At 40.9% G+C, this 71,425-nt stretch overlaps 7 protein-coding genes across 8 annotated transcripts in view; 3 read left to right on the forward strand and 4 right to left on the reverse strand.

The window, feature by feature from the left end:
• Window positions 1-213: 213 nt before the first annotated feature.
• Window positions 214-13,723, reverse strand: LOC306742070 (caspase a-like; the record flags this gene model as incomplete). The annotated part of the gene is made up of 9 exons (XM_079224410.1): window positions 214-2,011; window positions 2,134-2,243; window positions 2,366-2,509; window positions 2,625-2,865; window positions 2,958-3,134; window positions 3,321-3,409; window positions 3,535-3,819; window positions 12,861-13,115; window positions 13,720-13,723. The coding sequence occupies 9 exons, from the start codon at window positions 13,721-13,723 to the stop codon at window positions 1,907-1,909; spliced, it is 1,410 nt and encodes a 469-aa protein (XP_079080536.1). The 3' UTR covers window positions 214-1,906.
• A 1,875-nt stretch (window positions 13,724-15,598) lies between these two features.
• rabgef1l (RAB guanine nucleotide exchange factor (GEF) 1, like) lies at window positions 15,599-20,511 on the forward strand (the record flags this gene model as incomplete). Its single annotated transcript, XM_079224574.1, has 8 exons — window positions 15,599-15,771; window positions 15,868-16,034; window positions 16,358-16,533; window positions 17,221-17,302; window positions 17,422-17,554; window positions 17,695-17,786; window positions 17,874-18,130; window positions 20,095-20,511. 8 exons carry the CDS (start codon window positions 15,599-15,601, stop codon window positions 20,509-20,511), a joined length of 1,497 nt encoding a protein of 498 aa, XP_079080700.1.
• Window positions 20,512-22,116: 1,605 nt separating this feature from the next.
• LOC306742071 (high affinity immunoglobulin gamma Fc receptor I-like) lies at window positions 22,117-26,596 on the forward strand (the record flags this gene model as incomplete). The annotated part of the gene is made up of 5 exons (XM_079224411.1): window positions 22,117-22,120; window positions 23,689-23,979; window positions 24,210-24,482; window positions 25,539-25,814; window positions 25,952-26,596. 5 exons carry the CDS (start codon window positions 22,117-22,119, stop codon window positions 26,329-26,331), a joined length of 1,224 nt encoding a protein of 407 aa, XP_079080537.1. The 3' UTR covers window positions 26,332-26,596.
• Window positions 26,597-29,120: 2,524 nt separating this feature from the next.
• On the reverse strand, window positions 29,121-31,462 carry otol1b (otolin 1b; the record flags this gene model as incomplete). Its single annotated transcript, XM_079225528.1, has 4 exons — window positions 29,121-30,019; window positions 30,105-30,176; window positions 30,855-30,944; window positions 31,060-31,462. 4 exons carry the CDS (start codon window positions 31,460-31,462, stop codon window positions 29,121-29,123), a joined length of 1,464 nt encoding a protein of 487 aa, XP_079081654.1.
• A 9,589-nt stretch (window positions 31,463-41,051) lies between these two features.
• sptssb (serine palmitoyltransferase, small subunit B) lies at window positions 41,052-41,294 on the reverse strand (the record flags this gene model as incomplete). The annotated part of the gene is made up of 1 exon (XM_079225168.1): window positions 41,052-41,294. The coding sequence occupies one exon, from the start codon at window positions 41,292-41,294 to the stop codon at window positions 41,052-41,054; it is 243 nt and encodes an 80-aa protein (XP_079081294.1).
• A 4,114-nt stretch (window positions 41,295-45,408) lies between these two features.
• nmd3 (NMD3 ribosome export adaptor) lies at window positions 45,409-55,264 on the reverse strand. Its single transcript, XM_079224580.1, has 16 exons — window positions 55,208-55,264; window positions 54,725-54,804; window positions 54,022-54,156; window positions 53,764-53,860; window positions 53,217-53,297; window positions 52,691-52,819; window positions 51,699-51,789; window positions 50,937-51,015; window positions 50,348-50,444; window positions 49,825-49,942; window positions 47,610-47,755; window positions 47,150-47,262; window positions 46,993-47,065; window positions 46,674-46,780; window positions 46,219-46,289; window positions 45,409-46,009 (listed from the first exon to the last, which is right to left on the reverse strand). The coding sequence occupies exons 2-16, from the start codon at window positions 54,766-54,768 to the stop codon at window positions 45,876-45,878; spliced, it is 1,515 nt and encodes a 504-aa protein (XP_079080706.1). The 5' UTR covers window positions 54,769-54,804; window positions 55,208-55,264; the 3' UTR covers window positions 45,409-45,875.
• A 2,701-nt stretch (window positions 55,265-57,965) lies between these two features.
• ppm1lb (protein phosphatase, Mg2+/Mn2+ dependent, 1Lb) overlaps window positions 57,966-71,425 on the forward strand; it is a gene marked incomplete at its 5' end in the record, with an annotated part of 42,133 nt that continues 28,673 nt past the window's right edge. Inside the window, one exon of one of the 2 annotated variants that reach the window (XM_079224828.1) lies at window positions 57,966-58,364. In XM_079224828.1, coding sequence (XP_079080954.1) covers window positions 57,966-58,364 — 399 coding nt within the window. The remainder of the gene's footprint in view (window positions 58,365-71,425) is intronic. The other variant, XM_079224829.1, reaches the window with a different exon arrangement.

The raw sequence follows: 71,425 nt of genomic DNA on the forward strand, positions 1-71,425 counted from the left end.
GTCATGTTTATCTGGATTTAAAACATAAATGTGTTAAAGTTTGGTGTATCTGAGAATAGATTGGGGTCACCTCCTCTGCAGACCTGGATGATGATGATTTTGGGTTTGTTCAACAGCCGTTCACAGCCATAATATCAACAAATACACTGTCTGTCTGGGAAAGATTGAGATGTTTATAGAACTTCAGATAGCATGTCATCACACATCATCATAGACCAATTCAATTTCATTTATTTTGTGTAGCCAAAAATCACAAATACAAAATTAGCCTCAGAGGCCTTTACAATCCTCACATCGAAATGTATGTTCGCTCCCCATGCGCTTTATAGCAGCTCACCACTAAGTGCTAAGAATGGGTTAAATGCATCTGTATGTATATGAGATGGCAATCAACTTTAATTATATTTTAAGTTTATGAAAATAAGTTGATTGGGTAGTAAAAGGCTGGTCACGTTACTTTGTCTTCATAAATATTGGTTACATTTAGTGGGTTTAGTTTGAATAAAGATTTGACTTTAAGTCTAAATTTTGTGTTGTTAATTTAAATCTAGTTAAAATCCATTTGGCTACATGTGCATTTAGCTATCCAAGGAATTCACTTAAGTTTATTTGGATAGTCCAGCATCCCACATTTTGTAAAAAAGCATAACAGGCCAACAACATTTCTGACATCTTCTGTGTTGCCTTGGCCATATAGAATAGAATAAAAAATGTATTTCATACACTGACTAGTTATATGACGTACATGAGTAAGCAACCTGTTGAATACAAGTTGATAAAAATGCTCCATTAATTCAAAGGCTTTCATACTGTTATTTATATATACAAATGTAATTGTATTTTATCAACTGAACGACGCAGATCTATCTTTATAGTCGTTTTGCATCTCTTTACGGTTGTTTTGTGTCTTTGTTGTCAATTTGCATCTTCTTGTTGTCTCTTTGAAGTCAGTCTTTCATCATCATTCTCTTAAAGTTATGTGTCTTCGTTGTTGATTTGCATCTCTTTGTTGTCTCTGAAGTCAGTTTACATCTCTTTGAAGTTTAGTATCTCTGCTGTCGATGTACGTCTCTATGAAACAGTTTTACATCTATTTTTTTGTCCTTTGGTCCCTAAGCCTGTGACCAAATGGCCACTTCAGTAATCAATAAGTTGTATCTATTCACAAAGTAGTATCTCAATGGCACACACAATTTAAAATGTGGCTACAAGTCTGAGCTAAACAGGGGGGTATTCTTCGTACCTGGCTAAACAGAGTCAAGCAAATGTCCTAATCTCCATCTTAAATGAGCGAGATGATTGACATCAGGCTATCTGGGTTTCTTCACGGCTGATCCGCGCTGAAACGTCTCGTTAATTCTAGCCAGACGTCAGTCATCTGGATAAATGCGCCGCTCCTCTTCAGAAGGGATAATAATGGAGCACTGACACCACCATGTTCTAACAGTACAATGGCAAATAAACTCAGAGGAACCTCTTTTTATTTCTCTGCTGAGAAGCAGGAGATGATCATGAAGGCATATGAGGAAGTCAGTACCGTAGTCATTCACAGCAAACGCGTTGCGAATATTCCAACGTTTTTGCAACATTGTTGCCGTGAACGCAACTTTAACTCCGCCCCCGCTGCGAGACATAAGCGTCACAAACATATCAGACAAGTTAAATGCGTCAGTGTTGAGAAAATGTATCGGCTTTTTTGTCCGGTGGGAGTGTCCAGCTTATCCAGTGAATGTCAGTAAGCCTGCCCGGGAGCAGGTTTAAATTTTTGGATGTGTTGCTATGGTGATTAATCTAAGCTTGCTTCGAGAAACCGAGAACGCCTGACCTACGTCATCTTATCCTGACAATTAGCCCGCTAACTCAGTAAGCCAGGTACGAGAAACAGGGCCCTGGAGTGAATCCTGCCTCAGAGGCCTGGAAAGAAGTAGAAGCGCTTTGTCAGAGTGCATCTGTCTTTGCTCGCCATCTGTCTCTTGTTTTGACTGGCAAACTCTTCAAAGCGTTGCAGGACCTGTGTGGTTGAAACAAACATTGTATAAAATTAAGCAAGGCCAAGACTAATGAAACAAGAGCATCATCATTGCTGCTCGCTACATGGTGTTGCCTCATTAACGGATATTACTTTCCACTTACTTTTCTGAAAAGTTCCTCAATGTCATCCTTATGTGCGAAGGTGTTCAGCACATCAACAACGTACTGGATGAGAAAAGACCCACGATCTATTTGTCTATATGAGACAGTATCTGGAGGAAAAACATAGAGAAACAGGTCATATATTTTGTTTTTATTACATAAATTAACTATTCTATCTTCATTGTGTTATGAGCTGTAGAATAAGGTCTAATACTATTTAAATTGCACTGACCAGGGGTGCAGGAAAGAAGAGAAATGAAGTCTTTTTCTTTGTTTACATATCGCAAAGTATCCTCCTCAATGTTTTCTCCACCAGCGTTATCAGAGACCACAACTAGGTTTGCAGCATCTTCAACCAGCACCGATCCTCCCTCCTCTGAAACGCATGTGGCATACTTTGAATGCAGTGTACGAGAGCCTCGAATGAGACACAAGCAGACTCCTACATTAATGTATATTAATGTGTGTTCTATCTGTGAGAGTAGAGTCACCTCCTCTGCAGGCCTGGATGATGATGATCTTGGGTTTGTCCAGCAGTGCTGGACATTCATGTGGGCCCAAGTGTTTGTAAATGTTGTTGATGGGGAACTCATCTGGTTTTTCAGCATCCACTTTCCAGTCGACACCGAGAACAGCTCCCAGTTTCCCATGTGACATGATAACCACCAACACACTGTCTGTCTCTTTGAGATTCGGATGTTTAGAGAACTCAATGACGGCATTATCGATTGCCTGTGACAACACAAAAAGGCAAACATCAGTTACTCTCACAAAATCAACCAAACACAAAAACTTTTTTTTAATTTCCCTTTCTGTAATAGTACCTTTCCTGTGAGGTTTGTGTGTATCACCACCTCGTATCCCAGAGCTGTGAGCAGTTTCTTTGTGTTCGCCTCGTCCTTCTCAGCTCCACTTCTGTTTAATTTCTCATTAGTAAACGTTATATTAGTGATTAGCAGGGCCACACGATTGTTAATGGCCTTTTTGGCTGCAGGGTAAATCTGAAAAACAGATTTAAAGGGAAAGAAGTATTACAAAAAAATTAGAATTTGTGTGGAAATATTGTAGACTTTCTTAAGAAAACGATTATTCCCACTTGTGAAACAACACATATCTATCAAGGTCAGATGAACTAATGTACAGGAAGCTATTTAATACTCTTGATATGGCTTTTATGAAGGACTAACATCTCTATCATTCAGTTTCTCCCTCCAGAAGGCCTCGCTGGTGTGGTTGAGTGTGTTTGACCAATCCTGCTCCATCTGTTGCTCTGCAGCTGGGAACAGAAACACATTTCTGCTCAAAATGGTGGCCTTACTTCTGTGTAACACAACTCTATTTATGACAGTGTCAAAGAATGATATTAGCTATATCAGCTATCGCTGAAATATGTCAGCTCACCCGGCTGAGCAGGTTGACCAGAGGACAGACCCAGTTCAGAGTAAAGCGAAGAATCTCTGCTTTGTAGGTGAGCGATCATTTTCCCGCTGGCTTTGTCTCCTTTCTTCTTCACCGTGTCAATGAGAGCGCGCGCCTTGTCCGCTGTGCTACTGTTCTCCTCAAGTATTGAGTCTTTCAGGCCATCGTTCAAGACACCATCTTCCAGAAGGTCGTCCAGGAGCTGTTTTATCAGTTCTCTGTTGGCCTTTTCCACAAACTTTCTCCTCACATTGGCAAGCTCCTTATCTAGAAGAGGTGAGATGAAGCAAATGAAATCGCACAACAGATGTACTAACATGAGTAGGGCGTGATCGGCCAGACGCGACTTTTAAAAGTGCAGCCGCTTCAAAAGCGCCTTGGCAAAAACGGCCCGGTGCGCCTGTGGAGCGGGCCTGCTCGCGCAACTGCAGTGACATTGATGAGCTGTGCAACTCCGCGCCTTTTTGCGCTTAAAAGTTTAGAATATTTTAACTTTCATGCGCACCTAAAAAACGCTAGAAAAACACGAAGCGCGGCATTTAAAAAGGCACGCATGAAAGGGCCGCCGTACCATAGGAAAACAATGGTTTTGCATAGCGATGCGTTTGGTGTGATCGGCCCCTAATGTTATTTATTCCAGTGATTCTCAACTGGTGGGTGGACCCGTTTTCAGTGGGTAGCAGGCCTTTGCCTGAAAAAATAAATACAAATAAGCACAAAAAAAAATTAAGATATATATATTTTTTTGTTCATCCTGTGGTTTTATTTTGAAGGGACTTTTTTACACAGCGGGGTGTCATTTTTTTGCCGGCTCTGGTTTCAACTTGTTTTGCACTTGTCCCTCCATGTTTTCAGCAGCGTGTGGTTGGGATCAACCCATCCTGATATGGGGAGACTCTGGGTTTTTAGGATAATTAAATTAAATAGCTTGCATGACAGGAAAAAACTTGGGGGTTGTGAGGAGAATTGAGTGCTGCTTAATTTTCTGTAAAGCACAATGTTTTTCAGTATTTACTGATGAGGTAATCACAAGAAACATTCATTTTGTATATGAATCCTTTTGAATTGCACTTTTTGTTTAATTTATTTTGAATTAGTAGAGAAGTGACTTGTTCCACAGTAAAGTGTTTGTCATAGATTCAGTGAGTGTGTATTCTCAGTTAAAGTTAGGTCATTTGAGTCTTTTTGAAACGACTTCTTAGTTGTTGACTTTTTTCTTTGTGCGTGAAAGCTGTTGAGTCTGTTTAAAAATGGCTGAAGATTCTGAATTGTTATGTATGTTGTAATACCTCGTGTCCTGAAGATGTACTTTTTGGTTTTTAATAAAAATGCAGCTAATCGAGTGTAAAAGGGAATAGTTCTCTCTCTAGCATCGCCAGCAGCTGCTCGTTTTGGTTTGTCATTAAACTTGTTTTTGTGTTAGGATACATGTACTATCTCAGGTTCAAACGGCAACATCTTTTAATTAAATAAATTTGAGAAGTTGAGAATGTTCCTCGATTTGGGTCATCCAGGGGTGATGGTTGGTCCTGGAGCCAGACCAGTTGAGAACCACTGATTTATTAAAATTAAAATTATAATTAAGTTGGATCAACACCTATAAAACGGGTTCAACAAAAACTGAGCATTATAACATTAATGAAGTTGAATTTATTGTGTGACTGTTGTATTAAACCACATTAACTTTGGTCTTAGTATGTACTGGCATCTGAGTGTATAATAATGTCTTAAAAAGCAAAGTACAAATTATACATTAAGTGTAACTAAGGATATGAACTCAGAGAGAATTGGTCCTTTCTTAATAGTGAGTTACATTTTCACTTTGCAGCACTTTTATGTTTATAACCTTGCTGTACAGTGTAACCATGAATCAATAAGTTTTGAATATTTACCTTTGTGTTCAAATAGTTACGCAACACTTGGCGCTATAAACTGAGTACTTATGTTGCGGTTGCGGAAGGTTGGTGCCCTTCCTCCTCGCGGTGTGGAGAGGAAGAAGCCACTTACCCATGGCTTATTACTTCACTTGATATGCTAAAAACTAGAATAAGTTTATGTCATTTCACATCATATATGAATCATTAGACCATCAGTGATCGGTAATCTATTTAACTTTTCGTCTGACGTTTCTGGGCTGACCTGCGTATTTTGGATCTTTTAGCTCCATAAACTCGCGTTTGAATGTAACGTCAAACGTGACACAGTTTTATGGACTTATCAACAGAGTAGGGCGCGCGGAAATGAACGTCTGCAAAGTGAAACTAATACGTGGCACACACAACAACATGCAGAATGATGAAGATGTTCCGTTGGCAGACTTTGTTAATCAAAGGAAGTGTAAAACATCTTATTTCTAACCCTCATTGCGCAGAACATGCACATAAACACGGCTCGAGCAGATTTGCGCCCAATGGCTGATCTCACGCATATTGACGCCAACATACTTTAAAGTTATGGTCACATGTAAAGTGCATCCCGAGCGTGACATCTTACCTGCCATCTCTCAAACCTCGTATCACAGAATTGTTTCAAACGGAGTCTCCAAGTCACACAACCTTCATGCAGGAACGACCGCGTAAAAGCCCGTGGGCGTGGACCACTGGCAGAGATGGTATCCTGTTCGACGACGAGTAGCCTACTTTATATCACCAGTACGTACACGCAGGGGCGGACTGGGGGAAACAAGTGGCCTGGGAGTTCCTGTCAGACCGGCCCACGCAATACAGCGCGCTGCCAACTCAATGCATCGTATGACAGCCAACCCCTGCCAAAACTATATGAAGGTAGATTTGTGTCTTTATTACACAAACCAAAAAACATGTTTTGAGAGCAAAATTCTGGTTTGTAGCTAGAATTTCTGTCTACAATTAAAAAAAATCTTTGCTCTCAAAATAAAAACCGTTGCTCTCAAAATAAAAACCTGCGCGCTCAATCCCAAAAGTTACGAGTTGAGTTTTGGACGTCGGGGGCGGGGCATACGCTGCTGAATGAGGCAGGAGTTTCTATTGGTGGGCTCGACTGCAGGGCTCTCAAGTGTCACGCATTGAGCGTGACTGTCACGCATTTCGGTCCTAAGTCACGCCCTCCCGCCACACATCGTATTTCTCACGCTGAAAAAAACTCTAGGCTATTTAATGTGCCGCAGCGCACAAACATGACCTGGTCGCGCTGCCCTCACCATGGAGGAATCAAGCACGTCTCCCCCGAATCCCCTGGAGTTCTGCTGCGAGGTGCCACTCATCAGCCAATCAAAAAAAAGACATGGGCTACACGAATAGCCAATAAGAAAAACGTATCTGTTGTATCTGGGTGAAATGTAATCCAGCAACCTATGAAAATAAAGCTAATTATAATATGGGGGGGAAGGGGGCTGGTCTGTGGGCATGACTTTTACTCAAGTAGTATTTTAATAGGTGACTTTTACTTTTACTGGAGTAATTCTCCAGTAAGGTATCTTTACTTTTACACAAGTACGACTTTTGGGTACTTTATACAGCACTGCTCACGCCACACAACCAATTTCTCACAGCAAAAGAAATTTCTGATTTTGGGCCGAGGCGCGTTCGTTCCTTTTCAAACTCCTCGACGATAGATGGCGCTAAGGAGCGCATCTGTAAACCTATTCGCTGCATAGACATCCTATTTACCCCAAACTTTGGGGTAAATAGGAAATGGAAGGATCATTATGCCATACAGATGGCAGTGTGAACCTGTATGAGACACTTGACACTGTAATATAGAACTATGTGGCCTACCATGCCACTGGCCAAGGTAAGAGAGAAATAAGTAGGTCTGAAAAAGAAAAAAAAACTCAAGGATGTATTTTCTCTTTTTAATTATGCATATCATTGCTTTCTACTATAAAATAGCACTACATGTAAACAGTATCTCTGTAAAGTTTGACTTTGATTAAGTGAAGTTAAATATTTTTAGTAATTCATTTAGTGCACATTTCGTGTACCGTAGATTTAGGTCCCTGAAAGCAAAAATGCCCTAGCTTTCTTCCTGGACCTTGGACACCTCTGGTTCCACAACAGAGGGGCTCTGCTCAAGCAGATGCACCAATACATACCAAGCAAGGCCATGTGAAATATAGTTTCATCCATAAGTAAGTCATATTTCAGTTTTTGGGCTGGAATGTGGTTGCCTCTCAGGGCAGCCCACTGCTCCTTAACCAAGAATGGGTCAAATGCAGAGAAGAATTTCCCCAAGGGGATTAATAAAGGATCATTTATTTATTTCTTATATTGGCGAATTCTATAGGTCGTATGCTTTCCAGAAAGGTGTGCCAATCATGTGTAGCATTAAGCTAGGGATATACAAATAGATATTTTCATAACTTGGGGTGCTCTCTCGAGTCACGTTCGAGTCCTCTCGAGTCATATTTATGGTTTATGTTAATATTTAAGGTTGAATTGTGTTATAAACATGTCAAATGGACATATATACTCTTGTAAGGCCTGGCTTTGTCACATCAGTGGCTCTAGTATCGATTCATGGTAGTACGAGGACTTGGAGAGTGAGGAAGACCTTCTGATGAAGAATTCTGCCCCCATTTTTAAGTTTTAAGTCCCTTTAATAAAGAAATATAAATATATATATATATGTATATATATATATATATATATATATATATATATATATATATATATATATATATATATATATGTATATATATATATACATAATCAATCAAGTTGTTGTCTTTTAATAGCTTTTCTTAGTTACACTGACATTCTGTCTCGGTAGCGGCAAGCGAAGAGGGGCGTTGTAAGGCAACGACCCCCGTCGCGCCAGGGCCGGTCTTCTCCGAGTCGGGTTGTTTGGGAATGCAGCCCGCAGGAAATGCATTCAAACGAGCGGAGAGATCCACGTGACACAACATCCGGTTTTCAAAGATATTTTACAAAGTAAAAGTCTTGCATCCAAAAATCTAATTTCTGAATATTTAATGACTGATAAACATTTTTTTTTTGTGATGTAGGACTTTTACTTTGTAAAATATCTGAATTGGTACAGTTAAGATGTTTGGATGTGTTCTGAAATGTTCTGAACACATCCATATCAGTCAGTATTTTGAAAATCGGATGTTGTGTCACGTGGCTCTTTTCGCTCGTTTGAACGCGTTTCCTAACATATCAGTGTCTGCTGATTTGACCACGGAGATCCGAGTGTCTGACTGCAGTGTTATACTGCACTAGATGGAGTTTACCACCCACTTTGGGCTGCATTCCCAAACAAGCGGTCTCCAGACCAGCCCAGTAACCGGCCTCACACTGCCCCTCTTCGCTTGCTGCTACTGAGGGAATCCTTGTTAGTATCTTTTCCTCCGCAGAGCTTAGAAATTCAAATATCCTTTAATTCAGCGGGAAAGCATGAAAACAATACAAATACAACACAAACATACGTTGCTTATGAACATATACATGAAAACAATAACGCAAACATACGTAGATTATGAACGTATTTGTAATATGTCAAACATAAACGTAATTGAGCCTGCGTTTTAGTTTTGGGGAATGTAATTTTTAGGAGACAGGGTTGCTCAGGTCCATGGCCTGAGCCAACAGCTCCATGCAAACATAGAAGAAATCATAAAACTGGAAGATAGTTTTGCATTAGTAAAAATAAATATTGTGCTCTGAACTGATTACATTTAATTTCACGTAGCAGTAGCATGTCATTCATTCTAGGACATCCTCATGTACATCTTGTAAATGCAGGGGGGCATTGTTTCCCATTGGACTGGGTCTTATTCAAAAAAATCAAACTGTATGGCAAAGGCAGATGTATTTGCTATTGTACACTGCGTATTATACAGACTACTGTATTCTAGTTTCTCTTTTTTTTTCAACAATAATTGTGTTATTGTTTTTAGAGGCATTTAAAAAGGTCTCTGAAAAAATACAAACAACATTTTTTTAATTGATGGAATTAATTAGATGTGCAGTTACCCTGGTTTTTAAAACGTGAAACGTGATGATAGTCTTGATTGCTTGAGTGGAGGCATCTGTAGGCCGCAAGATTACAGAAATGTAACACGTGTTGATGCCTTTGTGCTAAAATGTGTCTTCTTTTTTTTTTTTTTACATTTGACTTGATACTTATTCCAGAGTGCTGCTTTTTTCTAGGTCAGTGAAGATCCGTTTAACACCAGAAGGCAGTGACTGTTTCTGTGTAGGCATCATGCTCAAGCACTGCATCAATCTAACTTTGCCTTTGTTTCTGTTGTTTTGGCTGCAGAGAGGATCTTCCCAATCCACTGTGAACACCTGATGGTCAAGATACAAGTCCTCAAGCAGAACTTCCCGAGCAGCTCAGCTTCCTGAACTTTGTGTCCGTGTGAGACTCTATACCATGTTGGGTGCCCTCTTCAGTTAAGTCTGGACTGAGCGACTTGTTCCTCTTGATCAACTCGGCGCAAGTGGCTAATCTTTTCATGTTTATTCATGAGTAATCCTTCACATGCTGTTTCTTCAAGATCTCAACAATGCTTTGTGAGTATACGGTCAAGTTATTGGATCAGTTCAACCTGTTTTTCACAGAAAATGTTAATTTCTTAAGGTTTATCAACGATGGTCTGTATCTTGATTTACAATAGGCTTTATTTAATATTTCCTGATGTTGACTATACAATCTATGCCAACTGTAGCGTTCCCTTGCCAGGGAAAGAGGAGGGTAGGGGGAGAGTAGGAAAGGCAAGACCTCGCACCTAACTCGGTGGCACTCCGTCGGCTAATTATCCTAGTGATCCCGGAGGAAATAATAATCCTCATCCGATATTGGCATAACGCCTTCGGTCTTTTATCTCACCCCGTGCTAAATCGTTAGGTTTTTGTGTTATTTTCAAATTAAGTTATAGGTTTTGTCGAGGGTGTTTTACAGCTTGCGCTCTAGGTCCCCTGCGGTAGGCTGTAACTTCTCTCAACCCTTATCAAGCGAGTACGTATATCGTCTATGCCTTCTCTCTACCTATTTTGACACCATCTCATCAGTATGACAAACACTGCAAAAGTCTTCACCCAAAGATACTTACCTTAAGTCTCTTTGGTAGATTCAGTCGTCACTTCTGTATCTCACGGTGGATTGACAGGGAAAGAGGGTTTATATTGTTTTAAAGAACCAGAACCTTTGGTTTGGTTTCAGTCCCTTACAAATGGTAAGGCCGAGTTTTTATTCAAAGTTTATCTTACATACAAAAAATTAAATTCAATCAAACAGTTTAAAAGTCACAAGTAACTAAGAGAAAGGGTTAAGTTTTTAGAGCTGGTGAGTGAACACCTCTTCTCTCTTGTCTACTCCTGCACAGAATTGCCAGGCACCCCCCTCCTGATAGCAGAAGTTTCTTCCAGACTCTAAAGCTGGAGACCTGTCCCAACCCCTAAGGGCTGGGACAGGTCCAATCTGATTTTTCTCCGTTTCTAGTAAAGATGCCTATTAAGTAACTAAGAGAAAGGGTTAAGTTTAGAGCTGGTGAATAAACACCTCTTCTCTCTTGTCTACTCCTGCACAGAATTGCCAGGCACCCCCTAAAAACATGCATTCCTACCCCCTCTTTTATACACCAGAGTACATAAGTCATCCTGTCACCAGAGTTGGACAGAGGAGGTTTCACTACCTTATTTGGTAATACTGCCAATGCATGCTCTTAACAAAGGAGAGAACATTTAACACATCTCATTCAAAAAGAGTATATTTGTATTTGGGGTTTCTTGAACATTTTAAATGCTTTAATTTTCAAAAACAAATGATTTTTCCCATATTCTCTGCCAGAATACCCGTATCTCTCTGAAACACTCCGTGTTAGTGCCTGCCTCTTTAAACCTTAACCCTGCAGGGGAAAAGCCCAGTCTGCTCTGATGGGCTTGTAAGACAAATATGTCACACCGTATCAAAGGTAGATCTCAATTCTATTGGAACCTGAAAGTGAAATAGAAAGTGTGATATAATCTGAATGACTTGTTTAATCACATGTTTTCTCATCAGCCTGACAGGGTTATCTAATGTCACTGTTTTTGGGTTGGTATATTCCAGATACTCAGATATGTATATAAGCACTGAACAAGTGAATTCGATCAGGGTTTCCACTGTGACCTGGATCAGGGTCAATGTGGCTCAGCTGTGCGAGCAGAAGCGCTGCCAGGTGTCTGGCAAGAAATAGAATAAGTACAAATGTATTCAAGGATTGCATTTGTTGGTTCGGTGCAGTTTCAATAAGTTATTTAAACAAATCAAATATGACTCTTAAAAGCTAATATGAATATGTATGGAAACTGCTGGTTGCCTTTGTTTTGTTAAGTATGACGAAAATATGTTATTAATGTAAAAGTAAATAAATAAGTAAACTTTCAAAAATATTGCGCTTTCTATGTGGCCCTCCGATGAGATCACAATACAGCCAAATTCAGTTTGAGACCCCTGCGTTACAGGATACATTTATGTAAAGTCTAGCTGCAAGAAAGTTTTATTTGTGACACAAAGATTTCCAATTCACGATGGTCACATGGCTGGTCAATTAAAACAACACACAGTTAAACATATATATCATTTTGAAATGAGTCATGCACGGTGAAACGGAATTTGAAAGAGACATATTATGTTCAATTTCAGGTTATTAGTTGTATTTGGGGTTTCTTTAACATTAAAATGCTTTAATTTTCAAAAACATTATTAATTATTAATAATTAATAATAATAATTTTTCACATATTCTTTGCCAGAATGTACCTGTATCTCTCTGAACCTGCGTGTTGACTGGACGACTTCCTGCTATCGCGATTGCAGCACTTATTATTTTGTTTGTGATAAAAAAATTCAGAGAGAACGAGTTGTTTGGCTAAGTCCTTCCGGAGGCTAAACCAGGCATCCAATAATTATTACGAGCTAACAATTTAAAAAGCCTGAATAAAGCAGTGGAGAGAGAGAAGTTTATTCTGTCCACAATAGATGACATCCTACCTAAACGCAAAAGTGTTTTCCCTTTTAGACGCAGCAAGTGGTTTCCGGCAGATACCGCTAGACAAAGAGAGTGCCAAACTCACTATACCTTCATAACTCCCTTTGGAAGGTATTTCTTTAATAGACTGCCATTTGAAATCACAAGTGGACCAGAAATCTTTCAACGTGAAATGACTGAGTTCTTGAAAGATCAAGAAGGCCTGGCGATTTTCATGAATGACATCCTTATTTATTCAGACTCAGAAGAAGTCCATGAAGTGAGACTCCAAAAGACTCTGGACACACTGGAGAAGGCTGGTTTGAAGTTAAACCACAACAAATGTGAATGAGCAGGTTGACCAGAGGACAGACCCAGTTCAGAGTAAAGCGAAGAATCTCTGCTTTGTAGGTGAGCGATCATTTTCCCGCTGGCTTTGTCTCCTTTCTTCTTCACCGTGTCAATGAGAGCGCGCGCCTTGTCCGCTGTGCTACTGTTCTCCTCAAGTATTGAGTCTTTCAGGCCATCGTTCAAGACACCATCTTCCAGAAGGTCGTCCAGGAGCTGTTTTATCAGTTCTCTGTTGGCCTTTTCCACAAACTTTCTCCTCACATTGGCAAGCTCCTTATCTAGAAGAGGTGAGATGAAGCAAATGAAATCGCACAACTCAAAAGTTTTGATTTAAACAGATGTACTAACATGAGTAAGACATTAGGGATATATGTTATTTAGTCTATCCTCATTGATATAAATATAAAACACAATAAAGACACCTGTGAGTTTAAAGTAATACAATTCACCACCACCACAAAATGCATCCTTATAATTAACTTTCAACAAACACATTGATGAAGTTGTACCTAATATAATGGCATCTGAGTGTATAATAATGTCTTAAAAAACAAAGTACAAATTATGTGAAGTAGGTTTTTGTGAGTAAGGAATCATTGACGATACATTAAGTGTAACTAATCATATGAACTCAAAGAGACTTGGTCCTTTCTTAATAGTGAGTTAGAGGAATGCATGATACAACCTGCATTAAATTATCACTTAAGCATGTGTTTTTAACCTTGCTGTACAGTGTAACCATGAATCAATAAGTTTTGCATATTTACCTTTGTGTTCAAATAGTTACGCAACACTTGGCGCTATAAACTGAGTACTTATGTTGCGGTTGCGGAAGGTTGGTGCCCTTCCTCCTCGCGGTGTGGAGAGGAAGAAGCCACTTACCCATGGCTTATTACTTCACTTGATATGCTAAAAACTAGAATAAGTTTATGTCATTTCACATCATATATGAATCATTAGACCATCAGTGATCGGCAATCTATTTAACTTTTCGTCTGACACATTTATGGGCTGACCTGCGTATTTTGGACCTTTTTAACTCCATAAACTTGTGTTTGAATGTAACGTCAAACGTGACACAGACACAGTGGCGGCCGGCCTTGAGCCATATATATATATATATATATATATATATATATATATATATATATATATATATATATATATATATGCATATATATAATATATATATGCATATATATGCATATATATGCATATATATATGTATATGCATATATATACATATATATATGCATATATATATGTATATATATATATATATATATATATATACTGAATTGTATATATATATATATACATATATATATGCATATATATATGCATATATATATATATATATATATATATATATATATACTGAATTGTATAAAATGTCCATGTGCATATATATATATATATATGCATATATGTATATATATATATATATATATATATATATGCATATATGTATATATATATATATATATATATATATATATATATATATATATATATATATATACTGAATTGTATAAAATGTCCTTATTATGTCAGTGTTGGAATAAGTGTTAAATATTTAACTACAAAGTAGAAATGCGATTTGATACCTTTTTTGTTGCATTGAATCATACTAGGATGTTTGCTGAAATTGATTGGATGGCCCTACCCAAAATAAAATCCACCAGCCACCACTTCACAGACAGTTTTAACTTTTGTTAATTTGCTCAAAACTGCAGTGCTGTTTCAGAAATGACTGAATGAAATTTTTTCTTTAAATGAAAATATACTTTTGAAACTAAAGTTGTCAAATAAATGTAGACTAGTGGAGTACAAAGTACATTATTTACCTCTGAGATCAAGTGTACTAGAAGTTTACCTTTACAAATTACATTCACAAACTTTGGACCTCAGCTCTCATCTAAAACAGATTGGTTTTCTGTACAAAAGGCATCAGAGCCTCATAGTTTGCCTGTAGAGCTTTGTTGTAAGGTGTTATGTTTAACTTGGGTCTTATTGAAAGGGTTATGTAATCCATTAATGACATTTCTTTCCAGTATGCGAGTAATAACTTGGGCTATTTCAATGTGGTAACGTTACCGCTAGGGGGCGATAACTCACAGGTTAACCTGATATGTAACAAAACACAAAGAAGAAACAGCTGACAGACAAAATGGTTGTGGGACAAAGCTAGAAGCTCGGCTCATGTAAACATCCACCAACAGGAGACAGGAGCGAGGAAAACGTTACTCGAGACCCTCTTGACGTGGCAAATTAAAGTGTAGGTAGACACACAATTCATCTAATCTCCACTGACAGCGTTAATCCAGCTAGATATGATTACTAGATTAGCTCTGTGATTAGCTTTGGGTAAACACTGACAGCTAGCTGCAAATTAGCTCTTTGGTTTCGTGTTTTTGTGTCAACTTTGCGGTGCGAAGACACTTTAGTAAGTCAGAGAGAAGCTGTATTTGAGGGGATATTCTGGCAGTAATTACTGAGAGAGAGAGGCCTTGATTAACTCGGAGGTTTTGGACAATGCTACAAAACAGTCCTGTAGCATTAAGCTCTGATAAACGCCGTGTGACGGGATTCAGCCTCAAACTCAGCGACGTTTCGATCAACGCTGCAGAAAGCTGTTCTACAACCCTTTACGCACGACAACGCACGCGCCGTTTTGGTTCAATTGTTGACCACTGTTGTGATTGATAAAGTTTCCTGTTTTCTCGGTTCCACAAAACAGTCTTCCTCACTTTGGTGAAGGATGACGAGCCAGCGGCGTGGGATCCATCTGGACCAATCAGAGCTGCTTTGCAAAAAAGGATGTGGTTTTTATGGCAACACTGGTTGGCAGGGCCTTTGCTCCAAGTGCTCGCGAGAGGAAAATCAGCGAGAGAAGCAAGCACAGATTCAAGAGGATTGGGCACTTGCAGAGAGGTTTGTCTGTCTCTCTTTGTCCTGGGAACAAGCATTACTATCAAGGAAACGCCATGTCTTTTGTTCCTTTACCTTCCGTCTGTCCCTCCTCCCCAGGCTGCAGAAAGAGGAAGAGGAAGCCTATGCAAAACATCAGAAGGCCCAACCGCAGCCCTCCATCACACCCTTCAGCAAGTTTGAGGAAAGAAAAACGAAGGAAAAGTCCAGCAAAGTCAACACGGTCACAAAGTTTTTTACTCCTTCTGCAAAAACATCAAAAAAAGGTACATACTCAACTGAAAGAGATGCAAGCCATTCGTCAATCCCAAAATAATGGATTGATGAATGACTTACGTTTTCATTGCTGTTCTTGTGTTGAAGGATAACTTTGTCGTTTTCAAGCGTTAGATATATTTATATCCATCCTGCTTATTGTCGGCCTGTCTTTTGAGGAACTAGTTCTGATCACCTGTTAACCTGGGGAAATAGTAAGAAACAAAACCAGACTGAGGTTGCCAACTGGTGCAACTACCACAAGGGATATTAGGTGAAAAGGCTTTCAGTGTTTGCCGCTTTGATGCAATTAAAATCCAACGTCTTCCCCCAGATGCTCCTTTTGATGCTGGGTCCAGCTCGAGCCCCAGCTCCTCTGCAAGCCGGCGCTCCTCTGTGGATAGTGACCATGCAACGCGAGAGTTCATTGATTTTCTCAAGCCTCTGAAGTTCGGCAGGGAGGTCTTCAAACAGTGCCGGGCCTTCACTGAGAGCATGGTCTATAAGCGGGTGAGCCAAAGTGGATAACTCATCACGTTTTCTTCCGGGTGAATTGAGCTTGTTGGAACCATTTCATTCCTATGTATTATGTTAACAAATTATTTATGCTTAAATGCATTTTGGGGTTTAGTTTAAGATGGTGTTTTTACTCATTCATACAGCACTGTTACCAATACTGTTCCTCAAGTCATTGCGATTGCACCGTCAGTGTATTTTCCACCGTTTTTTATTTGTGATAGTGTTCATTAACACCTGTCCTGATTTATTGCTAAACACTTCTCTGTTTTAACATCGCAATCACTGAACGAAATGAGCTTTAATTATTGCTCTAATTTTATTGTTTGAACGATATTGTCACTTTAAACAATTGTTCTGCAGTTACTGAAATCTAGTTTGCTTCTAAGTGAGATGCTGACTGGCACACATTGTTGTCTCAAGAGAAAACTGTTTTTATGTAAATATGTAATGGGAAATATGCTCCCATAGTCATTGCAACAGACTTAGTGTGTTAGACATTTGAAATGTGCAAGTAATTGCTACATTTAAACAGATAACTTTATTTTTAAAAAAAAAGCTTAATGAGTCACTCTTATATTTGGCCTTGACTTTGATATCTGTCTCTGTACCATTAGTTTATTTTTACGCTGGAATTAAATTGAATCTGCTCTGAGTTATTGATTTAATTTTCTTGCTCAGGACATGGGTGCTGATGAGCTGTCAGAGAGCGTACAGGACTTCTACCAGAATCTCTCAGACCGCCTCCACACCCAGTTCAAAGGTACTGCTTAACGCTTACGAAGAATATGATCAGTGAATGTCACAAACATTATGCAGTGTATTAAGTCTTTGCTCTGTAAACACTACAGTACCTTTTGATATTTGTGCTTCTGTTCCTAGGTTCGTCAGAACATGTGGAGAGCGTTATGGATGAAGTCGAAAAGTACATGATGACTCGTCTCTACAAGGAGGTCTTCTGTCCCGAGACCACAGACGATGAGAAGAAAGACCTGGCCATTCAGAAGAGAATCAGGTTAGCAAAAGTTGTAATTATGCTTAAATTCGCTACTCAAATAATCATGAATATCTCTGCATTTCGTCGAAGCACAAGAAAGTTGTAGGTACAAGAACTTCCGCTGAGTTACTTGTAATCGTTGTTATGTTCCGTTACAGAGCCTTGCATTGGGTCACCATTGAGATGCTGTGTGTTCCTGTCGATGAGGAGATCGCTGAGGCGTCAGACCGTGTCGTCAAAGCCATCACTGGTAAGTCTCATTATTTTTCAGAAAGCTTATCTTGGCAGTAGAGATCCAGTAAGATTTTCAGATAAAACACTTTCTGTACCATTGTAGACGTGATTGAAATGGATTCAAAGTGCGTACCAAAGGAGAAGCTGGGGTGCATCACTCGTTGCAGCAAGCACATCTTCAACGCCATCAAAATCAGCAAAAAAGAGGCTGCATCTGCAGATGACTTCCTCCCGACGCTCATCTACATTGTGCTGAAAGCTAACCCGCCGCGCCTGCAGTCCAACATCCAGTACATCACCCGCTTCAGCAACCCCAGCAGACTCATGACTGGAGAGGATGGCTACTACTTCACTAATCTGGTGAGGAAATTAGTTCATGCTTGCATTTATGTGGGTTAGTGTGTGTGTGTGTGTGTGTGTGTGTGTGCGTGTCGAAGTCTACATGTTTCCACATTTTTTAGGAAGTTGTGTTGCGATTCTGACAGGTGTTTCTATTATTTTGTCCATCGCAATTATTCCAATGAGGGTAGGTTAAATAACAAACACCTCTCTGTATCATTCAATACACTTCTACAGCACCACACACTAGGGCTGGGCGGTATGGTCAAAAATTCATATCACGGTATTTTGTAAGATTCTGGCAGTTTCACAGTATTTTTTTTCCAAATAAACACATTAATTTATTGACGCCGAAAAGGACCGCCATCGTTATTCACCACTCGCTTGCAACTGGCCAGCAGCTGTTTTGATTGGTACATAGGGAGCTAAACAAGGAGGGACTTAGGACCCGGGGGAATCCTCCCCCGGCTCCTTCAGCTTCAAGCTGTGAACATTAAATGTTGTTGCTGCCAAACAGCGGCGACCGGTATGACGGTATATGAAAAATTCATACTGTACGGAAAACTGAAACCGGTATCTGCATCGTCCAAAATTAACATCAAATTGAATCAACACCTCTCAAATATTTTTTATTTTTTACATGAAGGTAGAATTTATAGCAGGACTGTTGTATAAGAATGCATTAGTTTTTGCTTGGTGTACCTTTTTAAACTGAGTGTAAATAACATAAACCAGATGTCCAATTTTTTTTATCAGTCCAGGTCATAATAGCAATTCATGTTAGAAGCTGCTGAGTTACAACAGCAGTCTCAATAAACAATGATGCAATGTAGCTGCAAGACATGTTGAAGTTTTGTGTAACATAACATGGCTTGTGGCTTTATTTTGAAAACCTCTTGCTTCACTGTGCTGTGGTTCACTCTGGTAGCAAAGTTGGAAAAGACAGATTTAGAAAAATAAGTTACAGATTAAAAAACTACAAAACTTTGTCACAAATTACCCACACAGCCGATTTAAGGCTTTTTGGCTGATTATAAGCCGTTTTTCACCTTTTCCTCTCAATGCTTTAGGTGAGTGGCACATCTCTTTTTCACACAAGACAAGCTGACACACACATATTACGGGACTGGCATAAGAGGAGTATCACTGCCCACACAAACGTGTCTCACAAGATGGTTTTTCACAGGGCAACTATTCAGGAACCAGGACACCATAGATATCATAACCTCTAAAATACTCACGATGATGAAACTGGGATTTTATGAAACCGCAACGTTATGTATCTGTGATATTTTGTAACCGCCATTATGGCGAAATCGTTTAATTCCAACATCCCTACCCTCACGTCATGTCACATGGTTGCATGTGACGGTTAATAGTGGCCAAAACTCTGACTAATGTAAATTTAATTATCCTTAAAATATAAATATTAGTCATTGATGGCCCGTAACTGTGGTAGTTTTTATTATTATGTTATACTCTGATCAATTTGTCATAATTTCTAAGCATATAAGAGTAAATTAAATGGATTAAATGGAAGTTATGGCCCTAGATTGCATGTCTTTTAAATAAGAAAAGATATTCCTTTATTAGTCCCACACTGGGGACATTTACAGGATTACAGCAGCAAATGGGGTAAAGTGCACACAAGAGACATAGTTAAAAAAAAAAGGGCGAATGATGGGAATATATTAGGGTTTGATGCTGATTGGCGAAAAGTCCTGGATGATTATGTCTATAAAGAAGTGGAAACCCTGATTGCAGCTTCAGCGTCTGCTCTTTTGGAGTCACATTTAGTGTAAATTGGTCATGTTCACCAATCAATGTCACATTAAACGGTCTAAAGGTCAACGTTATACATCTGATTGGTTGAGACGTTTCAACTCTCCAATAATTGAATATAAGTGAACCTGATGCCACAGACTGATGACATCCACAGGTGATGGATACTATTATTAAAAACCCTCCCCATCCCTTTCCCCCAGTGCTGTGCAGTGGCCTTCATTGAGAAGCTGGACGGTCAGTCTCTGAACCTGAGCTCGGAGGAGTTTGAGCTCTACATGTCAGGCCAGGCGTCCCCCCAATGGCCACAGCCCACTGGAGCTTCTTCCGGCTCCCCGGGCAGCATGACTCAGCGACTGGACCTGCTAGCAGGGCTCGGGGACAGACAGGAGCAGGTCATGGTGAAGGCTCGGCAGCTGGAGAGCGACCTCATAGACTGGACGGACGAGGTGGAGCAGAAGGTGCAGAGCGTTCTGGAGAGCTTTCCACCAGAGACGCAAAACCCTACTGCAAGCACAGCCAGCGGGACGGCTTCTGCAGCAGCATCGGCGATCGACTCCGATAACGTTGAGAATGAGCACCTGCCCCCACCTCTGCAACCGCAAGTGTTTGCTGGTTGACGTAAAGACCTGTGCTCAAAACGTAGCATTCCTCTAGAGGCTTTACTCCACGCTCCCCCTTTCCCCTACTGTTACACGTTGCCGTCCGTGTGCACACAGCATCCGTTTAATATGGATGACTGTTCCACGCCGGCCATTTCTATTCCCTCCATCCGTAGTCCAAGAGGCCCTGAAATTACACTGAACGGTCTCCAAACTAACTAATGAATTAAAGGTGTAGTTTGGCATTTTAGGAAAGCACACTTATTCGCTTTCTTACAGAGAGTTGGATGCAAAGATCAATAACCACTCGCGATAAATATGAAGCTTAATGCAAAGGAGAAGACTGACTCCACTCCAAGTTCTTCAATAACACATCTGTCGGTCTCCCACAACGGCATCATCAGTACCTCAGTACTTCTTTATTTATTTGGTCGGTATACATATTTTATTATTATTACATTATTTGCAGTTTTATCAGACGAGGACAAAGTTTTTGTTATTATCTGGCAATGTCTCCAGGAGTGGGGGCTCAAATTTCCACGTAGAACCTAACTGCCCAAGTAACATTGAATGACTCAGATGTTTTTCTTCAAGGAAATGGAGAAATCGGAATAATGAAATACTTAACTTCCTCTCATTAAAATAACTCTCTAGCTCCTGATTTGTGTTTACGGTGCATTTCCCTGAAAAGTAGAGAACAATCCCGTGAGGTGTGCGTGTGTGAGTGTGAGTGTGAGTGTGAGTGTGAGTGTGAGTGTGAGTGTGTGTGTGTGTGTGTGTGAGTGTGAGAGAGAAAACGTGAGTTGCTCTGTTAATGTCGGTAAATCATTAAGTCCTCCCAGATATGGATATTGTGGTCTTGTTTTCATGCCAGACCTCTCACTCCAGTCATAACCTGGATGTACAGAAGGGATTTTATTTTTCTATAGAGTGGCAGTTATCAATTATTCCTGTAATATTTACAGTAGTGCTCTTGTTAAAAACAACATTGCTTGAATACATGAATTCTAATGACTGAATAGTAAAGTTTTCATCTATTCATTTATATTCTTAAGTTGTCCCATCAAAAGAGAAAACGATTTTAGGTCATTTGTTTGGGATTAACTGCTACGGCTGGTTGCTTCACTAACATAACATAACCAATTTAATATATTTTAAAGCACTTTGATTTAATGCTCTTATATTTTGTAGAAGTACATTTAATGAAGTAATGTCTATATTCAGTTGGAAGGATAATTGGTGAAAACTTTGTCTTTGGCAGTCAAGTAGTGGAAGGAATGTTTGGGAGAGTTTTTTTGTTTTCCTTTTCTCATGAGCTAAGACTTGCTAGATGTTGCTAGATTTTAATCTCTTCTTTTATTCTTATTCACAGCACGTATAGTTAGTGTGCAGTTGCTGTCCAATTTTAGTTTGAGAAAAGACTTTTAATGCAAACTTAAACAATGGCTGGAATCACTTCATATTGCACTGTATGCAGAAGCCATTTATGAGGTATATGAAGATTTTAAAACATCATCTTTGTAACCATATCGGTTTGTTATTATATCACATGGAAGAAAGTAACTCAATACTGTCTTTTATTTATATGTAAATTATTGGGGCAGTATTGGTGTATATGCCTCCATGGGTGTGTGATGACGATGATGAATAAAAATGTAAAATACACGTGGACTATATGTTCAGTTCCTGTTCATCATGCAGTTTGACATGACTTATGATTTAGTAAGTTGGTCTAAAATAGTGAGTTTGCACATGACCGTTTAACTATTCATACATTTATATAACATGGTGGCGAAATGAAAAGGATAGGAACTGTAAAAGTTTAACAAAATATAACATTTCTGGAATTAATTCACCTTTTTCCCCAGTGTATGCTCACATTTATTTTTCATTTTACAATCGGTCTATTGGCTTTTGCAAACTAACAGTTTGTCAATTAATTTAGTCATTTTAGATTTGCTATATACAGTCAAGAATACAAGCCTAAATACAATGAGAAATTAGCTAAAACTGATCCTAAGAACCACTTGACGGTAAATAAATTCAACAAAGACATTCACAAGCTAGATGCCAATTGACCACAGTCCCTTAGTTAGTTATTATTATAGTCAAGTGTGTTTCCTTCAAAGTGACAGTTTTAGTATGAATTTATCACTGTTACTATTCTTGTTGCTGTCTCTGAAAAATACAAAGATAACATTTTGTACTAAAAAGACTCGAAAAATGTGTACTTTAAGTATTAATGTTACACAATAAAAAAACGACCAAAACAATGTGAATTTTCCTAGATAGATTTATTCAATGGTCCCACCTCATTAGAGACATTTATGTTGTCCTTATTGCCACTATATATTAGGATGTATTTAATATTTACTTCTCAATGGGAGTATATACATGTCAAAAGTCAGAATCTGAAAAAGAGGGTGTGTTACTTTCACTTCCCTTTGTTGTTCATAACAATGTTCCATGGTTGAGATAAACCTCGGATGAATTCAAGGTAACTAAGTAGAAATGAAGAAAAGCAGTTATCATCAATTTCATTGTTGCCCGTCCATTCATTGTTGCCCCCACCTGTTGGTTCCCAGAAAAGTATGCTTACAGTTCAAAATGAAAAATAAACTTATGTCAGAAAAAAAAGTGTTATTTAAAAAGAAAAGGGGATTTCCTCCACGATGAGTCAAAGCTCAGAAGAAAAACTCCACTCTCACTTCCCTCCCCATTAGAAATAAAAGCATCTCCTTCAGTCTGTTTCTTACAAGCTATGGAAATGGACACTGTAATTTCCCTCCTTGGTGAGTTTTCGTCAATTCATTCGTAATGACTCACAAATTAAACATCGTCTTTAAAATGTTATCAACTTTAATTTATCTTATGTTTATTTTCCTTTTCAGTTCTTTCAACACTACCACAGCTCGTAGTACCTGCAAGTATGTACCAAATATTCTTATTTAAAATTGAAATTATAGATATTGAACAACTTTGCATAACAAAGTGTTAACATATAAGCAAACTCTATACTGTAATAATTGAATCAATAGGCCGGCTGCTATTTCAGCTGAGCAGATGACGTTATGTGATTTAAATCAGATGAATTGAACATTAACATTTATGATCCATCACTGCAGGTCAAGAGATGATTTAGATTCTTTTGAGATTTTCCCCTCAAAGTAAACCCACATGTGTTTGTTTCCATAGTTTCCCATGAAACCTCGTTCAGAGCGATCGTGGAGATAGTGTCCGGGGATTCGAGGATCTTCTCTGGAGAGAGTGTGCGGCTGAAATGCAGCATCCCCGATGTCCACAAGTCCTCCTGGGATTACCTGTGGTTCAGAGGATCTGAGCAGCTCCCACAGTCTGGGGAGCACCTCGTTCTGTGGCAAAGCAAGGTTCAAGAGAGTGGGAAACTTTACTGCCAGGGTGTGAGGGATACAGTAGTCGGAGAAATACACACCCCCCAAAGTCTGCCTTTGGAGCTCAATGTGGATGGTGAGATCTTTTTTTTAAGTATCATTTCCATAGAAATCTCGTTGACTCCCGTGTCAGGCCCCTTTCTTCCTCTTTTTCCTACTTCTGCTACTCCTGTGAACACTGAAAAATGCTCACATGTCAAACACGCTGCCATTGGCCTGTTTCATTACTGTGAATACAAGACCATAATATGCTGAGATATGCTGTTTATGTCTAATTTAACTTTCTTCTCTATGATCTTTGTTCAGGAGGGTGGGCTATCCTGCAAGTCCCCCCTTATCCCGGCCTCGTTGGAGAAACCTTGAAGGTCACGTGTCGCATGCGAGTCACACGCCGACTTCATGAGGTGATTCTGTACAGAGATGGCGTTGAAGTTATCAGACAAAATGGACTCAGCCCACATTTCTACCTGACCAACTTGACCCTCGAGGACCAAGGAATGTATTCTTGTCGGGCTTCCTGGGACACAAACAGGCGTACACACTCTGTAATTTCAGCTGACACTTCAGTTCAGGTCTCAGGTAAGTTTATATACTGGGTGGCATATCTGAGTTTGCTTGTGGTTGCACACATTAAAAGAATACTTATTTGCAAAGAGTTAGATGAGATCTCATATCTTTCTGTTCAATATGTAGTTAAAGCTAAGCTTTTTACTCTGTTAAAAAATGACAAAATCTGCCTGCAACTCTAAAGATCCCTAATTAACATGTTATATCTCTTTTTATATACATGTACAAAATCTCACATATAAAAAGATAATTTGTGGTTGTGGGGTATTATGTGCTGGGCTAATTCTAGGCCTGAAGCTGCGATTTGGCTACTTGGTATCCTTCTTTACTTTGAAAAGCCACTGCACCTGCAACCACCTGTAAAACCACAAATTGTTATTTTTATACCTACACTGAACGCTGAAGCAAGCAGCCGTTTGGTTTAGTTTACGCATAGACCAGCGTCCGAAATACACGAGGGCAAAGGGAAAACTGCCCCTAAGAAATATTATTTTGCCCCTGATATCACTAGGATAAGGGCAAAAAATGTCCTCTAATAATTATGATAATTTAATGAACTTAGAATTTAGAAATGTGCCGTCCGCGTTTAAATCAACCGCCTTGACTTCCTGTCTCTCGTAGCGCCGCGGCTCTCACAGCTGTTGCGCAACACGCCGCTGCTCAAAGACTTTAATAAAGCATCAAACTGGCTGCTGGTCCTCTAGCAGCGCTGGAAGCGGCCGTCATTCAGAAAACACTTCCTCGCGCGACCGATGTTTTTGGGATTTCCACAACAAGTGCTTATTTCCATGGTGGAAGGCTAAATGAAAACTGCTTGCACAGAGATAAGCCCCGCCCCCTCTTCGGCGCATCCAGCTCAATGACAACATTGATGACATGTTGGTCAGTTTGTCTGCTTGCATAAATAAACAAACAATGACAAACTGTGAGAGCTGCATTAATTTTCTCATTTAATTCTCGGCAAGAAAGTGAATAATTTACCAAAATGTCAAGATATTCCTATGAGTAGGATTTAGCACAGTATTTGAACGTGTCATTAATGTGTTTTTCTTTGCGGCTCTATCTTAGAGGTTCTGTCACAGCCATTTCTGGAGATTGCTCCAGACAATAACCTGATTCCAGTAAATAAGATGAAGCTCATCTGCCACCTCCAATACAACGCCCATGCTCCTGCCCCTCCAATACATTTCTATTTCTACAAGAATGGATTCCGACTGGGAACAGCAACGTCTGAGAACCACGATCTGGTCAGACGGACTCCAGGCCAGTACAGCTGCAAAGCCAGGGTGCCTGAGTTGGGTATCTCCAGGGGGAGTGAACCCATATCCTTTGGACATGTGACAGGTACTTAGAAGTAAATGTTACCTGCTGTGTTCTCGACTAAGTTTAAACTCAAATCCTTTTCCTGAGTTCTTAAAACTGTGAAATATTTGATCAGCAGTGGCACAACTTCTGAGGTCAACTTGTCTCTGACCCAATAGGATCACAGACAATGATTCCTGTTCATCCCAGAGCTCCAGGGCCTTTAGGTCCCACAATCTCATCCCCGGACCTCTTCCTGTCTCCTGCTGCTGAGCCAGCTGCAGCCCGGCCCTCACCTCACCAATCCACTGCAACTCCTACTTTGTTTCACCCTGCTGGAGTGAGCATCCAACCCTCATATACTACCCAGAAGCCTTCACAGTCAGCCCCAAGCATTTTGCTGTCGACAGTCCAGTCTCCTAATCAAACTGCGGCTCCTTTCAATATTTCTATGGAATCAAGTGACATGTCTGAAGAATCAGGTGACATGTCGGATGAATCAGGTGACATGTCGGATGAATCAGGTGACATGTCGGATGAATCAGGTGACGTTCCATAGGACTCTCCAGACACTGTCCTCTGGAGAATCTTACTTAATCAGAATAATAATGTCCATCTGCCACATCTATAGCTATCTGAAATCAATCATACACACATGGGGCCATTGGGCTCTCAGTGCAGGTTTTTTATATGATTCATTGTGTATTCATTTATCACGTGTCGACTTCATGATCTCATCTGTAAAAAAATAATTGGATCAGTACTGTTGGGGATTAATAACTACTGTAATGCTATATTGGTTCAAATAAATAAAGCATTCCACAGTATGTACTACTGTATTATTTTCAATTAACTCTTTTTACAACCCGGTTGTACAGCTATACTGTTTATATTTGTATATTGACAGCACATTTACATTATTATTATTTATAGGTCACAGTGATATTCTGTTTACTTAACACATACATCATACATTTGTATGTCTCAGTTTTTGCAATTTGATCGATAGGCCATCAGTATACATGTAGATAAACAGGAAGCAGAAATGTGACAACGACAGCAGTAAACAGTTACAGAGCCTTGCAAAAGTATTCATACCCCTTGAACGTTTCCACATTTTGTCACATTACACGCCACAAACATGAATATATTTTATTGGAATTTTATGTGAAAGACCAACACAAAGTGTCACACAATTGTGAAGTACAAAGAAAATTATACATGTTTTTAATTTTTTTCACATAAAAAACTGAAAAGTGCAGTGTGCAAAATTATTCAGCCCCCCTGAGTCAATACTTTGTGGAACCGCCTTTTGCTGCAATTCCAGCTGCAAGTCTTGTGGGGTATGTCTCTACCAGCTTTGCACATCTAGAGACTGAGATCTTTGCCCATTCTTCTTTGCAAAACAGCTCAAGGTCAGTCGGATTAGATGGAGAGCGTTTGTGAACGGCGGTTTTCAGATCTTGCCACAGATTTTTGTTGGGATTTAGGTCTGGACTTTGACTGGGCCATTCTAACACATGAATATGTTTTGTTTTAAACCATTCCATTGTAGCCCTGGCTTTGTGTTTCGGGTCGTTGTCCTGCTGGAAGGTGAACCTCCGCCCCAGTCTCAAGTCTTTTGCAGACTCAACAGGTTTTCTTCCCAGATTGCCCTGTATTTGGCTCCATCCATCGTCCCATCAACTCTGACCAACTTCCCTGTCCCTGCTGAAGAGAAGCACCCAGAGCATCATGCTACCACCACGTTTGACTGTGGGGATGGTGTGTTCAGGGTGATGTGCAGTGTTAGGTTTCCGACACACATAAGTTTTGCATTTAGGCCAAAAAGTTCAATTTTGGTCTCATCTGACTAGAGCACCTTCTTCCACATGTTTGCTGTGTCCCCCACATGGTTTCTGGCAAACTGCAAACAGGACTTCTTATGGTTTTCTTTTAACAATGGCTTTCTTCTTGCCACTCTTCCATAAAGGCCAGATTTGTGGAGTGCACGCCCAATAGTTGTCCTGTGGACAGATTCCCCCACCTGAGCTGTGGATCTCTGCAGTTGGTCCAGAGTCACCATGGGCCTCTCGGCTGCATCTCCTGTCAGTGCTCTCCTTGTTCGGCCTGTAAGTTTAGGTGGACGGCCGTGTCTTGGTAGGTTTGCAGTTGTGCCGTACTCTTTCCATTTCCGGATAATGGATTGAACAGTTCTCCGTGACATGTTCAAAGCTTGGGAAATCTTTTTATAGCCTAACCCTGCTTTAAACTTCTCCACAACTTTATCTCTGACCTGTCTGGTGTGTTCCTTGAACTTCATGGTCCTGTTTGCTCCCCAATATTCTCTTAACAAACCTCTGAGGCCGTCACAGAACAGCTGTATTTGTACTGAGATTAGATGACACACAGGTGGACTCTATTTAGTCATTCGGTCAACATTCAATCGTTCAGCAGTCATCAGGCAACTTCTGAAGGCAATTGGTTGCACTCAGAGAAAAGGGGGCTGAATAATTTTGCACACTGTACTTTTCAGTTTTTTTATTTGTGAAAAAAATGTAAAATCATGTATAATTGTCTTTGTACTTCACAATTGTGTGACACTTTGTGTTGGTCTTTCGCATAAAATTCCAATAAAATATATTTATGTTTGTGGCGTGTAATGTGACAAAATGTGGAAGCGTTCAAGGGGTATGAATACTTTTGCAAGCCACTGTAGAAGACAGGAACAAATAAGAATCAAGTGATGAAGGAACTTCTTTGTGAGGGTGTGACAAGTGGTCATGTGATGATTAAAATGAGGGCAAAACTGCAGATAGGCTATCAATAAACACTTCAGGCAAAGTTTAGGAACACTGAGAAGGGCTTGGAGAAGTTAACAGGTGTCCTCAAAAGAAAAATTAATCTTCCCACTTGTTGGCAAACACAAGTTGCATCACATCATTGTATCTTTGTCATTTTGCTCATATTGTAATATTTGTAATGCTTTCCTCTCCTACTGGATACCTGGGTAGAAATGTGTGTGTTTTCTCAAAATGCCACAATTGACCTCTTCTTGTGAATTGGATAATTTACCCTGCAGCTATGTTGTGATACATGTTCGTATACCTGGCGAGGGTTGTGTAGATGGAAACGTTGTAAATAAATATACCAGCAGCAAACAATACTTTTCTTTTTATTCAGAAATAACAGGTAATATAATGAGATAATAATACAAGAACATCATTTTGATATTGCCAGTCCTTAAAGTTTCATACTTGCGTGCAGTACAAGTTTTGAGCAGTTCATAAGTAATGAGTGTAGTGTAGCACCACAAGTATTTGTCAATGAAGATTGAACAGTCCCGTAAAAGATGTTTTCAGTAGAGGATCAGGCTGTGTGTGCGTAAAGCAGGAACCCGGAGAAGATGCTGTCATCCTCACTGCTGGCATATGCCCCATTCCAGTCTCTGAGCGTTTCCATCCACACCTGATCACCCACCGCCAGCTGCAGCACCACAAGCGTGGACGCCTGGTCGATGTCTTGACCATACAGAGAGTCCCGCGTCCTTACCCGCCGTGACCCGTTTACTACCAGCGTGGCGCGCAGTGGCTGATTGCGTACAGTAATGTGGAAGGAGAACACGTAAACCCCGGCGTGGACACATGTGAAGCTGTTGGAAGTGACATTGAAGTGGTTCTCTTCGTTGTAGAAGAGTTTGTCGAAGCGAATTGGGAAGCCAGAGGGAGGGAAGGACTTTCTTGGAGAGATGCCTACACTGAAGGCTGAGCGTTTCTGGAGAACTTCCGATCCCTTTGATCCTTTGAATCCACGAATGCCCCGCTCACCTCTCTTCGCAGGGAAACCTCTGTCCCCTTTTGGCCCAAGCATCCCTCGTATGCCTTGTGGTCCCTGAGGTCCTCGAAACCCTGGTTCTCCTTGTGGTCCTAGAGGTCCCTGATCCCCACGGAGGCCCACAGGACCTGGGGAGCCATGCTTGCCGTTCATTCCTGGAATACCCATCGCTCCTGGAATGCCAGGAGATCCCGTATCCCCTCGATCACCTTTCGGTCCTCTCTCCCCAAAAGTGCCACACTCCCCCCTATCCCCCTTGTCTCCTTTAGGACCTATCTCAAGAGCCACTCCTGGAGGTCCAGCTGGCCCATCTTTTCCTGCGTCTCCTTTCTCACCAGCAGTCCCATTCTGGCCAAGTTCCCCTTTCACCCCACCGTCACCTTTGCCACCTCGCAACCCTGTTTCACCTTTCTCCCCTTTTGAGCCAGCATCACCTGCAAGGTAAGGACAACTGTGTCAAAACTATTGAAGTCTGGAGACAATATAAAAAATTCAACAATCATCAGAAGACGTTTGCACCTTTTTGTCCTGATTTCCCTGGAAGTCCTGGTGGCCCGCCCGTCCCACCGCTTCCTCTGTCCCCTTTATCCCCTAAGAAATTAATCAATGAACAATATCCAACATAAGCATCATGAAGACATTTTTTTCACAAATACATGTTGTAGGAGCTATTTATTAACAATATAAGTTATTTTTGTTCACAAGTGGTGTTGTTTATTTATAGTTGTTTACGTAGGTTTTAGTTTGTTAATTGGGTAATGCTGTGGGCACCTGGTGTACTTAAAGGAGAAGGCGGGTACAGGACCGGGATGCACCTGGGTAGGCCTATGGTTTTTTACCAGCCAGCAGCAGCGACAGCGACAGGTCAGCACGGGAGAGGCCGCATGGGGCGTTGTGTTTGTTTATTTGTTTGTTTGATTATTTTAAGTTACAATAAATAGCAATAAAACCAGACTCCCGCATTGGACCCTGCATTATTTTGGCTGCGTCAATAACATAGTCTACGGTGCATCAGTGGCTTTTGATATTGGTTTATTTTCTTTAATTTATATTTATTTATTTGGTTTACGGGACAAATGGCCACTACACATGCTAATACCAAGAGTATACTGAATCACTTTCTTTTGATGGGCCCCTTTACAGTATGTGTTGTGCTCAAAGGCCTATTGTTTCATAATGTCCTTGTGATGTACGACAAAACAACTAACATATTTGTAATGTTTATGTAATAGGCATTTTAAAATGTGTATCTAACAATATTATACTAGCCTTTGTCTCCTCTCAACCCCATAGGACCACTGACTCCCGATTGACCAGGTAAACCAGCTGCTCCTGTAAAGCCTCTATCACCTGGTGGCCCTTGGAAGCAAACATGGGTTTAAGTAAAAAATGCTGTAAGCAAACATGAAAACATGCAAACAAATTAAATAAATAAATAAAACTCTTCATGTCACTTTATCAGTAAGTCTTTTACCTTCCAGGCCTCTGTCTCCCTTTGGCCCCCTGGGGCCTCTCTCAGGTGGACAGCACTCACAGAAGTTGAAGTAGCACTCGTTGTAATCTAGAGTGTAATTCTCAGGACCAGCACCAGGGGGCTCCGTGCCCTCTGTGTAGTACTGTGGATAGACGTGATTTGGATAGGGGGTCCTCACTGTGGTGGGCAGCGGTTGGGGCTTCACAGGATTTGCGCCCGGCACTGTCTTGAGAGCCTTGGGCATGCTGGTGGTAACAGGGCTGCGCGCGGGGATTTGAGAGAGGGGCTTCTTGGTGTACTGGTACTTCGGCTTCTGTGTAGTCTTAGCTTCAGCGCAGGACACCACAGTGAGTGTAACCACAACTACAGCCACAAGGGTTGACTGACAGGAGATAATCCTCATGGTTGACTGGGATCTGAGAACGGATGAGTTTACTCGAGAGGTTACAAATTAGCACATGTTGATTTGCAGTTTACTCTTGCAAAACACTCATCAAGCCATCTCTCCTCTCATCTGCTATGATTTTCAATGTTGTTTCTACTAGTGTGATTATTTTTCTCTGCTTCTCTGTTTCCACTTGTACGTTTCCGACACTACTTCCGCTAATTTCTTTCTCAGTCATGTGCCATTGTGACTCTGAGTCTGCAGTTTGACCATTCAAAGCTGTTGTTTATCAGTAAATTCAGCTGCTGTTGCAATGTTTAACTGCAATGGAAACCTGCATCGTCATCATTTTCATCACGGTCAGTAAGCTCCTCAACCTAGATATGCCATTCTATACACATCAATCAATAATTTATATATGCTGAGATTCAACTTTCTATACACATCAATTAATAATTTATATATACTGAGATTCAACTTTCTGTGCAAAATATGAAATTTAGCAAAACTGATAAGACTCACCCGGTAATGCATAAGTGGAATGGTCATTTATCCTCTCTAGCGGTGGCTTGGAGGCAGCCCATGGAGCTCCAGGTCTTTCTGATATCTCCGCGAGGCTTGGGCGAAAGAACATCCCCACCAATGAGGGTGTTTGCTGGAATCACAGGGGGAGGTCTGAAATCCAACTGGCGGGCTGGAGCCAACCCAAGGAGAACCACTGTGCTGTGGCCCGTTCTCTGTACCCCTGTTGTGTAGAAAGGTGCTTTTGTGACACGGGATACAGCACCCACCAGGAGCACTCCCTCGCTGCGAGCTAGGCGAGGAGCAAAGGCCGTGGGGCAATGGGTCATCCGATATGGGATGCATCCCTCCAACATCCAACCTACTACCCAGGCTTTTCTGCTGGGACAAAGCCAAGCAAAGAGAGGGTCTGTGACAAAGAGCCAGGCCACTACAGCGGCCTTTTTTTTTTTTTTTTTCAAGCTTAGGTTTGGACCGTATTCTGCATGATGGTCTGATGTGGTGCCACTCAGTTGCAAGTTGAGGTTTGACAGTACACCAAGATCGCAATATCTGTAGAAATTAATTCAAAATGTTTCACTGCTAGGTCTGCAAACTGGCCTGCAACACAGGGAGCTCAGTACTTACAAACTACTAGTACTTGGTAAAAATCCAGAAGAAAGCTTTAGCCTTAAGAGCCCTGTTAATCTCCTCACTCAACAGTTGCTAAACCTGAGCTGTTTGTCAAAGGAACCCGCTTATCTACTTCAAATCAGTGCAGTTGCAATGCTTGCCTGATCACTGTGACCGACTTTCTGCACGAGCCCCCGAGACTGCTGGCAGCTATATTTGCTAACTATGATTCATACTGTTTTGCTGGACAATGATTCATTCTTTGGGTGAAACAGGATAGCATCGGGTTTTTGTAGAAAAGTGATTTTCTGGTAGCTGTGTCCTCGAAACTCTGGACTGGTCAGTGAATGAATGTTTGAGCAGTGGACATGCCTCAGTTGTCAAAGACCTCACAGCCTCATAGGGATCTATGACCAGCTATGAGTGAGCAGGAAGAAGGGAAATGAAATTTGGGAAACAGAGAGGAGTGATGGTGAGATGGAGGCTACTAAATAAGAGACGATTGTGTTTATTTAAACCATTTTTTTTTAAATCTTCTCACACATACTTTTCTTTACCTCTTCACCTCAATTTACACACTCTTTTTCTCCCTCCTTCACAGCAGCTCAGGTAAAGTGTCCCTGACTTGCCCCTCCATAAGAGACAAACTGATGGAGTATAAGATATGCTGAGTCCTGAGAGAGGGGTTCCTCTGGGGTTCTCCATGCCCGACCTCAACCCCGTCGTCTCTTGGCTCCATTCAGATTACACAAAACAGCAGCGGTCAGTTTACAGTGGCCAGCTGGTCATAGAGGACCGAGGCGCCGCTCACCTGTTCGTTCATGTAACACTGGCACCAGCCCTGCCCTCAGCCTCCATCCACACACACCACAGAGCAAGGGATACGTAAGAGTTAACTTACTCAACGGACGCGGCCCAGCAGAGAGAGCCAAAGATGCCTTGGATGGATGGAGGTGTATTGCCTTACTTTAACCCTATTCATTCGGTCTTCAAGCTGCAGTGCATGTGTCTAGAGAGGGTGAGAGTGAGACAATAAGATAGAGACTTGCTTAGTAACTAACACAGCAACCAGTCACTCCAGACTACTCCAGTGCTACCAAGGCCAGAGACAGTTTTTTGTTCTTCATTGTGGGGTTTTATCAGAGAAAATCTAGATCCTGCCGAATTAGCAGCTAATGACTTTGGCAAGAGATCTACTGGCAGGGAAGATACTTCTTCTAATGTAGTCAGACAGAGTACAAACACACGTTCTCCTGCCACACTTTCCCCAACTAGCCTCTCTGATGTTAGTGAAAGTTTGGCCGTATTGTGTTTTCTGTTTATAATTCCTTGTTGAGTTATATATCTTACTTGGACCTTTTTACTGATGAAGGCATTGTAGCTTTAAAGCAATAGTTGGACATTTTGCATCTTTCTTCCAGAGAGGGAGATGAAAATATTGATACCACTTACATGTCTGTCTGTTTAATTGAAGCTACAGCCAACAGACTATAGTTTATTCTACCAATAGGACCGGAGACAAGGGGAAACAGCTCGCCTGGCTCTGTAAAAAGGTGATACAAAATACACCCATTCACACCTCCAATGCTCTCTAATATGTTATTATGACTTTTTATTACTTTAATGACACACCATACGATGACATTTTCTGAAATATTTGTGAAACAGTGCATTAAAACCACCATGCTGCCCTATTGTATGTCATGTGGAAAGAAATACTAGTATAGAATGCTGAAAAAAGTCATTTTAAAAGTCAAAGTTTATTGTAAATATTTATAGTGTAGTATGTAAAAAATAAATTATAGTGTACCGTAAAAAGTAATAGAATAGTATGTTGAAAGAACCACAACTGCAGGAATATCCCTAAATTCATTGCTTAATTTCTTTGTTAACATCATTACTATATTGTTTATAAACAATGTAAAATCCCCACACATCAAATTCACCTCTGCAAAGCATTGATTATTTTACAAATTCAGAGCAATTTGAGGAATACTCATGGTTTGCATTTTCCACATTGTATCGTAAGTGTGTCATTGTATTGGTCTTGTCTCAAGCCTCGGTATAATCAGGTCTTGGTCATGACATGGTCTCGGTTAAGGGACTCATTTGCCCCTAAATTAATAACACCCCTGAAACACAGTTCTGCACAGTTCTCTCCCCGGTAATCAAGTCAAGTTCGCCTAACAGACACCATGACCCTGTGAAGACCGAAGAGGTTTGATATCAAGTGTAATGAAAAAACCTAAACCCAGTCTCCCTCCCTTGAGTGTTTCACATTAAAATCCTTGGTACCAGTTCAATCGTCCCTGCAGGAGCTTGCACACATTGATGATAATCCTCTTTTCCATGATTACACAGCACCATACTCTGAATACAGAACCACAATGTGAACCAGCTAGTCTTAACTTAAAGATAATTACGAGTAATAGAGTGCTTACTGAACTCGACTTTGGATGATTTAACTTGTGCAAAGAATGAGACCATTGAGCAAAAACACATTTCTCTACTTGACCACTTGGTGGCAGACTTGGGTTTTAGGTTTAACTAGAAAGATCCTGCATGAACACACATATATACATGTATCAGCTATCATAAGCCCTTGGCTTTATAATTTGCAATATCCAGATGGTGGTGACGATGTTGCTCTCACAAGTCTATATTTAGAAGCACAGCAAGTCTGTCTCTTTAATACGCTATGCTGCTCTTCATCAATTTTTATTATGAGCCAAACTTAGCATAACATGTTTTCATTTGGAGTGAACGTCCATTGACCATGTCAAGGTTTGGATCCAGCTGTGGTATACCGCCTTGCTGTGCTCCTATTTTTATCAGGCCAACCACTCCTAGTTTATTATATTGACTGATTCATATCTCAGATGTTCTGTGGAGCGGAAGGCTGTGTCATGAGGGGAATTCTCCTCCATGTTTGATCAACAACAAAATTGGCAATAATTGAACACTCACTCTAAATACCACAGCACAAACCCTGTCTGATTGCACCAAGATCAGTCTAGAAATAAATCTGGTGCTGACGTGCAGTAGAGCATTAAACAATATATGAATTTATCTTCAACGTGATAGTGATGTGATCCTGTACCTGATATTGTGGATGTGATTATAGTCACAAATAATGGTACTACTTTGGTCATTGTGTCTAATCTAATCTGTGCTTATTGTTGGCTCAGTGTGTTGAAAGCCTTTGTTTTTATTGCAGTGTTTCAAACTATTAAAGATGAACAATGTACAAGTGCAGAAGCTTGTTGGCAAACAAAGTATTCCTGGATTATGTTGTAATGAGAACATGTATTTATACATCCATAAAAAAAGCTTTTTGGAAATGTATGTTTCTTAATAAAAAGAAGAAATAAGGTTAAAAATGTGTGTTAGACTAACACAGACACACCATGGGCAAACAACAATCCCTCAAAACAAGCCTGTGAAATGACACTATTATAATAGCAGGGTATTGTGTTGTCCTTTTTTTCCATTTTTTTTTCATTTGGTGTTATAGATTTTTACAGTGACTCTTGTCATTACCCAATTGTCGTAAAGTTATACAGCTAACCAGTCGTTAGTCATATAAAACTGATCTGATATTAATATATTGTTTTTTTGACAAACTCTTAACTAAGCCATACGCTGTAGCAGATATTACAATCAAACTTATTGACCAAGAAACTACATCTTGGAAGTTACAGAATGAAAACAGTTTGCGTAGGTATGTGCATGGGAGTGAATTTAGACTAGATAATATGCAGTTGAGACCATTACCTTCGAAAGGACTCAACATTTAGTGACACAAATGGGAGATAAAAGCACTTTCAGTTAAATAAAATTGTATGTAAGCAGACTCTGTTTTGTTGGAGACCAGAAGAGAACATTAGGATAATAGAAATATATTATCACAAAGTTTATTCAAAGAACATGTACCAGCTGTAATGTTGTGTGTGTGGATGTCCGAACGTGCCCATTGTTTTCCATTGTCAGTCAAAGATCGTGGCTAAACAGTAGTCTGAGGTTATTACCATGGAAACATGCACTGTAATGGCAAACACATCGGTAGAGCTGAACAATAGAGAGAGCGAGAGAGAGAAGTGTGTGTGTGTGTGTGTGTGTGTGTGTGTGTGTGTGTGTGTGTGTGTGTGTGTGTGTGTGTGTGTGTGTGTGTGTGTGTGTGTGTGAGAATGAATGAATGAATGAATATATACTTTATTAATCCCCAAGGGGAAAAAAAAAAAAACGTTATCCGTAAGCGCCTTACAACTTGTTTGTGTGTGTGTTTAAATGTGATGGATAAGTTATCAAATGTATTCATATGTATTAATATGTATTACTATTTCAGCACTGTCTGGGGTTTCCTTGTAAACTGAAACCTGGTTGCGTTGGCAGTATTATTTGGGAGAAACAGTCGCAGGCTAAATACTCACCTAAAGGATTATTAGGAACACCATACTAATACTGTGTTTGACCCCCTTTCGCCTTCAGAACCGCCTTAATTCTACATGGCATTGATTCAACAAGGTGCTGAAAGCATTCTTCAGAAATGTTGGCCCATATTGATAGGATAGCATCTTGCAGTTGGTGGAGATTTGTGGGATGCACATCCAGGGCACGAAGCTCCCGTTCCACCACATCCCAAAGATGCTCTATTGGGTTGAGATCTGGTGACTGTGGGAGCCATTTTAGTACAGTGAACTCATTGTCATGTTCAAGAAACCAATTAGAAATGATTCGAGCTTTGTGACAAGGTGCATTATCCTGCTGGAAGTAGCCATCAGAGGATGGGTACATGGTGGCCATAAAGGGATGGACATGGTCAGAAACAATGCTCAGGTAGGCCATGGCATTTAAATCATGCCCAATTGGCACTAAGGGGCCTAAAGTGTGCCAAGAAAACATCCCCCACACCATTACACCACCAGCCTGCACAGTGGTAACAAGGCATGATGGATCCATGTTCTCATTCTGTCTACGCCAAATTCTGACTCTACCATCTGAATGTCTCAACAGAAATCGAGACTCATCAGACCAGGCAACATTTTTCCAGTCTTCAACTGTCCAATGTTGGTGAGCTCTTGCAAATTGTAGCCTCTTGTTCCTATTTGTAGTGGAGATGAGTGGTACCCGGTGGGGTCTTCTGCTGTTGTAGCCCATCCGCCTCAAGGTTGTGCGTGTTGTGGCTTCACAAATGCTTTGCTGCATACCTCGGTTGTAACGAGTGGTTATTTCAGTCAAAGTTGCTCTTCTATCAGCTTGAATCAGTCGGCCCATTCTCCTCTGACCTCTAGCATCAACAAGGCATTTTCGCCCACAGGACTGCCGCATACTGGATGTTTTTCCCTTTTCACACCATTCTTTGTAAACCCTAGAAATGGTTGTGCGTGAAAATCCCAGTAACTGAGCAGATTGTGAAATACTCAGACCGGCCCGTCTGGCACCAACAACCATGCCACGCTCAAAATTGCTTAAATCACCTTTCTTTCCCATTCTGACATTCAGTTTGGAGTTCAGGACATTGTCTTGACCAGGACCACACCCCCAAATGCATTGAAGCAACTGCCATGTGATTGGTTGATTAGATCATTGCATTAATGAGAAATTGAACAGGTGTTCCTAATAATCCTTTAGGTGAGTGTATAAACACAACAGAAACAATGCATCGGCCCTCTCTTTGTTTACACCTCGTCTCTATGGTGATAACCTCTGGTTTCTTCCTTCATGGTACAAATGACCATCCATGTAAAGTGTAAACAGGAGAACCTGAGGCAGAGGCAGGATGTACGACGGCATGAGAAAACACCTGGATGTTAATATGTGATAGGAGAGGATGTGAGGTGAAGGAACATACAAAAGAGGAAAGAAAGAAAAGAAAGAAAGAGGGAGGGAGTAGAGAGGAAAGGAAACAAGACAAATAGCAAGGAAGAATGGAGGAAAGGAAGTGAGAGGAGAGGAAATAAATAAGAAGAATAGAATAACTGAAAGGAGTGGTAAGGAAAGGAAATGAGAGGAGAAAGAAGGAACAAAATTCATGAAGAGGAAATAAAGGGAAAGGAAAAGGAAAAGAAGCGAAAGAAAGGAAAGGAGAGGAACGGATGAAACCGGAGGGCTTCAGCAGTATTTTGGAAAGAGGCATAAACATATTAACTGGCAAGTCACTAAACTGATAACAATGTCCAGCTCCCTCATCCGCTATCCATGTTGATGACATTTGTTTTCCCAGCATCATTATTTTCACACGATTTTACCAGAAAGTCTTGAAAGCAGATTTTGTTTAAACAATTTAACATTTATATATGATGTGTCTGTGGCTGAAGGTAAACAGAGCTTTGTGGTACAGCTTGCCTTTTATCTATAGAAGGGAAAGAAACGCCCCCGGCTATTCATTCCTTCACTGTCTCTGGAGAACTGGTTTGGTGGCTCTGCCTCTTATTGTGTGAAATCACTTGATGTGGTGCAGTCAATTGTGTCAGGACTGTGCGAATCAAATGCCTCTGCTTGACTTGTTCCTGAATTTTAAAATAACTGCTCTGCTTGACTGAATGCATAACAGATTAATGAGTGAATTCATATTTCAAACTATCAGTATGCACAGATATTCATATCAAAAAACAACTAGGATGAGAAAGACAACAGCTGCCCAAGTATCTTCAGATGTCTTTATTTTCTGAACATTGCACTGGTGTGTTGCTATCATGTATAAATGACATTCATTTTGGTGAACTGTGAAAAAAAACCTCTCTTAGGGCTCTTTGAACTTGGTACAGGAAATGTCTGGGTCAACCACAAATTAAAAAAAATGAAATGACATAAACTTGGGACAATATAAAAGCACTTTCAAGTGGAAAAACATAGAACAAATGATGTGTTATTTATGGCCACAAGAGAACACAGATATAAATATTCATGAAAAGTTTGGTAATTGACATTGTAACCAGCCAAGCATTTACCAGTGTATATACATATATAAGAAAGTATAAATGAAGGGGATCATGATTGGACTAAAATCAGCTAGCCCCAAATCACAAATAATCAAAAATGATCTTAAGCACACAACTAAACGCAATGATCATCACAACTACGACTCATTCCCTCTCCGGTTCATCTCTATAGATCAACCATAGGTGAGGAAGACGCATTTTGCTTTTGGCCGTCAGACAAACAGCAAACAGTTCTGCTTTGGGTTCAGAGGCTGTCGATTAAGGAAAGCTTCATCGATACCAAAGCCAAACCTAAAACACAAAGGTGTGCTGTATCAATATTTGCTCATGCTCAGTGCTGAGCACACCTTCTTCACGTACCAACAGTTAAAAAAACAGGAGATAAAGAGAGGGCTCTGCCGGTATTTTCTTTTATCCCTCACTTTGATCAGTAAATCGGTTAATTCCACAACTGCGCAACAGATCTTGACGCTTTTAGATTAATTGCATACCTTGGGTTTTTCTATTAACTTTACCTTGAAAGATCAGCTACCCAATGACTTGAAAGGTGCATTGGACCATACCAGCTAGCATTACAGTGCATAAAGGCAACTAAAAAGGTGATAGTGGTTCTGATACAAGATCAGCCAGTAACATTGTCAAATGTTGGGATGAATACTTTCTCCAATTTTATCAGAGAGCGATTCACGATCAGAGATGGTGAATCGATCGTCATCGTTGACAGCTGTAGAATCACAGTCACTCAATGCTAATTTCCCCCATCTATTAAATGCAATGCATTGCATCACATGATCAATAGACAGTCAGTCGTGTACACGCCATGGACACAAATTGTTTTGCTCAACCTTTGGAACTTTTGAGGGCATTAAATAGTCCATTACTACTCTATAAAACGGCAGAGAGTAAATTCAGTGCACTATAAAATAAAAAGTGATTTTGGACACAGCCAAAAAAAAAAAAGGGAGGTACTACCAAAAAACCCTATCAAGTTGTATTATGGGAAAAATAAATATTATGGGATCCATGGTTTTAGGGTTTAGTTTTTCAGGGTATCTTGTCCTCTGCTGCTTCGATTACAGCCACTCTTTTTTAGTATTTTTGGAAAATGCCTCTTTAAAGGCTGTAGCTTAACAGCCTTGAAGGAAAGAACAGAGTCTAGCAGTATTTTGTTGTGAGACAAGCATGCAAATGTGCAACCCATGTATGACCCTATCATGCAAAAACCCAGAGGTGGCATGCACTCACACAGGACATGTGCCACGAAAGACAAAAACAAACGGGACAAACAACACTTCACAACACGTTTGGGGTGAGACCACAGGGTTTGGGACGTAAAGAAGATAGTATGGCTCTTGACTCATGTTTTCAGTCTTGATTAGCAGCGTTGACGGATCGCTGTGGTTGGGGACGAACGTGGTGAAAAGAGGGGCTCAAGGTGCACTGGGAGAAAAGGAGTTGAGTAATTGGGAATTATTTGGGGACATATGCTAATCCACCCTGTCGCTGCTTCTCCTCCAAATTCTCTCCTTCTTTCAGTTCATGAGTGCGATGGTGCTCTCCGGCTGGCCGCCAAAGATCCCAGAGAAAAACTCCAGTGCGAGTCGCACGTGAATGGGCACAAAGACGTATGAGGTGTAGATCACCATGCCGACGGAGGAGAAGAGGATGGAATTGAAGATGGACTTTTCCCAAGGCTCCAGGACATAGATGCCAGTGATGAGCAGGTACTGGTAGTACAGCCAGGCCAGGTACTCCCTAAAGCTCTTGAAGTTCATCTTGCAAGCTGGACGGAAGGTAAATGGATGTGGAGTGTTGTGAGTTTCAAGCCGTAAGAAAGAGAGAATGTAAAAGGGTTGTAACCATTTTTTTTTTTTAAAGAAGTACATGATTATGAGCACAGAGGACACAAAGGCAGTACCTCAAGGTAAAAAATACTTACAAATACATTCAAAATGTCACTAGTAGAAGTACAGAAGTATTACACATCTAAGTAATCACAAGGTAGAAGAATGGCCCGTCAGTATAATATATTATTGGTCAAACAATGAAAAAAGAACAATATTTTTCTCTTAAATGTTGAAGAACTAAGTATGATGTAGCCTTAAATGGTAATACTCAATTTACGGACAGTATCTTGGAGTAAATTTACTAAGTGACTTTTCATTACGATTTACACTTTGAATACACACTGAACCAGAAAAAAACCCCTCTCTTTCAAAACAATACAGACTGTACAAAAAAGTATTTAATGACAATCACATTGATAAAATAACATTCATAGTTCAATCATGATCGCTAGACACAGATAAAGATATGTCCTGCCCTGTGTCAACCATTATCCTGGACAACTTGGGAACACAATAATCCTTGAAATGAATTATCCATGTGGCTGTGTGTCGATCAATAAGGAGGTGTGGAAGGGAAGTAGGAGCACACCTTTGGCCCTCCAAACCCACAGCGGGACCGTGAGGGTTATGAAGCGGGCCTCGTGGATCTAACAGGATAATGAGTAGCGGTTTCCCACCCCCATAGAACATGCACTTTAGCATCACAATCCCTTGTTTTAAAGGTCCTTATTCACATGTTATGGTGTTTGTTATGAGTATATTAAATTCAATATTTTAAGTTACACCTTTTTTCAAATATCTGATGAAAAATGTAAACTTTTATTTGAAGCTTTGCATAGCTGCAGGCATCAACAGATGCGACAAGAGTAGGGGGCGGGGTCAACAGGTGGGCTACATGAGCAGGTGCACTCTCCTGGCAACACAGGACATGTCCCTAACAACAATACTCTACAGGGTGCACACACATTAACTTCCTTCACATAAATACCACAATAAAGCTGTTGCACTGAAGCTATAACAAGAAAAATATATTTGTGAAGGCCTAGCACACTGTGGTGACCAGCAGGATGATACCTTAATTAAATTATCTTAACAGTCCAATTAACAAGTTTGGACCAGAAAATTGCAAAAATAACTTAAAAGGTTTAACTTTATATAAATGTATAAAGAATAACTACTTGCAATGATAAGTTTCATCACTATTCCTGTTAATTGAGATTGTTTTAATAGGCACAATATTAGAGGGGGTATCTAAGCTATTGAGCCTGTATTGTGTATAACCGAATCCATATATCGAGACTCACCTAAGCAGCCGACGTGAGAGCCCCTGGATATCTATACTGATGGAGGTAATTACTGGACGAGCCACAGACAACCACCGCTGCTGCTCCGTGTAAACCAAAAGCTGCCTCACCAGTTTGCCACTGGCCTATATGTGGGAGGTCATCCAGACTGTAATGACACCACACCCACAAGGCCTGCGCGTGCTCACGACTCACCTGCCTCAGGTCATGTAGAGAGTGAGTGTGTGTGTGTGTGTGCGCGCACACACACACACACACAGCTAAAAGAAAAACAGTCCCCGTATCAGAGGCACAGCAGGAGTCGGTGTCCATAGCTGCAGTGCTATGTCAGCCACGTGAAGGCCGCTGCTCATGTTGAACCCTTCTTCAGTCTGCGTCACATCCCTGTGCACATCTGTCCCACCATGCTGCAGCCCGACCCTGCGCCGCAGTACCACCTCTGACGTAGGCGGCAGCAGGAGGAGGAGGAGGATGATGATGATGGTGGAAAAGCGAGCAGAGACAACACTGGTATGCACTTAAACCGCGGCGATGTTGTGTATTGACACCATATTGAGCAAATACGAAATCGCACACTGAACGTAAAAGACATTCCGACAGTTTAATATTCAGCTGCAGTCTTTGCACAGTTCAGTTGTCTTAATAAACGATGCGTAGCCATTCGCCAACAGCCCTGCTGTATTTACTTTAGGTAAAAACTAAAAAAGAAAAAGCAACAGGCTGTAGACATCTAGAACAACTTTCATAATAACAATATTTTGCTCTTCTCTTTTGTCTTCATACAGCTAGCCTCTGCATTTTGGTAAATAGATGGAGAAAAAAAAACGCACATCCCCCCCCAAAAAAACTGAAAAAGCACTTCAAGTACAAACTGAGATGTTGTCCCTTTTGTTTTCGGGCAATGAGTCAGGAAATCTCATCTCCCATCAGTTGAAGGTTTGCGGAAATGCTAAATGCTTACACTTGACAACACCATGTACTATTGTTGTGTAAACACAGGCAGTGCCACCGTGGTGCACGAGTTACCTATGACACACTGCCAGTTTTTCAGGATGAGGACTGGTTTAAAATGCCAGACATGTTGCATGAATACATTTTCCCCTTTCAGAGATTTATACTGTTTAGTATAAATATTTACATAAACCATCCTGAAGTACTCCGCTACATGTACTTTGTAAACCAGTATTCAAAGCAGAATCAAAGCTCCAACAAGATACCAGTGGTCTTCCTATACTGAGAGAAAATGGTTCTGTAATAGTAGAAATGAGGTAAGGGGGGCTTAGGGGCAAAGCATTCGGGTAACAAGGGCTCGGTTTGTGCACATGCAAGAGGTGGTGAGAAAATCAGGTCAACAGGATTCAGAAAAAAGCAGCAGCCCTACTCTTAGTTGGCGTCGTCCAAACCCCCACACACAGACACCCAGAGGGGATTCACTTCATTCACTTTCCCAAGTAGATCTGATTACCGTTAACAGCAAGCTCAGGTTTGTGAAAAACAAGACTGGGCCGCCTCCTCCCTCTGCAAGTTATAATGCGAGACATGCGACACGGAATAGTACGACCTGGGATACACACATCGCTCTGGTGTCTTAGATCACCGGACGCCTCGAATCTGTAGATCTGCACAGAAAAAACTCTTAACTCCTCAACTCTTCAAATTACGGTTTGGATTGTATACTAAGAAGGCTGTGTGTGCAAACTTCATTGTTTTCAATTTTCAAATTAGGGATCATCCAAAATATTATGTTAAAATGTATAAGTATACTCTTCTCTTACCATTTAAAACTACTCCCAAAGGGTTTTTAAGGCAAACGGCTTCACGCAATGTACCCTCTACCTTCTGTTCTCATTATTTATTACTCATTCCTAGTATTCTGAGAGAACCAAGATATATAAAAAGAAGAAAACTGTTTACATTTACTTTTCATAATTTATAGTGCTTTGTTTATGGAATGCTTTTCATATTTTCATTTTCTTACAAATATTTTTACACCGCGCATTTTTTTAAAACAGTTTGATCCTTTTATGAGCATGAATATCAGGTGCTAATATTACATACTACACTAAATCAGAACATTTACATTCAGCACATCATTTGAAGGTTTTTAGCCATTTCTTTACTTATTTCCATGAATGAATGTTACTTGTTCAAGAGCCCCTCGTTTGACAGCTTCTGGGTGTAAAGTGTCCAAAAATATAGAGTGGAATCTAGCACTGGTGAAGTTCAGATGCGTGTCTGTGTACCTTTGGTGTGCAAAGTTGACAGGTTGCCATACACAACTGTTTACACAAAAACAGAGCAGCCTTGATTCTGATTTGCATCTCCAGCGGCATCCCAAATCAGAGCACAGACTCTCTGGCTGAACAGGTGCTGCAGCTGGGTGAATATTTGAATAATGTCCATGGTGGCTATGACGCCTTGGCCCAACGCAACCTCTTCAATGCATTTCTTCTCTTTTGTTAGTGGCCCAAAGCGCCCACTAGTGGATATGCACAGCAGAGAACTTGACAATGAGAAGCACTGCTGCCAATCCAATACTCCCAATTATACACAGGATTTAAATATGTAGTGTGTCCAAGAGACACAGTAACGCTGTATGTATTGTTTTTTTGAGTGTGCTGTTGATTCAAACAATTTCCCTCAGTGCACAACGGAGGATTTGCTGCTAGCTGATAAAAAAACATAAATGGTGGTGAAACAGCACAAATAAGTATTCAATCATAGTTTTTTTTCCTTCTTACGTTTATTCGGAAGCAGCTTTCCTAAATTGCAGGTCATCTGACGTCACACATATTGTATCATTTCTATGACAATAAGATGGCATATCATTCATTTGTAGTATGGATAAGGGACCCGGCTAATGTCCTTTAAATCCCTCCCAAAGATATTCATGAAAAGTGTGCATAAGACCAATATTTATTTTGCTATAGTGAACTATGCACTCAATGTCCACATCACTGCAAAATATTAAATGACAAAGAGGGTACTTTCGAAACACATTGGTTACGAGGTGGCACCATTATAACCAACAGCGTCTGATGAGCTGTGGATTTTTCCTGGATGGAACATTATTGGTGGTCAATGGTGCAATCCGTCCTCAATCTGCTGTCAGCTCTGTCCCGTGTGTAATTGCATCACTGTATCATTTGCGGACCTGTATTTGCCAGATCAGCTGTCAGTGTCACACAGGAAGGATGGCAACCTGCTACTCCATCATCATGTCGGCACCCTCTTCTCCTGTTGCGTCCGTGAGGGTGAGCTCCTCCAGCATCTCCACCAGGGACACAGATGGTGCTCCGTCGTCTTCGTTGTCGCTCTCCACTGGGATCTTCGACGCATCTGAAATTCAAAATCCACCTCTTTTCATTAACTGTCCCATACATCATCTATAACGAATGTTTGTGACTTTAGATCTATGGTCATCTTAAGCAGCGATTGCGCCACATCTTAACTATTTAAGCTACGACGATTGAAAAAAAAAAAAAAAAACACAACAGAAAGGCTGAAGTGTCCATCCGAGGATACTGGTGCAGTGTCCAGCGGCTCACCTCTGTAGATATTGACATTCTTCCTCAGAGCCTCATCCTCCTCCAGGTCCTCCAGGAAGTCCTGGTATTGTCTGAAGACCGAAAAACAAGTTACAGGAAAACCCATGTGGCACAACAATACAGAATTATTTTCTTACCAGGATACTTGGCATTTACATTTAACAATTTTTCACTAACCAAAGAAAAGAACGCCACATCTTTAGTCACCATTTAGGTTCCAATCTTTGAGGTTTTCTAAATGAATGCCCTTCATTTTTTGTAAGCATTGCATTCTCCAAGCATTCATTAAAGGATCATTCTTGGGATATTTGACATCGTATCAACATATCCCTTGAAAAGCCTTTATGATTTGAGCCTACTAACAGGAATTGAAGAAAGTGACAGGCTGTGATTGCAAGGAAACATTCTTGATGCTTTAACTCCTTTAGAATTGAGACTCCGTGTTTCTCTCCTACCTCTCATCATCTGTGCCCATGTCTTCACGGTCAACCACCATCTCCTGCAGTTTCCAGGCCCTGCGCCTCACCCTCCTGCTGCGGTTGTAGCTCTTCTTGATCAGGACCTAAGGGGGTCCACATTCAGTTTGTACAAATTAAAACCGCACAACAAACTTGTCTTATGTGATGTTATTTTTCCACAGATATGATCAAATCTGAAGTCAGTATTTTAAGTTGCCACTAGAGGACAGTGTTCATCAGGTCGACAATAGCTACTCAAAGGGATCATGGAAGCCCTGGTTTTTTTTTTTATAGTCACTGAGGAGTTGAGTCTTACCACATCAGGAACGTGGTGAGGGTTCATCTTATCCAGGTTGTCATCATTGATGTTGGAATTGGCAAAGTCAAATCTGAAATGGGAGAAGTAAATATGCCATAAATTGCAACGCTCCAATCATGTGATCAGTCTTTACTGCCAACCTGCTCAAACTCACCCCAGCACCAGGTCTCCGATGTTGAGCAGGTGGCCCAGGAATGTACGGCAGTGATACTGCTGACTGGTGTCCATCTCTGATGTTTTCTGGACCCACACCTCAGCCAGGGTGTGCTGTAACAAGCACGCACACACACACACACACACGGGGGAATATAAATGTAGTTTCAAGCCACTGAGACAACATCTTGTTCTTTTCCTCCAGTGTGTTCAGACAGCTGCATCGATACAGATGCCACATTCAGAGGGAGGAGAGAGCAACCAGTGTCCCCGCAAGCCTCATCTCCTGCACCATCGAAACAAACACTCCTGTGTGTTTCTGTCGCTTTGGCTTGAATCCCACATACAGACTCCGGGATAATGTAATGCTTCGCTATTGATTTGGCTTCCAAAAGAAAAGCAATGTTCCTCCATAATGCAATTTGTTCTGCAACACACACACACAACTCCCTTTCCCTCACCTTAGTGGACCTCACGCCTGCTCCAGCCCCCAGCTTCTGGTTTCTGATGATGTCGGTGTCCATAACAATGAACTCCTCTAGTTGCCGTCGGTTACAGAGACTGTTGAAGGGGTTACGCCAGTATGTATTCCCATCCACCTCAGCAACTAAGAAAGAAGAAATAATTATCCTTTATTAATCCCCTTGGGGAAATTGGTCTCTGCATTGAACCCATCCTTAGTGATCAAGGAGCAGTGTGCTGCCGTGAGCTGGGGGTTCAGCGCCTTGCTCAAGGACACATAGACATGCCAACTGTGGGGAGAGCAGGGATCGAACCGGCCACCTTGTGGTTTCAGGATGGCCTCTCTGCCCATGAGCTACAACTAGCGAGTGAGATTATTCAGATTTCATTACTGATAGCTCAGACAAAATGTGAGCACAAATTATACAGCACCATCTCATTTATACTTGACGGTTAATCACATGCATTTCATCCATTATCTCTCAGACAGGATCTCAAGACGTGAGTCACTCTTGATGCATTCGACTTATTCTCAAACTTGAACACATTCTAAGTTTCTTTATCCCAAAAGACACATGGGTCTTAAAAGTAACATTAATCTGCATGTTTTTCCATCTGCACATAACCAGACGATGATGCGTTTCTGTCTATATTGCAAGTAAACTGAAGGAGGCAAACAGCAACACAAATATATTTAATGCTCAAGTTAATTGCTTACAGCCCAAATCTGCCAAACAGAGCTTTGCCTCCAGGCTGTCTCGGCTATTCCGCCTGCTCAAAAACTTTCTGCAACAAAAATAGCCTGCTCTTCGAAGAGTAATTAAAAGCGTGTGAGACGCTTGCAGTGTCAGAATTCTGTTGAGGAGCGTCTCAGCCTTCACAACATGAATGATTACACAGAGGAAGCACATATGGGCTAATTGTCAGCATTCTTGTATTGTATTGTATTGATTATAAATCCCTCCAAATGATCTGAGCGGAGGAGAGAAGCTTTTGAGTTTGACGTCTGTGATGAACATGTGGTCAGCAGATGGGGGTCAGATCACTGCAGCGACGATTTAGTTAGTTCAAAGACAGAAATGCATAAATATGCAAAATGTGTGGTTTTACAACACAGACTCAAACTTAATGTCACAGCTGAAACAATTGGTCAGTAAACAGAAAAAGATTGAGCAACTATTTTGCTAATCATTTAACTGCAATCCTTTATCGAGCAGAAATGCCAAAAATTATCGGATGCGACTCGTAACCTGAATTGTGGACTGTTGTGTGAACAAACAAGAAATCAACCTGTACAATTTCACTACAAGACATAAAAATAATGTTCACATTAAAGTTACTACGAGGAACATAGATTGCGTTGATATTGCCGGTTCCTGCAGACAAAGGCTGTCGTGTTTCCGAGCGCTTATTGAACTGCCCCACACAGTCCTGGTGCTGCTTCTCTCATGCGGAGGTCTGACTGCTGGTTGAAGGATCTGCGTCCGTCTGCAGCGGGCTGGTTTCTGCTGGAGTCTGAGCTGAAGGAGTATCTGGTGAACCGGCATGATTGTATCTGATTCTGCACGGAAACCAACCTGGTGGCACCGATGCATTAAGAATAACTAAATAGAACGAGACAATCTTCTCACTGATAGTCTTGTTTACTTACGTAGGTTGTATAGAGGCGTCAGTATAACGTGCAGACTGTTTCATTACCAATTTAAAGTTCCTTATAGTAACTTTAATCGATATTTGCAGCCCTTATAAAGTGAGTAGTCTAATCCAGGTCTTCAAGTAATGATGATTATTTTCATGCCCAGCTGCCTAAAAACACAAAGATATTCATCTCGCAATGATTTAAGAGAAAAGCACTAAATCCCCTCAAAAGAAGCTGGAATCAGAGAATGTTTGAGATTTTCCAGTGACAGATGCCATAAATAATTAATCAATGTTCTTGAAGCAACGAGATGCCGATTTATAAGAAGGTCTACTCTCCTTAGTGTGCACATTGAAACGGAGCCAAGTCTTGGGCAAAATTCCTTATTATTAGGGAGCATGAAAATCTCGGAAACGTCTGACGTCTATGCATCGAGCTCACATTACTGAATAATTGAGTGTGGTAATTCAAACTACAACTCAGCTGACAACAACCAGATACACCAGGCTGCAGCTATATTTAACCACAACGGGGAACAGGGAGTTGGAGATAAATTCTGTTAGAATAACACTCACTCTGCAGGGTGTTGGGATCGATGAGGTGGATGGTGCTGGTAACACGGGCGCACACACAGATTTGACCCATGTTCCCGAGGCTCTGCGCCAGCCGCGGTGAAAGGCACACTACATTGTCCTGGCAACCAGACAAAACCAGACAACCAAGGGTCAGACTGAGGTCGAAGAGAAAGTAAAAAGACTTTGAACTTCAGTTCACAATAGTAGTTCACGGTGTTTTGTGAAGAAAAGCATCCGTCTGAGACTTGGAATCTAATCAAAGTTTAAACACGATAATCCAATTAGGTGGCAAAACAAGCAAAGCTCTATTCTAGTTTCGGGTTTCATTTATTGAAAATGCCCCGTATGACCTCCATCATTCAATCATGCTATGAAAATACACCAAAACCTATGCAATGCTATTATAAACACAGAACAAAAGCTGCATGTTAAGTCAAAAGATATGGCTGTGTCCCAGCTCCAACAAGGGATCATGAGTGAAACAAAATCCAACCTAAAACAGATAAACAACTTTGCTGTATACCTTGCAGACAGGTACGATCTCCATAGAGTAGGTGCTCTTATAGTTGAACGTGTTTGAATGGATGTCGTGAGAGATGAGGCGCAGGGATGTCTTGGACCTGTGAAACAGAAAAGAAAGTGTTGATTTGTATTATTACCGTCAAACAGCAGAGTTCACATTGTCACAGTTGGACAAATTATGACAACAGGGCATGAATGTAAAATACGATGATCAAATAGGTTCGTGTACTGTCCGTCTACCTCACCTGAACTGTTGGAAAGGTCAAGACCAAATCTATGTGACTGATTATGTAATGTTTGAGGTTTTGTAGAAAATGTTAAGCTCACAGATAAAAAATAATGGCATAACAGAATTTACTTCTGTTTCTTAACAGAGCTCCTTTATTAGGACTTTCATTCCCTTCACCCAACATTTTGATAAACGCCTAGTAGCAAATCATTTTTCTGTGACATTGCCACATTTGCTCATAAATGTCTGGATTGTTGGGTAAAGACTGAAAGCAGGCAGTGATTAGGATTTAAATAAACGGGAGAATGATGTTTCAATACAGAGACTCACAAAGATAATGTTTTCATAGGCAGAGACTCACCTGCAGGGCACGGTGCACTGGAGAAAGTCAACCATCTTCTGAGCGTGTTGCTTGGTGGAATAGTAGAAGTCAATCCCATCTGAGTGAGAAGAGACATACCATCAAACACCTCCACCAATAAATTAATCACAGGCACGCTTCACAGGTCATCATCATTGCAGAACACTTATGCATGCAAACAACACACACAAGAGCAGATGGCGATGGGAGAAAATATGCCTGCCACATGTTGAAACCTTCATAAAGCTTTGAAAGTCCTACAGAGATATGAAGATGATGTAAATTAAACCACTTTACAGTCACGTCTGAGAGCACAGGGAGCTGCTGCTGAGCCTCCACTCAATGCACGTGTGTGTGTGTGTGTGTGTTGTAGCAGTTAGCATCTCTAAATAGGGTATGAAAATTTGCATTGCAGGAATCTGGTATGACATGCCTGCTCTGATTACAGCACGCTGATTAGATGCACAACACATGTCATCCTCTGAGGCTCACACCAGGACAGCTGTTTGGACTGATTGGCGCCAGTGATATGCATGCATGGCTTGCCGTCTGGTACGAGGTAATTAACATGCAACACATTATTATGTTCTGCTCAGTTCGACCTCACATTAGTTGCACCGGTGACGAATGAGACAAGTTTCCCACTTTTCAGTGCAATTTGGTTAGAGAATTCAGAGAATATAGCAAACCATCCCTTTAATGATATGTATACTATCATACATGAAAAAATTAAACGTATACAATCATATGTCATTGACCTACCATTGACTTCTTTGATATTGAGGGAATTCTGGTGGAGTTTGTGCTTGAGGATCAGCTGCTCTAGATAGTAGAAGGTCTTTTTATGAACGGTCTGTAAAAATAAAATAGATTTTTCATCATCATATAGATCTTTCCAGCCACTATTAAAACAGGCATCACAACCTGTCGCCAATTTTGACTTTTCAGAAAAACCCTCACGTTAGGAACTTTAGCCCTAAAGGCAGTATTGATATTTCGAGTTTCACTAAAAAGTGTAGTTGGGAAGACATCCTGGGGGCAAAGCACTGCCAGTAAACAAGAGAGACCAAATAGGCAGTTCAACATTTTTGTTTGATGCTAATTCCTTACTTTCTGTGTTGCTTCACAGTAAAAGCTTTTCAGTGAAGAGATTTTTAGTATAAAGTAACTGCTGAATGGGTCATTTTATATCACCAGCAAGGGTAGCTTAGCTAGCTTATTTTAATGTAGTTAAGTAGCAACAAAGTATGAAGGTTTTGACTTATAAGTAAACAAAATGTGCCTGTTTCTGAGCAATCATCTCTAAGTACCTGGTCTCTGTAGTTACACTAAGTTTACCTCCACACAATATAGGGATGAGATAAACTACAACCCTAGGATTTAATGTTGAAATTCCTGCTAAATGCCAAGTTTATTTTGTATTTTTAAATAAAAACATACAGACATAGCTTGAGCTTTTAACATGTAATTGCCAAATTAACACCAAATAACAGGATTGCAAAAAGAACGAGTAAACCAAATACAGCGAAATAGAGGAACCAAAATAAACACATTCTTATGGGAGAGAAATGGAGGGTCATCGTTAAAGGGTGCAGAAGCAATTGCATGCATGTTTCCAGCCCTGAGCCTGGGCAGTTTTTCAAGACTTTTCGTAAACTTGCAAAGAGTTTTTCATGTTAGTTGAGTTCAGGGACAATACAATAACAGGCAAATTATATATTTATAGGATGTGTCATTACACCACAGAGGCCTACCTTCTGCCTAACTTGGACCACAGCCTTCCAGAAGTCCTTGGCTTCCACGCGGTGGCAGTCGTCACACATTTGGTACTGGATGACAAACTCGACCACAAACACCTGCTGGAGGATAGCACCATTCATCACCTGAAGAGGCAAAGACAGCAACAAGTTAAATCTGCTCCAACTGTTTGGCAAACAGCGACAAAAACTCTGGGATCTGGAGACAGTATCATCCAGACCCTGCGACAGCACAAACAAAAGAGTTGGCATTGAAAGGCACAGGCTCAGGTTCTCACTAAAGGTCAATGAGATGAGATCGCAGTAACTGGCAAAACTCACTTCTCAAAAACACACAGACATCCCTCATTCAAAAACAGACAACTCACACTAAAAACACACTAAATTCAAACTTAAACTGCGCTTGTGGCTAATTACCACCTGAAAAAGCCCAGATAACCTTTTGATGAAAAACATGTTGCCTCTCACAGGTCAGTTTTAAATCAGTTAGTTTGAATGTCACTCTCCCACACCATCTTCTTACCTCTTTCTGGATGGTCACTTTCATCTTAATCCTTTTGGAGTGCGGCTCTGTCCACAGGAAGCCAGCATCAATGAGACGCACCTGTGAGGAGAGAGGTGCTGTTGAATCCATGAAGTAGCATGCTCTGATTAACAAATACTGAGATGAACATGGATCACATCATCATGACAAATCAGGTACATGAGGTGGACACAATATTATGATAATGCAATCCATGAACAAAATGTATACTATAACGTGAAGATTACTATGTTTGTTTTTAGTTTGAACTGTTAAGGCCATAATTCCATGTATTGTATAAAGCAGCATTATATTTTACGAGGTTCTGATCAAATTAGCCCACGGCATGCGTGGAAGCTAATTTGAATTAATTTAATACAATGATAAAATAAGTAGGCTCAGTAACAAGATGGTGCTGAAAGCATCAAGATAGAAAAGGGACGAGACAAGGTACACACTTAACTATCTACCTGCAATGTTCATTTCTATTTTTGTGAATGAAAATATGCTAGTGTGTTTTGTGAAGTTTAGTAAGGATCACACTTACTCTGGTCATAGAGCTCTTAATTTTTTTCAGGCAAAGGGCCAGCAGTTCTCTGGACTCCAGGGCACATTTAATCCAGGTGGCTGGAGGCTGCAAGTACCTGCATGAAAGAGGAAAAAAAATAAGTGTACATTCAAGCCTCAACATTCCCAACAAAATTTAAAAAAGAAAGAAAAAAAGAATTGTACCTGTAAATGTTTTCATAAAAAAAAATGCATTATTTATTTCTTCTTGTTAAAAGATAGGAAGCATGAAACAAACCTGTCACACTGCTTGCAGAAGCTCACTGTGACTTGCTTGGGGATCCCCTCTGAGATATCCACCTGAGTACGCAGGCAGGCCACACACATGTTGGCTGGGTTGGGAGCGATGGTGACGCCGCAGGTACAGCACAGGCTGGCAGGAAATAAATAAATGATGTGTCATTTTCCCCCCTCATACATGTAGTATACATAACTGTTGAATATTTCTCTAAGCATACCGTAGTTTATTGTACCGTGTGTTTGTTTGTATATATATATATATATATATATATATATATATATATATATATATATAGGTCATTGGCTCAACTTCGGACTCTCAATGAAAAGATAACATGCTTTGTGATCACAGCTTATGGTTTTGTTCTTCAGCGCTTGTGAACGCACTAGTGTGCAGCAACTGTTTATCATTTACCAAAAATCTGTAATTTCAACAGAAATACAAGGGCGTGATGTGCAATCCTGAAAAACAGAAATTACTATGTTTACTATAATAAATTACCAATGATCCAGCTTGGCTCAGTACACAATAATAATTGATGATCATTCATCATACATTAAAGTAAACAGAGAAATCAATGTTACTAGTTACAGATGTGTTCCCTCTATGGCATGTCAAAGGGTCAGACTTGAGAAAAGTTTACGTTTATGTCAGGACAATAAAACGGATTCGAGGAGATAAATATTACTTGTTCACTTACATTCTCGCCTCGCTGACTGTGGCAGGAGCTTGTATGTACTCCATTATCGTCAACTTGACAGGCCCGAGGAACTTTATGATCTTTGAGGACAAAAACGTGACAAATTTAGCAGCCAGAGCTTTGGCGGAACAAGACTAACATGCAACGTTAGCTGCTAGCGAGCATTGAGTATCAACTAATAACATTATTGCAACAGCAAGTACATACCATAATAGTATGGTTTTGTTGTTCACGTTAAGAAACAAGTAAACAGATAAGTTAAATAAAGACTGCTAGCAAGATAATTAAAAAGGGCAATGGAGGCTATGTTAGCTCGCTGCTAGCTGATGGTCTCCATTCGGTATCAGACAGTTAGCAATGAAAGCTAAATTGCTCTATTTTACGAGTGATTTTGAAAGATATTCGTGAAGAAACAAGCACACAATGTCAACTACACGTATTGCACTACTACAGCTGGCACAAGCGAGTGATGACACAACTTACTGAAGTTATTTTGATGGTAAATCCACAACACACTGCGAAGTAAAAGTCCTCCACGTTTTCCACACCGAGGAGCAAGGGAGGATCGGTGACGTCATGCGCCACAGAAGGACCCCGGGTCTGTCTTTGCTTTGCCTGAATACATTTCCTTCAAAAACATTTTCAAAAGCAAATATAAGTCTAAATAAAACATAGTTAGCATTTTAATTATTCAATCAACAAAGCCACAGTACAGAGCAACAGTTTAAATACAGCTGTTGAAAATCCAACACAAGAAGGAAAGTATAGGCTTAGACACAAGGTTTTCATAACCTATTGTACTAATTATTTAAAAAAAAGAACAGAATAGAAAAAACAGAGAAAGTTATCTAAATTATGTGTCATTAAGATATAACATATTTCCCTGTTCAACATAATAAAGATTGGTCTTAAAACATGTATTGGGCTAAATACGACTTGACTATCTCCGACTACTATGTATAGCCCAGACTAGGCCAGCAAAGTGAATACAAAACTTAAATATTTTTGAGAAATGTATACAATATTAGATTATTTAACCTTAACTTAGACAGCAAAAATAAATAAAAGAAAATAGGATGTAAGATTTCATATGTGCATGTAGTTTATTTTCAATGAAACACGCTGTCCACACCTATTTGCAAATCCTTTTAACAACAATATCATAGTAAGGAGAGCCTAACATTTATTAGACTGAATTAAGAATATTTTCTTTGGGACGTTTTGTTTGACTTAAGAGAGATACTGTCCTCAGTGTTTGATCATTTCTTGATCCCTCACAATTCCGAACACAGAGACGATGACCTGTACATTCATAAACAAAACCTGAATTGCATTTATTTCTGCAAACAGTGAACATTTCTCCTTCATCGTGCATTCTTGGTATAGATAAAGTATTCCTCCAAATCCATTAAAACTCCTCTTCTTTGTTAGGAGAAGCATGTTTGTATAAGTGGGCAACAATTTGCTGCTGGACCCTATTATTCCCTTCCCCACTCATAACAGATAAAGTACTTTTTGTTGATATATTATTTGAAACCAGTTTCTGTGTGGTGTTTTGGTTAAACACAAAATATTGTGTATATGCACCATGTAAGCCCAAAACTATCCTAAATATTGAGGAATTTAAGACTTTTCATGACACAATGAATATCTTCAAAGATCATAGTAAAGCACCACTTTAAGGCCCTTGACATGTTAGATAATATTGAGCTTTAATTAACCATATTCAAAAGGATATTGGCAAAATAGGGACCCTGTCAATCCTCCGTTTTTGAGCGCACCTGCATGGCAGCTCTCTGGATGCATTCATGTACTGTCGGAAATATATCAACTTAAAACGATCTTGTATAAGGGGGCACAGTGATAGGGAAACGTATAATACTTAACAGCTGCACTTCCAAGGTGTGAGTATTAACGGCCATATGCATGAAAGACATATTGAAAATTAGATGGTTTTGGTCTTTCCATAGGTATCTTTAATTTGAATACGGCTTTATGCAATTTTGGTACAATTTAAATTAGGGGGGGCTTTTTAGTGCTCTTTTAGAACTACCTGGAAACTAACTGAATTTAATTCAGTTTGGGAATTTAGATCATTTCAGTTCAAGACCTATGGTGCAGTGTTTTTGTGAAGGTTTTGAGCAAATTAAACCACAGATGCTGGAACTCTATTTCCACAACTGCAACCGTCATTTATAAAATGTCAGTGAAATTATGTATTGATTGTATGATCTCATTATGTTGTCATTCAACAAGTGTAAGCTTGTTCTTTTTAAAATATAATTGTATTACAATTGTATTTGGATTGTTATTCTTTTGAAATGTGGTTCTGTTTGTCTGTGCACTTTATTTTAATTGTATATTATATTGTAAATGTAATGTTAATTTATGTTCCTATTTCTTGCACTGTGTTTATTGTCTGATGTTATGCACCACCCGCCATGACACATTCCTTGTATGTGAAACATACTTGGCAATAAAAGGTTATGATTCTGATTCTGATTATTATATATAATTCAAACTTTTTGAAAGACATATAAATCATTTGGCCTAATGTGGAGCAGTGGAACAAAGTTATAATATGGTTGATCATGTGTTCAACCCATATATCACCCAGACTTATTTGTGTGTACTTTGTGACGTTTTAAATGCTAAACTGATCTTTCAGAATTGATCTATAGCGATTAACTACACTAGCTCTGCTGGATCACTGACTGTTTTTTGGGCACCTGAAGGCAGCACCGTTGTTTAGTCAGTCAGCAGCAAAGAGTCGCAGCCAGTGTGGCAGCTGGGAATGTGAGGGCTCCAACACGGACCGGGATTTCAGGACTGGGAACCGCAGCGGGTCTTTGCCAGGAAGGGACTCTGTCCGAGACAGCACACTTTGAAATCCACGCGGGCGACCAGCGACTCGTGTCCGGGTGGAGGAGGAGAGAGAGTCGGTGGTCTCTGACCGCACCAGATGGTCAACGGGCAGCCGGCGGAGGCTCACTGCGGGGCTGCATGCTAGAGGGGAACCAGCCGGAGCATCGCGTTGGTCCCCCCGGTCTGTGGACGGACGCTGGCACCGGGACCTCCCGCCTGCGTAAAAAACGCATTGAAGAGTCGCTGTAATCTGCGAGCGTGCCTCTCGGTTAAATGTTTCACCGCCACCAAACCACTCACACCGACGACGATGGACTGAGATCTGCGTTGCGGGCGAGCGACACACAACCTGCCGCGATTTCCTGCATGTAAATAAATGATAGAGGATACGATGACCCTGCTGTCTCTTTTAGGTCGGATCATGCGTTATTTTCTGCTCAGACCGGAGACCCTGTTCCTGCTGTGCATCAGCCTGGCTCTGTGGAGTTACTTCTTCCACACGGACGAAGTGAAGACCATCGTCAAGTCCAGTCGGGATGCGGTCAAGATGGTCAAGGGGAAAGTGGCGGAGATGATGCAGAACGAGCGGTTCGGCGGGCTGGACGTCCTGGACGCGGAGTTCTCCAAGACCTGGGAGTTCAAGAGCAACAACGTGGCCGTGTACTCCATCCAAGGTCGGCGAGACCACATGGAGGACCGGTTCGAGGTGCTCACCGACCTCGTCAACAAGAGTCACCCGTCTATATTTGGGATTTTTGATGGCCACGGAGGAGAGGTGAGTACTGATGGGGGAGAGGAAAATGAAAGGCAAAATGTCGTCTTTGTCCTCCAGTCCACATTACTCTCCCACTCTGTCTCTCCATCAACGTGTGCGTGTGTGCGTGTGTGTGTACGTACCCAAGGGCCCCAAACTGAGCTGCAGGGGCCCCAAAGTGTCTCAGGGCTGAAATGCCTTAAGTGATCTCCAAGTGGCTATCTGTCGGTGTTTTGTATTTATTCAAATCGATCTAGTTTACTGTCAACAAATTATTAAATCCACAAGTGAGACAAAGTGGAGCGAGCCCAAACTTGTTCAGATGAAAGTATGCTTAGGGCAGCATCTTTTTTCAGACTATTATATTGATAAATTGCTTAATCAAATGTTATAAAATGCACATCAAAAGTGCCTTAGTTGAATTACACCTGCTTGTTTTGACCAGCGGCCACAAATGTAACTTTTCGGAGGGAAAGTTTGTGTCTGCTGATGAAGGAGTGACATAAGATTGATGTGGGAAGTTGTAATAAACTGGATCAAAAGCAAAAACGAGCTGCTAGGCCTCTGATGAAAACACTGATTCACAATGAAGTCATGGCATTCTTGAACCCTGCATTGTTTCTCAGGAACTCGCTTGTACATTAAACATGATTTTTTGATCAGCCTGTTTAAACAATATGTACATTTTTCTCTGCTGGACCTTGCCCCTGAGTTGCTGTGTGGTTATTTGATCAAACACAAATTAATTCAGAAAATATGCAACATAAGCACAAAACCGTCTTCATTTGGCACAAGACACGGCCTCAAAGCCGAGTATTAAAGCAGGAGCCACGCTAGGTCCCTGAGTTGATATTGTGTGTTAGTGGTGCATATTCAGGTTTTCAGTTTATTTACGCAATTGGCAACGCAGTCTTGGGCATTTGTAGATAATTGGAGCAGGGGCCCATCCTGAACTGTGCGTAGGATCCCATAATTCCTTGCTACATCCCTGCACACACATCCACCCACACTTAATCTGTTGTCTACCAAAAAGCAATGCAACTGCATCTTGTCTATTTACAGCTTAAAATCAAGCCAAAAATATCCATCTCATGTTTTTTTTGTCCAAAACAACATTTTGGGATGCAGATAGCATGGTGTAACATGATTATAGCTGGAAGGAGGAGGAATGAACTCAAACCGGTGCACATGTACAGCTGAGCTCAATATGAGCAAAACAAAACTGTCAACCCCCAGTCGATATATTTTTCTTTCGTCAAAAGAATCTGATGAATGATCTCATGTTGTTTGACATGAATGTGACCAAACAACCTAACAAAGCAAGCATGAGACCCTTAAAGATGGAAAACAAAGCCAGTTAAAGGGACAAAGAGCATTTGAGATGACTCCACTGTTTGATTAGAACATAAAAGCACTGATTTATCATGAAGTCATGGCATGCTTGAACCCTGCATTGTTTCTCAGGACAGTATCTATGCGACAGAGCTGTCTCTTATCTTCTCATCTCCCCTCGAAACTTCAGCTTGTATATTAAACATGACACATTTTTTGATCAGCCTGTTCTGGTTTGCGGGGAGCTCCATGCTGTTTTTAGAGCTGAAAGCGTCTGTCTTCAGTTTGACCGCTCTGGTCGGATTGAGGCTGAACGATAACATGCTTTAAAAAAAAAAGAAAAGGCAGGCATACAGAGGATAGCCACGTTGCTGACTGCTGCAGCTTTTGACCAAAAGTGGTCATTGGATTGTTTTTCCCTGCTGCATTTTTTCCCCCGGTGCTTCTTCTCTCTGTGGAGTTCCCTTTTAGAGACCAGTGATTTAACCTTTGAGCGCTGCTACAGCTACCACACATATTGTTAAGAGACTAGAAGAAATACATGGTGAATAGGAGATGTATGCTTGTATATCTGACAGGAAAACGAGTGGGAGCGCATCTATGGTGAGAGTAAGAGCAAGAAGAGAAGGTTCAGATTTGCCTATGTAGGCGAAGAGCTGTTTTATCACTGCATGTCCATGGGCAACAATTTGGTCTGTTTTCATTCCCACGCCCTCTTATGAAGTGTGTGTGAAATGGTTGCCAGACAGCAGCCTTCAGAAACAACTTCCTCTCTTTAGTAAATCTAAATTTATGTATTTATTAGCCAGGGGGCATTGTATACAGCAGAGCGATGCTGTGAAGGCCCAAGGCAACACCAGTAATACTGGCTGCCTCAGCTGGCTAATTAGTGAGGTGTCAGCCACCACACACACACACACACACACACTGCTCATCCAAAGCATATACAGTCATTAAAGAAATGTCGGACTTGTGTCAACATCTATCTAGCATCCAAGGCTGCAACCTCAACAGGTCTTTGACACTGTTTACAAAGCCTGTAATGGACATACATGTAAGTTACTCCATCATATATCACACACAGAGTTATTGTAAATGCAGGCTATAAATGGAGATTTTACAAGCTAGGAATCTCAGCACCTGATGTAATCACTGGCAAAGCAATCACACCCTGTGAAAAATATGTAGATAGGGGAGATATATAAAATCACTCTCAATGCATCTTTAATGATAGATCTTATGTGCAGTTTTTAGATTTAGTGAGACATTTTTGGAAATGTGCTTTCTATAGATGTGATTTCTTTCCAAGAAATAGATTAGAAGATTGGTATGAATCTCATGTCTGGGCATCCATTATGGAGCTGGGGCTGCATGTTCTGATTAAACAAACCAGGTTGACAATTAGTTGGTGGAATTATTTTTTCACTTTTGACAGGCAGGCTAGCTATTTCCCCTGCTTCAAATCGTCAGATTATGATCAAATAATCTCCACCTGGCTCTAGCTGCGTATTTAGCATGCAAACATGAGACTGGTATCGATCTTCTTTCTCTCTCTTCAAGACAGCGACAGACATGCATGTACCTCTGAAAATTAAAATCTACACCTAACAATGTCAATCCGCATTTGCAGCATGGTAGTGGGTGCTATCCTGTGATTCCAGCATGTTGGAGGATATAAAGTTAAGGATGCCAGTCAGTTTATTACCAGATAAATATTCAGTCAATGCTAAATGCCCTGTGGAAATGGTATGCTATGTCTCCACACACCAAACTAAATTATTTTTTCCCCGTGGTAAAATTCAGTGTTTAATGTGAACACATCCCTTGGAGGTGTCATTTTAGATGACGTCTCAGAGAAAGGATTTATCTGTGAAATGGAGATTGATTTTTAGCTGTCACATGGGAATAACCTGCATGAAAGTGATAACCCTGGGCTCTCTCCCATGCAACAGCAACATGCACCATTCCTGTCCACACTGCATGAGAGAGTCAGCCATTCTCTGCTCCTCCCTACCTCCCTGTCAGGTTGTGGCTTCAGGCGCTGCAAAATTACCTGAACTGTTACTGTCGAGTACAGAGAAGACATTCACAACAAAGCTGTTTAATTTGAGTGCGGGGGCTGCTTCTCTCTGTCTGTTTTGCCATCATATTAGCTTTTGTTCTGTTGATTTTCTTTTTCTATCACAACTCACTCGTTCATGTAGTTTCGATCTGCGGTGTTTCTTTGTGAGTGGGCTGTGATGGATATATAGTTTCTAACTGTAGGAGGCGGTTGTAAAGTGCAGGGTGAAGAAGTAGGAGAAAACACTAAAACCACAGGGACAATGACCATTTTTAGAGGGCTGCTATCTGTCTTTATTCAGCTCTGAGCTTGTCCTTTGTTCACCTTTTACTTTATGTTAAGGATAAATGGCATTTCATTTTCAACTTCATTATTCATTTCTTGAAATGAAAAGTAGACGAGACTTTTGAGAGCAATTGAAGCAGTGGTGCAGTATAGTTCACCTTCTTAGCTACTCCACAATGAAGGGCATTTTATAGTCAGAGAGGCTGTTGTTTGGATTTTAGATATTTTAATGTGTTTACTCCCGGAGCATGGGGTGGGTTGTGTAGTTTAGATACTAAGCAGTCTAAATTCCTCCAGAGATGAAAGAAAGAGTCGGCATGTGACTAATTACACTGTTGGCATTACAGGATTAGAGAGCAAACGAAAGGAGTGTGTGTGTGTGTGTGTGAAGACCAAGGACAGCAGTGTGTGTGAGTGCATGAATATTTATGTTTGCACAGGAAGGTGCACTGCTTTTCCCTTCATGGACGCGGAGGACTCACACGGAGATGAGAGGAGCCGTTTGGTGTTGTCTGGTCTTCCAGGGAGAGACGACTTCACTGTGAGAGACTCAAATGCCAAAGGCTTATCAGGACAAGGCACCTGCTTCACACTATTTCACATCACGTCGTCAATCAGTGCCCTGAGTAAGTTTATAAAACAGACTTATCAGGGACTCATTTTGAAATAAACTAAATAAATGATATTTGTATATGGACAATGGATCACATGACTACTTGTATGTGAAAGAGCTTTCTGGTAGTGATGACCCAACAGACTTTTCACCTGAATGTGCAGTTTTCTGCACCAATTACTGGTGACTGATTGATCAATGTACATGTTTATGTTTATCTGCACTTCACACTTCACATATTACATACATAATTTGCATTTTTGCACTCTCCTATTGTTTGTTATTGCTTGTTTATCTACACCTCACACACTTAATATACACATACATACATGCACTTTTGCACTTCTACTGTTTAAGTTTAATTTAATTCCTAAATGAATACAACATTTTAATTAGTATTATTATTAGTATTGTTATTGTGTATATATATTTCATCCCTGCTGTTTTTATACCTTATTTTTTTGTCTGTAAATTGCTGCTACTCGACACCAAATTTCCCCTTGGGGATTAATAAAGTATATATTCATTCATTCATTCATTCAATATCGGGACGCATTTAGCACCTAAAGAGACAGATATTTCCCTTAGGTGCTGTTGTAAACCAAACCGAGCTAAAAGGAGGGTGATTATAGGACTTAAGTTCATCAGGTTGCCACAAGGATGTCTCAGAATGAATGCTAATGTTGCCTCATATCCGGCGGATGTTTAAATCGGCAACAGTTTGCTAACAAGTTTGCCATATCAACTTAAAAGGTGATGGTATGTCTGTGTTTACAGCTCGTTTCTGCTGCCCCCATGTGGCCCATAAATCGGTTATGAGACATAAAATCCCGCTGCTAATAAGGTTTCAGTGGCCAGCTCATTCCCTTCTATAAACCATGACATATATGACAGGTGGATTTGCTCTGCAGAATGGTGTAGGGCTTCAGTAATACACCTAAGTGCACTGAATTCCTGCACTTTGACTGTACAGGGTAAAACAAGAGGAATTAATCTAATTGGGGATCAGCAAAATTGCTCATTACTACTGTTGTCCTTCTGTTCCCTCCTCTCTCACTTCTGGCGAAAGCGGATGCTCAACATTTCAGCCCTTCCTTGATGTCAAGTGATGCAGAAAGTGGAAAGCACACAGGAGGTCATGTTCTGCTGGAAAATACTAGTGTAGCAGAGAAGAGACCACAGCGCTTGAGGACTTTGCTGGGGACAAGTTAATTTGTCCCCGGTGGTGAGGTTTGTTTTCCCTGTAGCGAGGAGACTGTCGGGGAGCGACTGAGGAGTTTAGTCACAGAGTGACACGCGCCAAATAAATGAATGGAGCTGTTGCTGTCAAGCCATCTAAATGTTTGGCCCTGGAGTAAACATCTGTAATCTCTTCTTCGCCAGTCATCCTTTTCCATAAAATGGTGAAAACACCTTCTCTCGTCTTGAGATAAGAGCATTTGGAAGGTTAAGAGGGACTCTTTAGAATTTCGTTTTTAAGGGAAAACGATAGAGAGTTTGGAGTCTTTTTCCATCAGAAGGCCAAAGGCTCAATCACCGTTGTCTTTCCTTTGGCAATAGTGATTTAACAGACATGTATTTAAGTGAATATCTTTGAGATTGCCACTTTGAGAATAACGCGCTCTTCCGGTCTGATAGCTGTTTGTCTGTGTGACAGGATTGTGAGTGTGTTTGCCAACAGCATGTAGCGCCAGATAAGAGTACCTTCTCCCACCTCAGTGTGCCGTCCTTCCCTTCTGGCAGCGACTGCTCAATAATTGAACACGCTCTCTGTCAAACACATCTGCTAAAACCCCCTGACTAAATATACACGCACCTCTAAGCAGAAGGAAGCCGTAAGGTCATTGTTCACACACATCACATCTCACTGTGAAAGTTGAGTGTTCTGGGAGGAGGTCTTGTGTGCAATGTAGGAGCTTCATGCTGTTTTAACTTGTCTTTGTTCTCCTGCACGTCACCCACTCCTCTCCCAGTGGGGCTTGACAGAGCTGACATGGTGCTGAAAGGTGGGTTTGGTAATGGAGCTGTTGTGGTTGGTTGCCAAATCCTCCCACTGTCACCCCACATCACACTGATTTTGCTTTTCACCTATATTTTTCTCCTCTCTCTTTGGAGGTTGGCAGTGAATTAATGGGCCACAAAAATGTCTTCTCCAAGGCCATGTCTACCCGCTGCCTCCCCACCCCCATTGTAGCATCTCCCCAGACCTCACTGTGTCCACTTGCCTCGGCTGCTGGCCACTAGCCCATGTGACGTGTTCCCGATTAAGCTGCCAAACATGTTGTTTGTGTTGGAAGTGTAGGTTTACAATCCAATTCTAAACGTTGCAAAGCTCCAAGTCTGGCTCTGAATGCATAATGCTCGCCTACCGCACTGTGTTTGTCCAGGGCAGCGCTATTAGATTGTACAGTCGTATGTGTGTTTTTCGTCTGTAGCTGATTAGCGGTCTCTAAATCTAATCACATGGCTGGAATTGAATGGGCTGCTTGGTCTAATCTACACTTTGTTTTGAAAAGCGGACATTCTTCATGTAGAAGGCAGTTATGTAAAATGTTGAAATGAATGAATGCATGTTTTCTTCTTTTTAAGGATCATCTCTATAATTGTAATCTGACTATAGGAGCCTAAATCTGTGTGCCAGCGCCACAATTGTTTGTTTGTCTGTGTGTGATCGAGAAAATGGACGAGTCAGTTGGAGTTTGCCTGCTCGCTGTCTTGGCAGTGAAGGACGGCGGGAGAAGAATGTTGGCTGAGAAAAGCTAGCAAGTCACAGCTGTTCAGAGTTGGCGACATTGGTGTGATTGTGTGCGCAAAGAGAGTGACGTTTGTCATGCTCAGTCACAGTTGTGGCTCTTCCTCACGCCCTGCTGGCCAGACGGCACTGTGTGTGTCGGACAGGTGCATCCTGGTAAATGGAAACGGGCCCCCTGGTTGTGTTTATTTGTCTCTTATCACCTTCCGTGTCCACAAGTCTGACATAACCCATTTGATACATTTCAAATTAAGTTTTTCTCGGATAGAAAATGTGTTTTTCTGATTCTATTGTGTCTTGCTCTGAATGTGTGATTCTACTTCCACATGGTAAAGGTTATTGCATTTATACATAACGCTCTTTTCACAACATTCACACAGGCTCACCAGGATGTAATCTAATCATTCACACACACTCGCACACCAATGGCAAAGCCTTCAGGAGCATTTTGGGGTTCAGTATCTTGCCCAAGGACACGTTGGCATGTGGACTTGAGGATTGAACAGCAGATCTTCTGATTAGTGGATGAAGCATGAAAGGTTCTGGAGCTGATCTGCCACACACATGCGCTGCACACTTCGATCCATCCAGACAGGAGGAATGCAGCAGATATGAATGTTTGACATTTGCACATGGTTTCTATTCACTGTGAGCTACAAATCTTAAAATACACTCTGCGCTGATCCAACCCTGAGCCAGGTTGTCTTTAATTTACACTGTAACGAAGGCTCACGGGATAAGAGAGCATCCGACTCCACGGCATGTCATTAATTTGTGCTTGTGATTACATTTGGGAGGTGTGTGTGTGTGTGTGTGTGTGTCATTCTTAGGCAGAGTATGTGTGATTGTTTGTGTACCAGGGTCTTGCTGGATCACTGCCATGTACTGTTGATTATGGCCCTTTGCGATTGATGACTCTTAGAGCTCTTTCATCCTGTTGTTTTCCTCTGCGGTCCCACTGTTTTTTTCAGGGTACTTATTGAGAAAGGGTGGTGTTGGGACAAGCCGACACTGGTGAGGCTTTCTGGTGAACCATCTGCTGTGTAAGGGTTAGATAAAGTTCTTGGTTCTAAAGAGAAAACGGATGACGTTGGAGAGAAAATTAAAAAGACAAAACCTCCAAGAGGGATAAAGAAGCAGATTGAGAGTAATTTGGAAACAGATTAGAGACGAAGCCCACATGTTCATCAGGGTAACTGCAGTAAATAGACGTAATCTTCTACACTTAATCTTACGATTTTTAAATTGATTCCAATCTGGATATATCTAACCTTTTGTTTGTAATCCTGATCCATGTCAACAACGGCTAAAGGCCACAACTAGCAAGCTGAGTGTAAACCCCGCACTTAGCCTATTACTGAGTGGGACGTGGCTATCTACTGGCTGCCAGGGCTTAATGTTTGAGGCCTCCAGAGGTATCGTTGGCCTCATTCAGAAGCTCGAAAATGGGTTGTTCACATGCTCTGATATAACTGCTCTCTCACCAATCAAAGAAAACGTTTTGGCCATTATAAAATTAAAATGACTAATTTTGAAAAAATATCAAGCACTTTTGCAAAACTAGGTTTTTAGCAGTAGAGCTTTTGTAGTAGATGTTCTTTGCATTGAAGTAAGTCAAACAGCATTGTATCTGACACTAAGGCTGCTGTTAACAATCATTTTCATTACTGATTAATTGCCAATTATATTCTTGATTAACTGCTTGGCTATAAAATGTCAGTACAAATATGCATTTGAGATGACATCCTCACGTTGTTAATTTTATTTGACCAAACCTCAATATACATCCTATAGCAATGGCAGATTATTACGCTTAATATTAGTGATAAACAGAGGTATTGGTCGGCCGATTAACACAAAAATTCTGTGGACACACCTGCAGACGGCCCTAACCCTTATTTCTTATTCATGTCAAATTTATTCTTTCCAAATTTTTGTCTATTATGTGGGACGTGAATTTAAAAATAGAAATGGAAAGAATTAATGCAGCGTGGGAAATACCCGTCTTATATTATTATCAGGCAATTATTGGTGGCAGTGGTGTTTTTTTTAAAGTATTATATGGATACAATTTATTTAGTAAATATAGTTTATATTTAAAATAAGTACAGAGAGTAACAGTTCACAAACAATACATTCAATTAAATCAGATGCAAAAAAAAGAAAAAACACTATCGGCATTCTATATGGGCCAATCAGCCGCCCCGCTCTTTAAATATCAGCATTGACCATTGAATAACCCATACTGGTCCCCACTACGAAAGATGGGTACTGGACTATGTGTTGATGTGATAACTTCAATCTGCCACAGACATTGGTACACTACCCATTCGGACAACAGATACGGTTTAAATCAGGTCCTGTGTGTTGGTAAATGGGTCTCATGTCAAGGAGCTCTGCGGTATGTGTGTCTGTGCTGAGGGTCACAGACTGGTGATGGTTCGGGGTGGATGGGAAGTTTGGAGGCAGAGGTGGTAATTGATTAGTGCTGTGCAGAGGAAGCTTTCGGTGATGTGAGCTAATGCTAACAGCTCAAGGCTCTTAGGATGCCTGCTCTCTTCCTGAGAGCGTCTCTAAACCGAGGCTAAAAGGAGTAGGAGAGACAGCGGGGCAGATTAGATTTACACTAATCCCACTTGGGAGATTGGGACTATACGTTCTCTCCGTGGAGTCACTTTCTTTCCCCCCAGCCCACTCCCACTTGTCTGTATTGATTTCTTTCCTCAATGAAGCCCTTCTACTTTCCCTGTTGGATTTCTTAATATTTTTAGGTTCCCCTCTCGTGCGTCCGTTTCCACATCCAGTACCTGTATGCATTTGTTATCCTGTGAGTGAGAAATCTGTATGTTTCCCTCTTCCCGAGTTGGTTTAATGAGTTTAGCAGCGAGCTGTCAGCTATTCTTTCGTTCAGAGGAGGAGAGATGCTTCATTGAGGGCGAGAAGAGAGGAAAACGATGGCATGGATGATAAGTGCCCTCATTCAGGTCAGGAGAGAGAAGGGCGGAGGGAGAAGAGGAGAGGGATGGACGAGGCAGTCCGCAAAAAAGATCGCTACAGGATTTCAGAAGTATAAATGAAGATGGTGGAATAGAGGTCTGAAAGCTGTTGTTAAGAGGTGGAGAAAAGGCAGAGAAGAAGTAATTTCTTTCAGAGGAGATGGGGATAAAAACATGGATGCTGAAAGGCAACGCCTCGCCAATAGCCTGAAGTTTTTCCAAGCTTGCTGCACAACTCGTGCTAGACAGACATAACTATACAATGCGCTATGAGTTAGATTGTGTTTGAAGTCCCAGAGGACTTCTTTTCCTCTTCGACCATAAGTCTGTCAGACTAAAGGCACCATGGGGCAGTTCCTCCCCCGAAAAAGCATGACATACTTTCCACCTCTTTCTTCTTTTTTTCATCTTCTCACACTTGCTCTCTGTCTCTGTTGACCTTTTCCCTACAGTATTATGTCTGTTCTCTCTCTCTCTCTCTCTCTCTCCTCTACTACCTCTTCATCCACCCCCCTTCTTTCTGCCTTATCTACTTATCTCTTCTCTCCTTTCTCCTTCTGATCGCTTTTGTCCTCAGAAATCAAAATCCGTCATTCTGTGTCCAGGTCGGTATTGTCGAGGGACTGCAATTGGAGATGTGTGAGGAGCAGTGAAGGACACACAGACACACAAGTCGATTGGACTATTGAACCACACAGGTTTTTAGGTTTAGAGCTGCATCCCTCACTGTTACTGGTGGGGTAAAATGTTCATATAAGCCTACTGTCAGTATTTAGTGGTACAGATATTTGCCTTTTCCCCAGAGGTGTCTTGATTTGGCTGTTTTGCCTTTTATAGAATAAGGAGTATTTTCAGTTTACCCCATTCCTGTTCTTCATGTCTTCTATGACCTTTTGCTCTATTACCTTATACGTCTCTCTCATCCTCGCTATATCCATGCCCCCCTTTTTCTACCTCTGTCTCCCCCACCCTCCTCACCCCTACCCACAGAGTCACCTTATCTCTCTGCAGTCTGTCTGACTTATTTATCACTGCTCTAAAATATTAAAGAGCATGCTGCCTCCAGTCCTGAAAGGAGTCCACGACTTTTACTTACAACAGACATGCACGTGCAAACACACCCTCGCACATAACTTGACTCTTGATATTGTTGATATAACTTGATATTGAATAATATCTTCTGAAGATGGCACATGCTCTGCAGCACTACGTTCACAAACTACTCGTCATCTCCTGGGTCTTACGGACTGATCACAGAGTCTGCTCTTTTGGGACCCTGTAGATGTGTAGTGTCCGGAAGACTTGACATGTCAGTTCCATGACACTGTTAACATTAGTTTGTCTTGCAAAAGAAAGAAGTCCCGAAACAATTAGAAAGTTGTCCGGTAATTGTTTCAATACTTTTCCAAAAGGACTCTGGGTGTAGCTTCTCATGTGTGAGGATTTGCTGTGTCTCTCTGTTGTGTATACTTGTTAACAGAATGTATTGGTGCTGTGAACTAAAACTTCACCATGGACTGTGGGGAAATTGTCATTAACCTTTTTTTAAATTTATTTTTACAATTTTTAGATATTTTCGATTATGTAACAAATAGGAACTTGACCGACTACTCGCAGCGCAGCGGTTACTCCAGCTGCTCGACTTAATTGATGTGATAGTGAGAAAATCTTTAGCTTTTATCAGTCAATAATAAATATATCATTCCACAAGAAGTTAGGGCCTCAATAGCTATTTTCACCTTTTATTGCAGATCTTTAGGTTGCTTTTAGAATATTATAGTGTTGATTAAATAGCTCGGGAGACCTGTGCACGGGGACTTTAAAAACAAAAGACTCGAAAAAATGGTTGCAGCAAAGGAGGAGAAATCCTTCTTCTATTCTTAGCAGGTAGTCAGTCCCAGTGGTGTCTATTGCTGCAAATAGTGAGCATGCCAAAGTGGAGTGGGTCTGCTCCATGATGGTGCTGCACCTGCTGTGGAAACTGGGCTGCCTTGGAGACCCGTGGCCTGACGCCTGCTGGCTCTGCCTGGGCGCCTGTCACCCTTCCTCACAGTCACCGCACGGGCACGACAACAAATGTACAATTTGTGAAGGGCTTGCAAACCAAAAGTGAACAAAAATAATTCCACGCATTTCTGATCCAAAATAATTGCCGACGTGGGCAAGCTGATGCAGCATATAAGCGTCTATTCAATTCATTAGCTGGACCATACTGAAAGCAAAAGTTGTTGGACGCGTTCCACGTGAAGCTTCTTGGATGTGGCCGGCCTAAATGCCCACGGTGTAGTTCTGAGCGGTAATGGGCAGCGTTTGGGATTGTTTTGGAAAGTGGGCACTGGGTTTGGTCTTTGGCTTCACATTCTGTCCTCATTATGTTTTTGGGAACTTGGCTGTGCCGAAGACTTGAACTATCATGGAGCAGTATGTGTCATCATCACTGCCTCATCATCTGTCTTTATACTGTTTACCATTTGGATCACTTTGACCCGAGGGCGTAAGTTAGGTATGAGCACAGGAACATAAACATCAGTGGCAATGAGAATTTTGTTGTGCTTCCAGACAGCAACTGATTTGGGTACAGTCAGTGCCTTGGAGATTGCAGACGAGTGTTAGAAGACACACTGATCCTAGATCAGATATTTATTTTTCCGATATCCGTTACACTCAGCCAGTGTGGGAAGGAACAAGCCTGTCAAACAAACTGATATTCTGCAGGATCTACCTCTGTCGCTGTCCTTGTATCTGGCATGACTCACATGCTGAAAGAAGCGTCTTCTTTTTTACTTTAGTTTTACTCGTATCCAGTCCTATTCTACTGTTTTGTTCCTGTATTCATAGTTTCATCATGCAAAGCCTTGTCTCCATACGCATTCCACAATCCACCTCATATCCAGAGTCCACTTAATCTAATCAATGTTCTGATGGATGGAGGTCCTACAAAGTGATGTGTGTGTATTTCTTTAGCAATCTTTATGAGAACAGCGGCAGTGGATGGAGTAGGAAAGTATTGATTTTTCTTTTTGTCTGTATATGTTTATCAGC

Source organism: Taurulus bubalis, assembly GCF_910589615.1.
Source record: "Taurulus bubalis genome assembly, chromosome: 10".
Taxonomy (NCBI): domain Eukaryota; kingdom Metazoa; phylum Chordata; class Actinopteri; order Perciformes; family Cottidae; genus Taurulus; species Taurulus bubalis.

Coding starts and splice junctions, on each gene's coding strand:
- nmd3 (XM_079224580.1), bottom strand. CDS start 54,768: ATGGAGTACATACAAGCTCCTGCCACAGTCAGCGAGGCGAGAAT. Junction 49,943..50,347: donor AGATCGTACCTGTCTGCAAG/GTATACAGCAAA, acceptor TCTGGTTGCCAG/GACAATGTAGTGTGCCTTTC. Junction 46,781..46,992: donor CTCACCACGTTCCTGATGTG/GTAAGACTCAAC, acceptor GGACCCCCTTAG/GTCCTGATCAAGAAGAGCTA.